The following is a 72,089-nucleotide window of genomic DNA, read 5'->3' on the forward strand; positions in this document are numbered from 1 at the left end:
TTCCACGGACGTGGTACAATTCTTTCATCTAGGTCAGCTAGCCGATATGACCCTATGCCTGCTACTGAAACAATACGATAGGGGCCTTCCTAGTTGGGTCCTAGCTTACCCCAAGCTGGGTTCTTAGAAGTGCCTACAACTTTCCTTAGTACAAGATCACCAGGTGCAAGTGGCCTTAGCTTCACGTGGGCATCATATCCCCGTTTTAGCTTCTGTTGATAATAAGCCATTTGGACCATGGCTGCCTCGCGTCGTTCCTCGAGTAAATCAAAACCTTTCTCCAGAAGTCCATTGTTATTCTCCGGGCTAAAAGAACTTGTCTTTAGGGTGGAAAATCCAGATTCCAGAGGTATCACCGCCTCGGCTCCATAAGCCATAGAGAATGGCGTTTCTCTCGTGGACCTGCGCGGTGTGGTCCGGTACGTCCACAGAACATGAGGGAGCTCTTCTACCCACCTGCCTTTCGCATCGTCCAACCTCTTCTTGAGCCCACTGACAATGACTTTGTTAACGGCCTCGGCTTGCCCATTTCCCTGAGGATAAGCTGGGGTGGAGTATTTATTTATGATACCCATGTCACCACAATATTGCCTAAAGGCCTTGCTGTCAAATTGAACGCCATTGTCTGAGATAAGTGTGTGTGGTAAACCGAACCTGGTGACAATATTTTTCCAGACAAACTTTTTGGAATCAACATCCCTAATATTTGCTAAGGGCTCGGCCTCAACCCATTTGGTGAAATAATCTGTTCCCACAAGAAGCCATCTTTTGTTTCCTGCAGCTCTCTGAAACGGCCCCACTATATCCAATCCCCACTGCGCAAAAGGCCAAGAACTTGAGAGAGGGTTGAGAACCCCTCCAGGCTGATGAATATTAGGGGCGAACCTCTGGCATTGATCACATTTTCTGGCATAGTCCTAAGCCTCTCTCTGCATGTTGGGCCACCAATACCCCTGAGTCAGGGCCCTATGGGCCAAGGACCTTCCCCCAGTGTGGCTTCCACAAATCCCTTCGTGCAATTCCTCCAGAAGTGCTTCTGTTGACTCAGGGTGCACGCACAACAAGTACGGTCCTGAGAAGGATCGTTTGTACAACTTCTGGTCCTCGGATAACCAGAAACATGGCGCCTTTCGACGTATCTTATCCGCTTCAGATTTGTCCTCGGGAAGGATGTCATTCTTAAGAAAAGACATGACCGAGTCCATCCAGCTAGGACCAGGCCTTATCAAATGAATGCGAGGCGCGTTGACAACGATAAGAGAGGGTTCTAACAAATCCTCGACGAGGATAACCCTAGGTAAACCTTGAGCCAAAGATGTTGCCAGCGTGGCTAAGGAGTCTGCATGGGTGTTTCCGCTCCGAGAAATATGAGTTAAGACGAAGGAGTCAAATTCAATCTGCTGACGCTTGACCTGGGCCAAATATTCCTGCATCCTTGGATCTCTAGCCTCCATGGTCCCAGTGACCTGGCCGACCACCAGTTGAGAGTCCGAGAACACATGGATTTCCTTTCCTCCCATTCTACGTACCATTTTCATGCCTACCAAGACTGCTTCGTATTCGGCCTCATTATTAGTAGCCGAGAACGCCAATCTCAGAGATTTTTCGAAGACAATTCCTTCAGGAGACACTAGAACAAGTCCAACACCAGACCCTCTCTGATTAGCAGCCCCATCCACATACACTTTCCATGCCGAGGGCACTGCGGCCGTGATCACTCCAACTGATTTTCCATCCATGTGTGCTTCTTTTAGAGTTTCTTCTAGCAATGGTTCAATAAACTCTGCCACCAAGTCAGCGAGGACCTAACCTTTCACCGAGGTACGAGGCTTGTATTTAACGTCAAAAGCTCCTAAAATGGTTCCCCACTTTGCCACCCTACCAGAGTAATCAGCGCTGCGTAGAACCACTTTGAGAGGCAATTGGGTCAGAACCACCACAGTGTGAGACTTGAAATAATGAGGAAGTTTGCGCGTGGCGTGGACTACGACCAGAAGCGCTTTTTCCAAGGGCAGATAGCGCACCTTGGCCTCATTCAAAGATTTACTAACGTAGTAGACCGGTCTTTGCACCCCGCTTTCATTCCTTATAAGGACCAGGCTGACGGCGTGTACGGCCACTGCCAAATAAGCAAACAAGACCTCGTCCGCCTCTGGGCGAGACAAAATGGGTGGCCGAGAAAGATATTGTTTAACCTGCTGGAAAGCTAACACGCAGTCCTCGGTCCATTGAAACCCTTTCCACTTATTCAACAATTGGAAGAAGGGACGGCATCGGTCAGCTGACCGAGAGATAAACCTATTCAATGCGGCAATCATCCCGGTCAATTTCTAGATTTCTTTTGGGTTGCGAGGAGGCTGCAAGTCATAAATAGCCTTTACCTGTGCTGGGTTTACCTCTATGCCTCTATGAGTGATCATTTACCCCAAAAACTTTCCAGACCCAACGCCGAAAGAGCATTTTGAGGCATTAAGGCGTAGCTTGTACTTTCTTAACACCTGAAAGGTGTCAGCCAGGTCTCTCACGTGTGAAGGTATCGTTTTGCTCTTTACCACCATATCGTCTACATACACCTCAATAGTCTTCCCCAATTGCTGTTCGAACATCCTGGTCATCATCCTTTGGTAAGTAGCCCCAGCATTTTTCAAACCAAATGGCATGACCTTATAATGGTAATTCCCCGTCGGAGTAATGAAGGCAGTCTTCTCTTGATCCTCCAATGCTAAGGGAATCTGGTGGTAACCCTGGAAGACGTCCAAAAAACTCATCCGTGGATGTCCGACAATGGCATCCACCAGTTGATCAATACGCGGCATTGGGAACGAATCTTTGGGACAGGCCTTGTTCAGATCAGTAAAGTCCACACACACCCTCCACGTTCCATTCTTCTTTTTAACAATGACTGTATGTGCCAACCACTCGGGGTAGAAAACTTCTTTGATAGCCCCAACCCTCTTGAGTTTAAGCACCTCTTCCTTCACAGCCTCGGAATGTTCTCTGGAAGAGCGCCGAGGTGGTTGCATTCTCAGAATAATAGCTGGGTTGACATTTAAATGATGACAAATGAAGCTCGGATCGACGCCTGGAGCTTCGTAAGGATCCTACACAAAAACATCAATATTGTCCTTCAGAAATTCTAACAATTCGATCTTCTCTTGGTGTGGCAAAAGTATGCCGACTTGGAAGAACCTCTCTAGGTTATCGGCTACTGGGAACTTCTCTAACTCCTCACAATGTGTCTCCTCTCCTGTCACCATCCCAGATGAACCAGGAGCTGTTAACTGCTATAAGTCCTTGGTGATTAAAGCCGAAGACTCGGCTTCTGTCTGATGCAATACTACAGCCGATATGCATTGCCTGGCCACCGATTGGCTACTGAGAACTTCCTCAACATATTCCCCGGAGGGGAATTTAACTTTAACATGCAAAGTAGAGGAGACAGCTCCCAGAGCGTGTAGCCAAGGCCTGGCGAGGATGGCTGTATATGGAGAGTACGCGTCAACCACAATGAAATCCACCTTAACCGTTTCCGAGCCGGATTGAACAGGCAAACGGATCTGTCCCTTCGGCACAACGGCTCTCCCTTCAAAGCTTCTAAGCGGCGAATCATAAGGAGTAAGATCTTCCAACCTCAACCTTAACCCCTTAAATAGATCAGGGTACATGATATCTGCACCGCTGCCCTGATCTATCATCACCCTCCTCACATCATAATTCCCTATCCTCAGCGTAACTACAAGGGCATCGTCATGGGGCTGGATAGTCCCTACCTTATCCTCGTCAGAGAATCCTAAGACGGGCAAAGTGCCCTTCAACCTCTTCGGCCTGTTGCCCGCATCCTCGGCCTGAGAATGGGAAACTGCCATCACCCTAGTGGGACCTGAGCCGGTCCTACCAGGTGCAACGAAGATAACATTGATTGTTCCCAATGCCGGCCGAGACGAATTGTTCCTCTGATTGTTTGAGCCGGACTGGCTACCCTACCCAGTAGGTTGACACAAGTGCTGCTTCAGTTTTCCTTCTCTAATAAGCTGCTTCAAGTGGTTCCAAAGGGTCCGACAGTTCTCAGTAGTGTGGCCCACATCCCGGTGGTACTGGCAAAAGAGGTTCTGATTCCTCTTCGCAGGGTCTCCTGCCATCTTATCAAGCCATTTGAAGAAGGGTTCCTTATGAACCTTCTCCAGCAGCTGATGTACTGGTTCTCGGAACACAGTGTTCACGGCCTGAGGTGCCGCCGAGGCGGACTGCCCAACGTAATCTCTCCTCGGCCTGTTATTGTGGTACCTGTCCGACCTGAAATCCCTTCTCTCCTGCGGGATAACCTTCTCCTTACCCTTTCCTTGCTGTTGGTCTTCCTCCACTCTCTTATACTCGTCAATACGGTCCATGAGGCGACGTACACTGCGGACGGGCTTTTTAGTCAAAGACTTTCTCAGGTCGTGATCAGTAGGAAGGCCTACTTTAAAGGTATTAAGCGCCATCTCATCGAAGTCGCCATCTATTTCATTAAACATCTCCCAATACCGGTCGGAGTATGCTTTCAACGTCTCCCCTTCCCTCATAGTTATGGATAACAGTGAGTCCAATGGCCGAGGGACTCTGCTACACGTAATGAACCGCGAAGCGAATGCTCTAGTAAGCTCCCCAAACGAACCTATAGACCCCGACTTAAGGCCGTTGAACCACCTCATAGCAACAGGTCCCAAGCTAGAGGGGAAAACTTTACACATCAGGGTCTCGTTGTGAGAGTGCACCGCCATCCTCTGGTTAAAGTGACTCACGTGCTCCACCGAATCAGTCCGGCCATTGTAGATGGTAAAAGTGGGCTGGGTAAATCTCTTGGGAAGCCTTCCCTTCTCAATCCTCCGTGTAAATGGAGATTTGGAGAGTTGGTGCAACGCCCTACTCATAGCATCGTTGCCTAAGCCTCTAGAATGAAGCTTCTTACGTCTGCGAGTTGGCTGGTCGTCCTCCTCACCGGAGGACGTTGCACTGGTGGGGGAACGCGACCTCGAGCTGCAGCCACCTCCCCTATCCTCCTCTGAGGAAGGATTAGACGAGGACGGTGAAAATCTACGTTTAGCACGGCGTAACTTCCTCTTCAAACGATTGATTTCCCTCTGCATGGACTTAGAACCCTCTTCGTGGGTAGTGCTACCCCCACCATGAGTATGGCTAGCCCCTGGATATTCTGTGTGGACGCTTCCCTCACGATCCCTTCGACGCTCAAGACGCTCAAAATGATCCTCCGGTTGGGATCCCTGTGACTCTGCATGGTGAGCACCTAAGCCTGCCATAGTATCCCTACCTCTTCTAGACTAGATTTCTCACAGATGGCGCCAATTGTAAGTGCACAATTGCACCTGGACCCAAAGAAGATTATGGGCTCAGGCCCAATGAGCCTTGAACAATAAAATTTGTAGAGCGTGGGCTTAGAACCTAGGTTAGAAGTACTGGGAGCTTGATAACAGGCTTTTATAAGTAAATACAGGTGAAAAACAAATGATAGTTGCAAATGAATCTCCTCGGATCTGAGCCGAGGACTACTTCTTTATTATTTCTCTTTCTTCTTTCAAGATTACAATTTCTTAATTTCTTTCTTTCTTTTTCGATTCCTCCTTTTCTTTGGCCTTTACCCCCCTTTTATACTTTCTTCCCTGATACTTTTCGAACAGTGACTAGAAGTTTCCACCTCACTGTTCAGGGGTCACCTCCCCATTAATGCGGCCAGGGAGGTAGGTGCAGAGCCTTTAATGCGGAGGTGGCAGCCTTTATTCTTGATATTTTCTTTAACACTGGTGCATCTAGAAGATTCAGGATGTCCCCTTTTAACCACTGGTCTTTCCAGGGTTGTGCTTTGACCTTCATAATGAAACTTCGAATTCTCTAGAGCCTTTCCGAGGAGAAGCTCGTCCTCGGCTGTATCCTCTGACCCTCGTCGTATGGGCCGACTCATAGAGTTTAATCCTAGAGCAGGTCGGCCCTCCATGTTCCAGCCCAAAGGCCCATATGCCCATTTGGGCCCTTTTACTCCCCACAATTATGATAATCAAAACTCATCACAAAATTACACTTGACATTACTCAAATAATTGATAGGCACATTTAAATACATAGCCAAGATTGTGTTTTGATATATATTCAAATTCTCACTTCTAAAATGACTAAGTATTAACTCAAAAAATAATTAAACAAAAGCTATAAGTGAGAGAGATAGGACTTGTGATAGGGAACTCAAAAAACACAACACCAAAAAGTATTAAACCAAAATTGAGTTATAAGAAATACAATTAAAGTAAAGTTTCAAGAAAGAACAAAAAGCAAAACAATCTTAATTAAGAACTTACAAGGTGGCATGTAGTTTTGGTGTTAGCATGTGAGTGTATTCCCTTCTCTCATTCCCCTTCCCCTATATATGTGTGTGTGTGTGTTTCTCAAAAAAAAAAAAAAAAAAGAACTTAAAAGGTGAAGCATAAAAATATTATTTCTGATATGATATTAATTGACATAATTTTGTACATAAGCTATGTTAGAAATTTGACAAATTTTCTTAATATCCAAACTTTCTCTCTCTAATATCAAAAGCATAGAAAACGTATATAAGAAATGGATAAGCCACAAATAAAAAATGAAACAACTACTTTCAAGACCTAAATACAATAAATCCATATTTTTGGAGAAAGAAAAGGTTACCTTTAATACCTAAAATAGAGAAAAGGTATCTCAAAATTTTATAATTAAAAAAAAAAACACAAAAATGTGAACTTTTTCCCAAATCAAACCTGCAAACATATGATTCAAAACCTAAAAAGAATATATATATACATAACAGTGCCGGCTCAACCATTGAGCCAAATAGGCAACCGCCTAAGGCCCCCAATGAAAAATAGGCCCCTAAATTTTTACCAATAGAGATATTCTTGTATCAATAGAAGTATTAATTAATTCCTAAATATTCGCCAATAAATAAAAATTAGTTTTTTATCAAAGAAAAACCAATTAAAGAAAAATATTTTCATTGGATGGGTCAATCATTTAATCTCTCACATATAAATGTTAAAAGAATTCATTAATCTTACACAAGTAAATAAACTTAGACTCAAATTCTATTTAGAAATATCAAATATATAACTTTATTAAACTTTTCAATCATATTTAGTTACAACATGCGGAGTTAGCAGCATGTTGTAATTATCTCTAAAAAAAAAGTTACTTCATTCAATAAATAATTTTTATTTTAGTTGTATAGTCATTGAGTAATGCGATGGCTTTGTTTTAATTTGTAATTTTTTTTCTAAAAAAATAGATTTTAAATGAAAAAAAACCAAAAGTTAAATAAATATTTTATTAATATTCAAAGTATAAGAATAGATCTCACTTAAAATTGTCACCTTAGGCCCCACAATACCTTGAGCCGGCCCTGATACATAACCAAATTTTCTCACCCTCATATCAAACAGAAAAAATGTATACAAACTCTTTTATAACCGAAACCCAATTACCAACAAAACCATGATTCAACAGTTTAAAAATAAATAAGTAAATAAAATCTCATAAAAATCCAAATTTTCCCTCCTTAATATCCAAAACACAAAAATCATATCTCAAAATTTTATAACCAAATAGAAAAAAAAATGAAAGAAATAAATTATCTACAAATTTGGCGAACTTCAACTTGTCAATCACTTGCTACCTCGGATAGGCCATAGCTAATTGGAAACAACAAAAGAAAAAAAGAAATAAGGAATAGGTTAGGTACTAAATAAACTGAAAAAGATCACAAATCCTAAAATGCAAGGTGATTCCCTACTTCTATTCCTTAAGAAAACTTTTTTTTTTTTTTTTTGGTAGTTCCTATAGTGCAACAATTCCTAAAGTGTCAATGCTTATCATGTTTATCATAAAAGGAACTCAATTTGATCGATAGTGATAAAATTAAAAGAGAAATCAACATTAGTATTGGATATCCAAGTGTATAAGAGTCATTACCGATTGAACCTTTTTGCCTTCTCTTAAATTTATTTTCTTCTTCTATCACCCACCTTATTATCCTGTGATAAGTAGCATACATAGATTTAGTGCAAAATGCACCACTTCTCGTTGGAGTTTTAATGGTCATTGGAAATTGACATATGCCAAAACGTTTAAATTTCTTAGTGATAATGATTTAGGGAAAACTATCACTGCCACTATATATATTTGCAATAGTGGGGTAGAACAATTGCAAATATATATAGGCAACAAATCAATAGTTTAAAAAAAATTATAATAGCAACTAAACGGTTTTCATAACTGCTTCATTAGAGAGTTGAAGGAAGTTTGAATTAAAGGTGAATTGAATTTATGTTAAAAAAAATTATAATAGGGTGGAAATTGAATGGTTTTCAAAACTGCTTGATCGGGGAGAGGGAGAGTCATAGAGTTGAAGGAAGTTTGAATTAAGGGTCAATTGAATTTATGGGAAAGAAAAAATTCAGGGAAACATTAATTGAGAGAGAGAGTAATATATATATATATATATATATATATATATATATATATAATGTGATGGTGTAATTAATGGGAAAATGCTAATTGCAAAAGGAAGGAAAAAAAAGAAGAAGCTAGTGTGACCTCTAATGTGGCTTAACAGGAGCGTAGTAACAATGAATAGTACGTTTTAGCTTTTAAATATGTATAGATATAGACAAATTGGGAATTTTGTGTCTATCAATTCATCAAATTGATTGCTCAATAATGTAATTAAGAGAAAATTATTGTGTATTCCCAGAGTACCATAAATGCGTACTCCCTCCTCTCACATGAATGGTGGGTCCCACCATGAATTAGTGGGACCCACCATTCATGTGAGAGGAGGGAGTACGCACTTATAGTATTCCGGGAGTACCTAATAATTTTCCGTAATTAAGGGTCCCAATTAAATATTTAAACTACTAATTTTCGCAAGGTTTCACCGTAGGATTTAACAAAAGATTTAGTAAGGTATTAGGCTTATTATTAAAATTATGGTTTTTCAATCCGGTTAGGATGTAACCAAATTGGATAAAATAATAAGTAATTGAGATATTTATTTAGGGTTTGGTAACACCAATTGGGAGAAAATGTCAAGATTTGGGATAAATCAAAGAATTAAAATTGTTAAGATTAGGACTTAGGCCAAATTTTGTGCTATTGATGTTCTTAATGATTTTTTGTCAAATTGAAGTTCCACTTATCAAATTAAGAAACCTAATTAAAAGCTTGAACATCTAATTGGATGAGGTGACCAGTTGACTTCAAAATTTGAAATGAAGAACCTTTGAAAGGTGACAAAGATACTTGCTATGGAATTTGCACAAGATAGAGTGAATAGTAATGTTCTTTTGACACATAAAAAAGGGTGCTTATTGGGGATTTGATTAGTTCATGTTTATTATGAATTTGGTGGCAAAAGAAACTCTAATTTTAAAAGGAAGGCTTTAATTGAGGCATAGACCAGTAAATGGCCTACCATAGATTGATAGGCTCTTATACTATTTGAAAAAAATAAAGATAAAAAACAAACAGGATTAAGAAAAAGAAATTAACATGATCTATGTTATTTGCTACACTCTATTGATTTGATGTGTTACACAAAGGTGTTTATATACACAATATTGAGTACAAATAAGTGGCGTGGGCATTTGAGCTAGAATTGGACCACATGCCAATGAAATTATTGCCAGAGACAATTCAGTCATTGACAATAATGCATTAGGGAGATCATACTACAATGAATTATAATGTGCCAAGCAAATTATCCTCAAGTATCATATTCTGCAATTTGATCAGCCACTGGTAAAGTTTATTTTACAAGCTTAGTAGACAATAAAATGGGCTTCTAATGCCAACAATGACAATTCAGTTGCATGACTTTAAGGGTGTTTGAGCTGAACCAGTTTCATTATTTTATTTTGACCATATGAGATGTTGTCTCCGCCTAAGCTCTAGTGTTACTTCTCTCATGGTCGGCCTCTCATCTCCCTTCTTCTTGATGCATCTCAATGCAAGCTCAATGAATGCTTGAATATCTTCATTGCTTCCTTGACTTAGCACCACATCATCAACAATTTGCAATATGCAATTCTCTTCCATTGACAAAACAAAGCAATCTACCAAATTTTTATGCCCTGGGAACATTTCTATGGGATGATGACCTGTTAAGACTTCCACCAATTCAACCCCAAAACCATAAACATCACACTTTTCTGTGACACGTAGTGTCTCTAGATATACTGGGTATATGTATCCAATGGTTCCATCAATGGAATTACCTTGAAAAAGTCTTCTCCAGTGCAATTGAAACCAAAAAAACCAAAATTTGATAGTTTGGCAGTCCAAGACTCATCCAAAATATATTTGATGATTTGACATTCAAATAGACTATTGGCCTTGGCATACCATAGTCTATGTAACAAAGAGCATAGGATATCTTAGTGGCTATTCTTACATGGTCAGGCCATGAGATTCGGCAAGGAATCTCATTGCATTGACCATGGAGATGATCAAAGAGGGTGCCATTGGAGATGAGCTCAAAAACCAACATGGGAATTTCGGTTTCAAGGCAGAAACCATAGTCTCATAACGTTCTTGTGGCCGATCAATTGTTTTATTGTGACTTGGTTTAAGAAGAAATCTACTATCATCTCAAAGGGCCAATGTGTTGGAGGACCTTTGACTTTAATAGCTACTTCCCGTTCATCTAGTGTTCCTTTGTAGACTGTTGCAATTTCAACGCCGAGGATTAGATTAGGATTGAAGTTATTAGTAGCCTGTTGGATGTCCTTGGCAGAGAAAATCTTGATTGGCTCTATATCTCTACCTCGGTTGTAGGTAATTTGTTTTTCTAGTAACATTGGTCCATTGCGGATGAAGTATTCTTCTTTGGCCTCAAATAACTGCCTTGCTTTCTCTATCCTGATACAGTGATACTCTTCTCTGCCCACAAAGTTGTTAAAAAAGTGGATATCACTTCATATGTAGTTAAAGCACATCTATCTTTAATTAAAATTACGTACAAAAAATAAAAGTGAACTAATCTCTGATAATTATGATATATTTTGCGCTGAAAAGGGTGTGGATGAAATGAGTCAACAATAATCTATGTACATGATGATAAGCAAATGGCCAAAATCCATTTTAAGCAGATAGTGGAGCAAATTCAAATATGTAATTAAGAGAAAATTTTCAAGTACCTTTATAGAAAGGCTACCAAAGTTAGACCAAATGCTCACCACAGTGTAATCAAAATCTTACCAATGTTCGCCTAGAATTCGTAATCGAAGCAATTAGCAATGTTGTTGCTGCTAATACCAGAAAGTAAAGTTACAGTTTTGGTCATACTTTGAATATAAGTTGAGATTTGATATTTCATGACAAACCCCAATTATACTAAAACAGAGATGCAAGAAAAATAAATAATCAACAAAAAAAATTGAGAGAGAAATAGAGAGATAACCTTCTTTGTGAGGGAAAATTATGCAAAGAATGAAAGAAAGAATGTCAAATTTATAATAAAAGGGTGTGAATAAGAAGAGACAAAATAAAGGAAGATGAAGGGAAAGATGAAGAGTGATATTAAAGTAAAAGGTAGTGGGGAGATGAAAAGGTAAGGGAGGGAGAAAGTATAAATATTTAAAATAATGAGTAAATGTTAAAAATATATTATAAAAAAAATTAGAAAGAAACAGGATAATGATGTGGACGACGATGTGGTTCAACTGAAGCATAGCAACAATAAATGTTATGCTTAAGATTTTAGATATATATAGATATAGATTAGTTGGGTTGGCCCGTTGGGGCTTTGGTCCCACATCTTGTATAAAACAAGTTTTAAATTCCCTACCCAATCTTTTTAACAGACTTTTAAAAATGCGTTTTTCTCTTATTTTGTTCAATAGGCTCTCTCCGAGCTTCACTCAAGAGAAAGTCCATATGGTTGATCGATCTCTCTTGCTTCAAGTGAAAAACTCCATTGGATATTTAATCAATCTATTTAGTATTTCAAACAAGAAGGATTTGAGGTATAGGCAAAATTATTTTAAGAAATTAATCATTTGATCGACTTGCATAGGGCATTCAATTGCCCAATTATTTATTTATTTCTTAATATTATTTTTCAAATATCAATTTGGCCTACTAGGGTTAAGGTTTCTTGTTTAATGTTAGGTTTTTTCATATAAACATGTTCACCATTATATAAATAAGCCCTTAGACCAAAACAAAAAAAACTAAAGCTCTTGACCTTTGTAGGGCTTAAAAAACCTTAATGTGGCGTTTGGTCCAGGGTAATGTTTTAGAATTCCCGAAAATATTTAAAGATTCTCATATTTGGTTGCAAATCACGTTAAGGAATCAAATACTAGGGGAATCTAGATTCCCCTTTAAGTCTCTTTTAGTAAGAATGTGGATTTCCTTTAAAACAGGTGGGTATTTAGATTTCTAAGCTTAAAAGAAATTGTATTATTTTTTTATTTTATAAATTGACAATTTCAACCTCTTTTCCTTATCATTTAAGCAATTAAGATAAAGTATATAACAAATCATCAATATCTTTTCCCGCCAAAACAACATAAACAGGATAGACAACTTTGTTGATAAACAAAGTTCTATTTAGGTTTCACATGTGGAATTTTTTTTTTTGTTGAAGGGGACCCTCCATTATTGCTAGGTACTCACTTTTACAGTTGTGTGTGTATTGCTCAACAAATTATTGATGGATTTATTTTCATGGAAATTTGTTAACGCATCTATTCATATCTCAGATCTTGATTTTGTTTAGTTGCTAGAAATATAGATTTGGATTGGTGGCTTCATCTAGTTTTTTATTTTTAGCTTAATGGCTTTGTTTCAAGATTCAATAATTTGTATCCTATTTAGTGCTTGTGATGTTTGTTATACAATGATACGGAATATGTAGATTTTTAATTTTTAATAACCCATCATATTTGTATGCGCGCCTTTTGATTTTGAAACATATTGGAAGGTCTTAGAACACTCACATTTGTCTATGCATTATAGAAAAAGATGCAAAATTTACACAATTTAGCCAAAAACTAACCCCATAAGAAAGTGAAAAGGTGTGTAAATATACACATTAACTACAGTGCATATAGCTGTGTATTTAATGTTCTATTAATATTTTGGTTTTAGTTTTACTTTGCTCTCTACTCTAAGCAAGCCAAGTCTCTCTCTGTTCTTGTGTTTGTTCTCTCTTGCTTCTTTTCTCCCTCATCGGTGACCAAGGTTTGGGAGAGCTTGAGCTCATTTAGATTTTCTGGTGGTGGTAAGGAGATTGTTGAGTAAGGATGGGTATGGATTTTATGGGTTGCTACGATTTTATGGGTATGAAATTTTTTGGGTTTTTGGTTCATTGTGCCACTGCAAACTCCCTGAGGCCCTTAAAGTCACCACTATATGCCATGACCCTGATTTCCAAGGATATGAGAATGAAAATAAGAAACTGAGGAAACTCATTTAGTTGTTTGTCATCAATCTCAATGCATCAGAGGGAAGTATCAATCTCAATGCAGCAGAGGAGTGCATTTAGTTGTTTATCACCGTTGTGTTCTTGTTGTTGTTAGCGTACTATGTGTATATTTTCCTTTTGATCAAATTAAAAGAAGCTATCTTTGGTGTTGTATTTGACCACTAATTGTTATATTTGCCTGCATAAAGATTTGTCTACATAATGATTTGCCTGCATAAGGACTATTTGGAATACACAGGGTGTGTAACCAACCAATCGTAAACACAGTATATGGCTATATGCTTTTTTTTTTTTCCAGCCTTGATTCATTGGTTTGATATTATTGTGAGAATATATAATGGAGGAAATTCATTTTACTCTTTTTGCACTGGTCATTTACCGGCAAGAACTAATCTCAGATTAAAAACAATAGATTTTTTTAGCTAATAAGAATTTATTAGCAAGTATCCCAAGTAGTTTTCTTCCATTATATTAGTTACATAGCTATATGTCACACTGGTAGCTAGTCTAGTGGCAATTTTTTTTAATAATTTGTAATTTTCTTAAATGTCAAGTTTTTATTTCTTGTGTATGATTGTGATGACTCAACCACCAAGGAATCATCAAAAAGAAAATTTTAGTTGTGTTGCTACATCAATTAGATTTACTAAGTCAAATGTGGATGATGTTAGTGCACATGTGTGCAATAGTGATACTTTCTAGGAATAGGAGGGTTGGAAGAATTGGAGGTTGGGGTGACCAATATTAGAGAGAGCAAATGTGAGAGTTGTGAATATGAATCAAATGGTTTGGATGGATGATACAACATCCATAAACAATATGGATAGGAGAGCATTTAGAAAACTTTGTGACATGCTTCACGTACATGGGGGTTTAAGGTCATCTAAGAATATGGAAATGGATGAGATGTTAGGGACATATTTGATGTAATTGGCTAATCCTTTGACAAAACGCACTTTACTTGTAATTGAGTAGATTTAGGATGGTTTAAGACTTCAAGAAACATCTAGTTCAAGTCAAGTGTTAAAGCGACGTAAATTTGTCCAAGAAACAAGTGAAGATGTGTTGTTCATTAAAGCTCGACAGATGTCTCAACAGAAGCATATCTATCGAGATTTAATGTTGAAGCTCGACACAAGCTGTATTTGTCAAGAATTACGAAATCAGACTTTTCAGATTTGATTACACGCATATCCTTGAGTAATTGTGTAGGGTTTCTTTTCTCACAACCATAGACATATATAAGGATTGTTTTAGGAGCCATCACAAAGGATGAAAATGTTGTTGCACTTGATGTTACACGCATATTACGACCGGAGACAGAAATTGCTCTAGTTCATCATTCTCTTTGTAGAAGCTACTGCGTCTTTGCGACAAGGCTTTTGTGACCAAGGAGCTTTTTGATCTTCATGTTGATGAACTAAATAACTTTGCAGCCAACATCTTCTTTAAGTTGGTGTGTTAGTCACGTAATGGGATTTGTGCATCATTGGTTAGTCAGGTATTGTGATTCGTGCATTGAACGGAGAGATTGTCGTTACAATACAAGTCCAATTGAGTATTAGGGTAAGGGTTCAATTGTAGGTTAGTATTAGGTATTGGGATTCTTTTTACTTGTAACCGCTTGTTTTGATAATAGTGAATTCTCGGGAGTGGTGATCTTAAATTCATCCCGTGGGATTTTGTCTTGGAGGCTTTCCCCATTCGTAAACAAATCACCGTGTCAAATTTATTTTCCATTGCATTTAGTTTAATTGGTGATTTGTTTGTGCTACCACGCTATTGCATGTTAAATTGACTTAATTAATTAATTAATTTTCCAAAGGGGTCAATACATTTTTGGCCTAACAAGTGGTATTAGAGCGGGCACACTCTGTTGTTTAGGGTTAATCTTTACTGTATGATCCATTGACCCCTGTTTGTTATGGATAAAGGACAATATCTTATTATACCTCATTTATTTGATGATACTAACTATGCATATTGGAAAGTACGCATGAGAGATTTCTTGCAGTTTTTAGATGAAAAGGTGTTGCAAGCTGTGGAGATTGGCTGGACTAAGCCAAAGAAAGTGTTGGCTGATTGGAATGATGCAAAGATCAATGTAGAAAACTTCAACAGTGGAGCATTGAATGCCATTTTTAGTGTGGTCACCAATGAGGAATTCAAAAAGATATCCTTTACTAATACTGTGAAGGAAGCATGGACTATCCTACAGATAATCTATGAAGGGACTAAGGTTGTTAAGAATTCATAGCTCCAAAGGCTCACTACTAGTTTTGAGAAGATAAAGATGGAGGAGGATGAGTTGTTTGATGAGTTCTATGTCAAACTCAAGGACATAGTTAACTCAACCTTTAATCTTGGGGAAACTATTCCCGCACCCAAGGTTATGAGAAAGGTGCTCAGATATCTTCCTGAGAGATTTCATGACAAGATTATAGCAATTGAAGAATCAAAAAACATTGACTCTATTCCTTTGATGGTGCTGATTGACAACTTGCAAACCTATGAATTGGGTTTGACTAGACTTGGGAAAGGAAGCAAAGGCAAGAGCATGGCACTGAAGGCCAAGAGTAATGAGACAGATGAGTCTTTAGATGACGAAAATTCTAAGATGAAATCCTACATCACTAGGCAATTTAAGAAGTTCATGAAGAATGCCAATGCGAAAGGATTTGAAAAGGACTATAAGCAATCCTCTTTGAATGTGAGGCAATTTCTTTGCTATGTAATTTACATTTCATCAAGCCTCTTTGATTCGCTTACTTCTCTTTTTTTTTTCTTTTTTTTTAATTTCTAAAAGAAATGAAACAATATTATGAATTTTTTTAAAGAAAATACATTAGCCCCCAAATGTGAGGCAATTGCTTTACTATGTAGTACAATCTTCATTTCATCAATTTTTTTTATTTGCTCACTTCTCCATTTTTTTTAAAGCAAGGAGACAATATAATGATTGTTTAAATATTATTACATGACCCCTTTTACCTTTATTTTTTATTTTTTATTTTATTTAAGGTAGGGCAATGATCCATTATGTTCAAAATATAAAATGGAGAAAATAATAATGCATAAAAATTATCTTGTGTTGGAAAGTTCCCTAAAATTCCATATATAGTCCCTTGGTGGGACGTTCTTTGGAGGAACTTGCGCTTTCGGGATCTTGACGTTGAATGCACTAAGAGAAACTTTCGTTTCTCTTGATGTTTCCTAGCTTTAGAGCCATGCTTGCAAAGGGACTCCTTCTTTCCTCTCATTTTTCCTAGTCCCCAGTGGAGTCGCCTTTTAATGTGGGTTCCTTTTTTGGAAAGTATCCAAGTCCATTGATGACAAGGGATCATGGGCCTCCAAGGATGGATGGTTGGACTGGGTCCAGTTCTCCGCGGCCTATTGGGGTCATTATATGAACCGGTTTGTGCGCAAGTCACATAAAGTTCTTTAAGGTAAAAATGCGATTTCCTCATAAGCAATAAAATATCATTATAAGTGTTTTAGTGTCATAAAATGACCATTTACTCTTACGAAATAAGTAAAATAATTATTCGTAATATTCACAATGAGAAGGAGATTGAAATAAAATATTTAAGACTTATCTTTTATTTTGTGAACATTTAAAAGAGTTCCTTCACTTGGTTCCTCGAGTGTGATGTTATGGTACCCCGAACGTGATGTCGTGGTACCCTGAACGCGATGTTGTGGCTCCTACGGGTACTAGGTCTGTAATCCATGGAACCCAAAATCTCTAGTTCCTTGAACTATAGGATCTTTCTACATGCTTATTATGCAATGTAGTTTTGTCCTTTCCCTTTACCTCTATAGGTCCTGCACAAGAACAACAATACAATACACATATCTTCAAATAATAGTTAGTTCCTCATATTAGGATATACATTCTAATACATATACATATACATATATAAATAAATTTCATAATAATGAGTCAGCCATAAGGATTTTGACTCCAATTCTCACAGACTTAGTGCTTTTGCACAAGACTTGTGGGATTTGGAACTCAAGTCCAAGTAGCTTTGCTTGGGCACTACCTTCTAAGATAGTCAAGTGAGGAGGATTTTTGTGGGAGAGAGTAATATTTGATGTGTGGGTGTTTTGTCATATATTTATTTGGAGGCTAAATGATATTTTGAATGATTTCAAGGACATGGGACCAATTCCTCCTCTTTGGCTTTCTTATTTTGTTCATTTCCTCTCATCTCTTTCTTACTGGGCTCTTAAAGCTCTAAGAATTATCTTTTTGAACCTTTGAACTCTCCCCCCTTTCCTCGCATTTGAATCCCCACTTTTTCCTCTATTCTTTAGTGTTCCTTTTATAGTAGACATGGTCTGGTACCCCAGGTGAGGACGTCCTTGGTTTGCTAGGTAAAACCATGTCCTCTAGAACCTGGAAAAGTACATTGGGTAGAGATTTAGCTTAATTAAGCAATTATAACTCAAAATGGGCATTTTGCTTTAACTATAAATGGAAGATTTCTTTTTGGAAAGTCAAAGGAGTGGGCAGGCTGCTCAATGCAATGGATGACAACTTTAATTGAAAATGACACAATTTAGAGGAAATTGTGGGGATGTGTCATGCACATGGGGGAATATTGATTCATGCATTCCAAGCAAATATATGAACCAAGGGAAATCTTCGGGATCTTCCTTTCACCAAAAATCACTCTCTTACCACCCAAACCACTTCTCCCTTGTTACTAACTCGAGATCTCATGGGCTACAAAGATAATACCTAATTTTATTGCTTTTTTAATGGCTTTTGCTGAAAATCTAAACCTACACCTTGGCTTTCCCATGTGTTAGCCAAGGTCCTCTTCTCAAAGCTTCAAAAGGACACATCAAGGTCTTAGGGCCTTGATGTTGATTCTTCTTGTTGCATGTCTTCTAGCCTGACCGAGATCCCTCTTCTTGCAACATGTCCTCTAGCTTGACCAAGTCTAGGTCTTATTATTATTATTATGGACTTTGGGCCTTTATGGTGTTTCTTAACTTCATGAATTTGACCCTTTTTTGTTAAGGCTCATGGTCTTTCCTTATTTTTCATAGAATGGGTTTTCTTGTCAAATTTTGGTCCTCAACACATATATACCAAGCACACATTCCAATACCACTCTATTAACTTGTTAAAAAAGGGGTAACTAAGGTTGATTGACATCCCATCTCTATAAATTAATTGTGTGTGGTCGAAATCTAACTTAGCCATATCTTGTCCCGCCACAGTTTTCTTTTGAAAAATGTCAAATAAAGTGAGTAGATTGTTATAAAAAAGCAATTACTTATGGTTTTTAAGGGGAAAAAAACCCTAGGGTACTTGTATACGAGAACCTTCCAAGAAGTTTCTTTCCACTTTCTTTTTCCATTTCCCAAACCCACCCATGTGAACTACTCAATTTATTTCCTCATATCACCTAATCCTTGACTACTCTTTCTTCACATCTCATTTTCAAGACTTATTCTAAGAGCTTTTATCACTCTTTTCCATGACTATTTTATGTGGTAGACTATAACTAATTGTTTATCATTTTTACATGAAATCACATCCTAGAATTTTTGCATTTCCACTGTGTGTCTGTCAGTGGCTCTATGCTCTCTCAGTCTTCTCTTCTCTTACTAATATCTTCATATGTTTTTTTTGTTTTTTTGTTTTTATCTCACACCAACTTTGCTTCATCTTGTTCTCTTTTTTCCCCATCTCTTGTGTTAAGATCAAATGTTTGAAGGTAGTGGTTTTGCTTTTGAGGGAAACAAAAAAGCCCAAAATGCACACCCAAAATGATTCGGAATGGACCTGAATTCTATTTGATGTGGAATAAGGGGATTTCTCATTTTAGTTTGCATACCAATACAAGATTTTCTGTCGGTTCTTACTAGAGCGGAACAAAATTCAAAACATTGATCATACTACCTTTGTTGTATATATTTTTTTGTTTTGTTTTGTTTTTGTATTTTTTTTTGGTTTTGGTTTTGTTGCTTTCATTTCATGATCAACCAAGTCATTGGATGTTCTGCAAATAAAAAACACTTGAAAGAAAAAAAAATTAAAACCAACCACAAGAAAAGAAGAAAGATAAAAAAACGAAAGAAATGTGGGCTTTACCAATCTTCCACCATAAAGGCTACACTCTACTTCCGTCTTACCAAATTACTAACCACCACCAGTTTCAATTCAGTAGCTTTCAATGCAATCTGCTTTCACTGAGCCAGATAAGTGGTAGCCCCAAAGGGAGATTATGGATAGTAACTATAATAATCATAATAATACAATTACGCGACTCCCTTCATCACCTTCTCTTTCCTATCATTCTACATTATTGGTATAGGCACAAAAAAAGTTCCACTCCAATTGCAAAATACCTACAACAATATCCATATTAGTTCTAACTGAAAAATTGGGATAAATCATCAAATATCACTATTATCAAACTCTTCATAGTTCATACATAAGTAATATCAAAATTCCCACATCAAACCCCAAGACATTCCCACTAGACTACTAGCTGGTACAGACCAAAACATAGGACACAATATTACTTGTGGATTAAAGATTGCTATTTTCATGTATGCGTTTGCTACTTCCCCAGAAATTCAATCTTTGTCTAATGTAATAATGTACATCACAGAAGACAAAAGAAAAAAAAAAAAAATCAAAGGTAGATAACAAGTCATCAGTCACAACCCCTAAAAATGAAAAATTCTAATGAGACCACAAGAAGGATCCCATGGCAAACTTTCTCTTATGGTCAACATCTCCAATGATTGGTAGCCCATACTCTCTAAGCAAACAATCAAGCTTCCACTCCGGCATGGTCTCATAGTCAGCTTGAGTGTACCTAGGATAGTGCAGTGGCATCTGAAAGTGCCCACACCAATCCCTCGTCGTGTGTTGCTCTCCTCCGTTTTGAGAGTAGGGTCTACTACTCATTGACTCCATTCCTACACTCATGTTTCTAAAATCACTATATATATATATATATATATATATATATATATATATATATATATAGAGAGAGAGAGAGAGAGAGAGAGAGAGAGAGAGAGTTTTGCTTTTTACTAGTAGTTGTTATGGCAAACTGGTCTGGCCTCTCTTTTAGTATTTATAGAGAGCTTTGTGTTGGGAATATTCTTCAAGCATATATAGCGGGTAATGTTATTACAATATACTATTGACAGTTGTAATAATAGGTTTTGTGATTTTCAAGAAAATGTAGAATTTTGTAGGGAAGGTTTTGGCGTTTGAATCAATATTACAGTTTTACCAGAAATTAAAAGTTTTGTTGCTTTAAGAAGTAGAAATAATCATTTTGTTATGAAAAGTCAACATTGAGTTGGTTCGCTTCCCATGTTTAATGTGATACTTGTCCACCATTACTTAGAGAGAGAGAGAGAGAAAAAAAAAACTTTGTCCGCCGTTAGATATTTTCTTTTCAACTACTCTAAAGGCATTTTCATAAGTTCCAACCTTTTCTCAAAAAAAAAAAAGTTCCGTCTTTTCCACCAAGTCCTACATACACAATTCGGGGGGGGGGGGGGGGGGTGGTGGTGGTTTTGGATTTAGATCTTTTAGAGTTTTACCAAATAATTTTTTTTAAATCTTGACCACTCTTTTATAATTTAAGGGTTCAAATTTTGCTATGTTAACATTTCACTAAAAATACTCTTAAAATAATATTGCAAACAAAACAAAAAACTCATGAACCAATACTAATATCATTAACTACAGCGTTTGCAGAAGGGGAAAAAAAAATCACCCCCTTCCCTCCCCATATAGATCTGCCAATTTGCCAATTTGGTTTCCACCTCCAACAAATTATAGACGATTTTTTTTTTCTTCGGCAACTTGCATATGTGCTTCATGCTTAACCCCTCACTTAAAAAGTTCCAATTTTTAATGTCAACTGTAATCTATTTCCCCATAAATTCTAGATTCTTTCTTCTTCTTCTTCTTCCTTTTTTTTTTTGTTGATTTTTTTTGATTTTGAAAACCTTTTCTTTTGATTTCTTTTAAACTTAGCTGCTTGTTTCTCATTTTAAGATTTTCTGGTTTTGGAAAATGAAATCAACCTACCACATTAAATTTCGTTTGTTCTTTTAGGGTTCGTTCGGTTAGAGGAGTAGAAAAGTGGGAGGATGGAAAATATTGAGTTTTTCCTCTTGTGTGTTCAGTTGGAGTGGTGGAAAAGTAGGAGGGTGGAAAACTCTTTTGTTTTGTTGGAGAGAAAAAGGGAATGATGAAAAATGTAATTTATATAAATTGACTATTATACCCTTGTTACATAATATGTAAGAAATAGATTTATTTGTACTCATTACATAATATAAAATTTATCACATCATATATAAAAATTATTATTATTATTATTATTATTATAATGTAATAATTATAATAGTGTACATATAAATTTAATTGGGCAAAGGATTTTGTAACCAGCAAAAAGGTGGTTACAAAATCAGGTCACGTTGAAAAAAAAAAAAAAAAAAGAGACAAGAGAATGTTGAAAAAAAAAAAAAAAAGGTGGGAAGAGGGCCTTTTTATAAAAGTGCTACTATAACACTTTTTTCCCTAGATTTTCCTCCCGATTTGGGAGGAAAAAAAAATGTCGGCCCGGAGAGAAAACTTTCTCTCGGGTTTTCTTTCTTTCCTATTTTTCTTCTCCAACTGAACAGTGGAAAACAACATTTTTCACCATATTTTCCTTTCTCTATTTTCCATCTTCCCTATTTTCACCCCAAATGGACGGACCTTTAAGACCAAACAGGAGGATGGGTTTGTAACATTTGTTCCTATTAATTTTATTTTTACTATACTGAACAAAACAATCTCAATGGATCCGAATAATCTGATAAAGAGTGGTGACTTTGATTGGGATAAAATAAACTTTCTTTGATTATGGGTTCATCTTTTATATATATCTTGTGTGATAAAAATCTTAAAGAGAAGTTTGTTGAAACAAGTTAACTCGGATTTTTTTTGGAGATTTTAGTCTTCAACAATGTAAATTTTCTAAGATGGAGTTTGGTGGTTGATATATTTTTTTCCCCTTTGGAAAGGTTGATGTGAGAATCTAATTTTTTTTATTTTTATTTTATACAAGATAGAATTTCTACTTTAACTTAATCTAAATGTATATGTGTGTAAAGCTTCCGCTTGTAGACCTGAACCCCGGCCCTTACCCCCCACACCCCACAAGCACTTATACTAATGGAGTGATCACCACACCAATGGTGCGCGGTGGTCACATGAGAATCTAATTCTTTTGTTTGCAACATTATTTTATTATTTTAAGAAAATTACTAGTGGAATGCTGTTATGACAAAATCTAGACCCTTAAATCATAACAATAATGATCAAGATTTGTAGAAATCTATTTGGTAAAGTGCCGTAAAAACTCTAAAAGATCTAAATCTCGGTGGTCTTGTATAGACCTACTAGTTTTTGTTAAAATCTTGCTTGGTCTTTCAATTAACAAAATTTGCTTTGTGTTCCTAGACTAATTTTTACCTGTATTTGCATCCCCATCATTTAATTATTAAGACCTTCAAACTATTAAACCTCACACAATCCAAAATTACAAGTCCTTCGGAAGTTGGAATACATAAAATAAAAGAGAACTGCACGCATTAGCAAATTTCAAGTTCTGAGCATGTAGCAACTTGTGAAATGCAAATGCTACCATAATCAAGCAGATCCCATTGTGGAACGATTAAATTCCTAGTTTGAAATAAATCAAACAAGTAAAATAGTTTCACAAATGCGAATTTGCATTGATGAATGTGTGGTACAATTCTCTGTGATTACAAAAGAGTGATCATTTGATTTGATCTCTTTGAAAGATTTGTTGATTGAAATTGTGGTAATGTGATTTTGACTTGAACACCAAATATCCTTCAATTCGGTTGAAGGATGAGTCGAAGACTCTTGAAACAGAATTACAATGAATCTTTAACTATAAGCTTGTTATAAATTCTTTGTTCTTCGCGTTCTTCTTGTTCTTCGTGTGTTCTTCGTGCGTTCTTCGTCTTTGAAAGTTTGCGGTGGAAGTTCTTTGGTGCTTTGGAGGCTTGAATCCGTAGAGCTTCGTTGATTTGTGGTTTGTTAAGGTTTCTAGAGACTTTTGAACTTGATTCCAGTGAACTTTGAGATCTAGGAAGATGATTTGGATGATTTCTCTTCGAATGTTCTTCGTATTCGAAGGTTTGTGACGGAAGTTCTTTAGGGCTTTGGAGGCTTGAATCTGTAGAGCTTCACCAATGTGTAGTTTCTTGAAGTTTTTGAAGGCTTTGGGGCTTGATTTCAGCAAACTTTAAGATCTAGGTATGTAGTTTCGATGATTCTGCTTCGAATGTTCTTCGTATTTGAGGTTAAAGTTCTTGAAGTTCCTAGAGGCTTCAGGGCTTGATTTCAGCAGAGTTTCGGTACTTCTGAGTGCTTCTGAATCTTTTTTTATGTTGCTTGTGCTTTGGATGTCTTGGTGTCTAGAAATGCCTTAGGAAGGCTTCTATCTATAGGAGTTTGGGGGTGGTTGAGCGACACGTGGTAAAATCTACCATGAAGGATCATTCTCTGCTATAGCTCTTTTATGGCCTAAAACATATAGGAAAAAATGACTGAAAAGAAAACATACAACTTGTTTTAGCGTTTTCTAATTGGGTACTAGAACCTTCATATTTAGGCGAACAAACTAAATTAGATGTACATTAAATTGTTCCTATGCTATTGTGAAGGATTGCCTATCATTTCTGAATCAATTAAAATAAGGTTTTCAATGTTGATGTAACCCTTTACCACTATACTATGTCTATTAAATGCAACCACACGAGTGTGTTCATTCAGTATTTCTTGTCCACACAATCACTTTGCGGAGTAGGAGGTATGGCAACCAATTTCTCCATCAATCAGAGAGAGCATTCAATATGTACGAAACTATACATTCTAACAGTCATCTTCATTATCAATATATATCCATACCCAAGTTACAAGTGGTGATGAATGAATTACATAACCAGAAAGAAATGTAGACCACATATGGTGGCATGACTTCTTGTATCATAGCTGTCGGTGGGTGGTGGAGGAAACAACCAGCATTAGATGCCATAGCCCCACACAAAATCCAGCGCGATCCTACAACTTTCATTACTTCTTTTTTGGTGGGGGAGGGAGGTTGCAATGTATTTCCATTTCCCATGTACTTTGGTAAAATTTGTATGTTGTTTATGTTGAAACTCTAAAGCTGCGGTAATTTTGGATTCAAGTGATAGCTCGGTGGTAATGATATCCTTTATAGTGTCATCTATCTAAGGCTTAAACTCCGACTCCTCCCTTTCCTACTATCTATTTATCTAAAAAAAACAAAGTTTGCAACAACTTTGGATGTTCAAATTTCCAAAACAAGGAATATTCTAAAAAGAATGCGAAAGAGAATTTAATTTGGATGCCTTTATCTTGCACATCACTCTGCTCAGTAGCAGAGCCATGAATTTTTTCTAAGAGGGACCAAGCTTTAAGAAGTGCTTGATGGATTTCATTGTATTGATTTACGGGATATATCATATCGATTGCCATACCAGATTCCTATTCTAAGAAAACAATATCTATTCTTAGGTTGACGACTTTGGCCCTTTCACTTAACCCAAAAAAAAAAAAGAAAAAGCTGACCCTTTCTAAATTTTATAAAGGCGTAAATGTACTTTTAGTCCCCTACATTTTGGGGTCATTTCTATTTTGGTCCCTACATTTTCATTTCACCACTTTTAGTTCCTAAATCAATTAACGCGTTCCATTTTGGTCCTTACCATTACGCACTTAACAGAAATTGCTGATGTGGCAAACGGCGTCCATTGTTGGCACATTAAATACTGACGTGGCCAATAAAATAATATTAAAAATGCCACATCAGCTTATAAATTAAAAAAATTATTTATTTATTTTAACTAAATAAAAAAAATTAAAAACCGATTGTTTAAAAAAGAAATTAAATTAATTAAATTAAAAAAAATTCTTTACATTATGTTCTTCCCAGTCATCGTGAGTTCTTCCTCAAAATCAAGAACATGCCAACATGAAACACTCAAAATCAAAAGGCACAAAAATCCAACACACCTACAAAAAACCAAATTCTCTATCACCAATCCAAACCAAAACCGATCCATTACAAAACCCACCACCATAGCGCCACCACAAAGAGGAAGAGAGAAGAGAAATTGCAAACCCACCACCACAACGCCAGATTTGAGCAGAGGAGATTGAAATGTCGTCGGACGTTGTCGGATCTGAGCGGAAAAGAGTGACCGAAACACACACCCATAACAATGGTGGTGATGAACGTGAAATTTGAGGTTATGGCTCTGATGGACGAGGAGCGTCTTGGAGGCCGAGATGAACGCCATCATCGACTGAAATTGTAAATTGTTTTTCTCGGCACCCAAACACTTATTTAGGGTTTCTTTCTTGATTAATTTATTAAAGATTTGATTTTTGTAATAATGTGAAAAAAAAAAAACCCAAATAAGGTGCGCGTGGATTGGATCTCTGGCTGGGAGCATTGCTCAATGGGGTTTTACTGATAAATATGGGGATAGCATTGTTCGCTTTGGTGGCCATTGAGAGTAGCAGTCAGAAACTTGGGCGTACCTATGCTGCTCTTCTCTTCTGTGCTCTCCTTCTCGATGTTTTTTGGTTCATCCTTTTCACTCACGATATTTGGTCTCTCCTTTCTTTTTTTCTTTTTTTTCCTTATTCATTTTTCATTTTCTACCGCATTGCAATTTTCATTTCTGTTTATATATATATTGTCCACGCACTGACTGTGAAGAACATAATGTAAAGATTTTTTTAATTTAATTTCTTTTTTAAACAATCTGTTTTTAATTTTTTTATTTAGTTAAAATAAATAAATAATTTTTTTTTAATTTATAAGTTGACGTGGCATTTTTAATATTATTTTATTGGCCACGTCAGCATTTAATGTACCAACAACGGACGCCGTTTGCCACATCAGCAATTTTTATTAAGTGAGTAACGGTAAGGACCAAAATGGAACGCATTAATTGATTTAGGGGCTAAAAGTGGTGAAATGAAAATGTAGGGACTAAAATAGAAATGACCCAAAATGTAGGGACCAAAAGTGCATTTACGCCTTTTATAAACTAGTCATAGAACAAATTGAAAAAGAAAAAGAAAAAGAAAAATTGTGGGAAAAGTTAGTGTAAACTACTATTTAGATAAGTTAGATAAAACCAAACAATTATAAGCAATTGTTTCTCTTTTATCTCAAAAAACCAAATATTAATACATCAATATATAATAAACAAACAGGATTATCATTCATATATATATATATACACACACTTTTAAAAAAAAATTATATGACATTCATTCCTAACAATACTGTTATTTGTTCGCTTAATTACAAGGTTATATATTTTAGGATATTATATAAATAATATAGAGATGTAAACAGATCTATTATTAATTTTTTAAAGTAAGTTAGAAAAGATGCCACTAATTGAAAGTTAGCAAACTTTTCTAAAACTTGGAAAAAGGATACGATGGTACAATTGTACCAAACACAGCATTGAGCATACAGTAATAATTTTTGACATTACACGGTAAACTAAAACTAATTTAGTCAGTTGGTTGGTTCTAAAGAATCTATACGGATGTCTAAATTCAGTTCGATTTAGTATTTACTCTCTAGTAGAAGCTAAATGGTCTCTCAAATGTAATGTTTTTGGCTCTTTTAATGTAGATAAATGCCCCTATTGTTTTGAGTCTGATATTAGGAACGAAGCTTGTTCCTTTGTATAGCTATTTTTTTCCTTCGTTAGTAAAGTATTTTCTTTCAGAGAGAGAGAGAGAGAGAGAGAGAGAGAGAGAGAGAGAGAGAGATTTTTCTTTTTCTTTTTCCCTCCCTTTTTTTTTTTGAGAAATAATTACAACATGCTATTAACCCCGCAGCTCGAACCCTTTTCCCTAGACCCCTAAGCACTTTGTATATGGGAAGGTGTCAATTCAGTTACAAGACCTTTGACTTTTTCCCTTTTTTCGGTAGTGTTGATCTCGGGTGGTTTTTTTTTTTTTTTAAAGCTGATCTCGGGTGGTTTAAAATGTGTTTAAGATGATTTTGGATTTTGTAGTATTTGGAAGGTCATGAGGCTAAGAAATGGGCCATCTGATGGATATTTTATTTTTGATTTTTTTTACTAATTTAATTGTTGGGTTTTTCTAGATTACCTCAAAATTTTGATGGACGAAATGATTTTTAGGATCTAAACTTTACATTTTGATAGGTCAAATTCTTAAAATAAAAAAAAAAAAAAATTCAAGCAAGCCAAATTCTAACTAAAATTTGAGTGATCACTGCACACCCTTAGTGCGATGGTCACTCCACAAGTATAAGTGCTTGTGGGGTGTAGGAGTAAAGGCTGGGGTTCAAGTCTCCAGAAGGGAGTTTTACATACATATACACTTAAATTAGACTAAAGTATAATTTTATCTTATATAAAAAAAAAAAAAAATTTGAGTGGAGCCCGTAAGTAAATTTTTGTTGAGTTAGTGGTTTTATTGCATATTCACGCTAGAGTTAACAAAAAAAAATTTAAAAACAAGGGGAGCCACGACCCCAACGTGGCTCTGCCACTGACTCTACTATCACACTAGCAGAAACTTCTGCTACAAACTTTTAATTAGGGATCAATGAATTTATTAAACAAAAATGTGAGAATATCATAAAAAGAAACCCCATTGTTCATTTCGAAACAACTTATCTAATTTTTTGTTAAAATTTTTTTGCTGAAAATGTGTTATAATATACTTGTATTTTAAATTTTTTTTTTTTAAAAGTGAAATGTTTAAAAGCTGTATATAAAAGTTAAAAGATGAAGGTCCTGAGCATGTCAAACATCCTTGATTCAAGGTAGGCAGAGTCTGATTACATTCAAATTACTTATATCTTCTAGACTCTTCTATTGTAATAAAACAATCTAAAGTGAGTAGTTGTGAAGCAGACTAAAAGTCAAGCAACTTAAAACATTAAACACAGCGCCATCACTTTTACACAACCCGAACCACCAAAACCATCATTAGCCCCTTTTGTGGCTACCACATCACAACCACCACTTCCTTATCAACCTGCATGGCATGGGCCACAACAAGCCCGACAGTATTCCAGACACCATAATAAGTGATGCATTACTCACAGTCACAGCACTGGCCGAGACATCTAAACTTTTATTTTTATTTATGAAAAATAAAATTAATGTTTTGACAATTTTTTTTTTCATTTTTATAAAAGTGGTGTCAAAATTTTCTTAAAATGAATTGTTAATCATTGACTTAAGGGCACTCGTTAGCATGACTCTTTATTTATTTATACGAGTTAAGTTATGCCTTTATGAGCAATTATTAATAAATCATATTATAAAATGTTTTAACACTACTTTTATGGGAAAAATAAAAAAATTATCAGAAAAAATTAATCAATTAATCATTTTTTCATAAGGAAAATGCACCGTGTGGTGTTTGTTAATGTTTCCTTTTGTGGGTCTTACTTAAAAAAAGTTATAAAAAATGCTACTAAAAAAAATAATAAAAAAAACTTTCAAAAGCTACTATAAAGTTGCAAAAAAAAATTGTTATTAACGGGCACCTTCCGGTGCCCATTAACACAACCTTTTTCATAAAAAGTTTTTAAAAATGGTTTTTAAACCAATACCTAACATTTTCCTATTTATATATGTTTCTTTTTTGTTTTTTCTTTTTCTTTTGTAAAAGAGGTGAGAGGGTGTGCAATTCAGACCCCAATCACATGACTCGACAGTTGTGCCCGACTTATTTAATATAGTTAATTTTATTATTTACTGTTTTGAAAAATACATTTCGTTTGGGAACCTATTTAAAGACCCTACAATTAAGAATTGGTATGCTTTGCTTGACTAGTAAAAGTTCCAGTTAACGGGATGCACTAGGGCATCTGTTAACTTTTCTCCTAATTTTATTAGGGTTCGAATTTTCTCCAATGGATTGGTGCTGATTCCAGACAATCCTAGGTCTGAATTTTTTATTCTGATTTTGATTCCAAGATTTCTTTGAAGAATTTTTTGTTGCATCAACTTGTCAGGGAATATATATATATATATATTGATATTAGTAAAAAAAAAGAAAAAAAAAGATCAGGTTTACGAAAATAAAAAACACAGTTCAAGCCAAAAAAGTATGAATTAACTCCTCGCTAGGGGAAACTAACCCATCATAACTGATTGAGTACAATGAAGGAAAAACTCAATGAAAAATACCCATTCCTCCCAATCCTATCAAGGTGACCTACATCAGAGAAACAGTTTGGGACGGGAAAAAGTGTAATACTGACCACAGAGCACAATTTGATGATTACATAATGAGATGTGAGTTATGCAGTTAAGGATGAGGCGATGATTTTGAACAGGTTTGGGAAAGCGCTCATTGATACCTCACAAAGGAGCTTGTTTTCAGTAGGTCACCACCTTAGATTAGGCATTCACCTTAACCTGATCACTAAGCCCAAGTTTGTGAGGTGCTTCGAACCTGCATTTAGTTCTCAACCTTTAGGTAGTATACCACTGATAGCCCCACCATAACTCAAACCCAAACCCAAACCCAAACCCAAACCTGGTATTGTGCTAGTTAGTAGAGATAACACAGGAAAAAGGGGGTAGCAACCCCCACAAACTGAATTCTCAGATCCGATCTGATGCTTTCAGTACCAGGTTTTCATCATGCTGCTGCCAAATGTGACAATAAAGTCATTATTGCTGGAGATCATGCAGGTGACGAAAATGACCTTGAAGCCTCTCAAAAACAAAAGAAAAAAGAAAATGACCTTGAAGAAAAAATCTGAGCCTAAGATGACATTCAGGACATAATATTGAAGTTGTATTACTTCCAAGTGGAACACCAAGGGTGTATTCTCGATATACCAAAGTGGATTTAGTTAATTGTTTATTAGAAAATCTTAAAGAGGCAACAAAAGAAAAGAACTTAAGCATCATTAGCCCAAAAGAGCCTAAAAGGGGCATCAAATGAAAATTCCATTGTCCATGTAGCCTAACATGCACCCAATAGTTCTATCAATAGATCTAAATGCATGCGTCTCTTTGAGGTCATGCTTGGTTATACTTCCAGGATGCCTTCAGATATTCTCCCGATGTGACTGCATATTAAGAGTATTTGAGTTAGCAGGAGCATTTGTAGTACATGTTATTGCATCATGAGATCCGCAAACAAATTTAAGCAAGTAATAATCAATATAAAAGTCAAGCTTATTCATGCTATATGGAATTTGAAATAGAGGAATATATAATGGTTCCAAATAGGCCCAAATGGGTTCCCTCTAAAACCACTAGGAAACTGTGAGATTGTAGTACCAGAACATTCAAAGTGGTGAAGCAGGTCATACCGAATGCTTATGTCATTGATGTTTCATCTTATAAAGGTCTAGCAGTTATCCTAGATGACCTTTTTTATGAACCTTCCCATGACTTAATTGTGAACCTTATACCTAATCCAGCACCAATAAACCTTCCATCAAAATGTAAAGAACACATTGATACTATTTTGGATGAACAGATTATTTTCACCAGGGACAGGAGGTCAATGCTACAGTCGCTACTAGTTCGTTGGAAGAGATGACCAAACTTAGATTACACTTGGATCACCGGAGAGGAGCCATAACAACTATACCTTGAACTCTTGGAGTGATACTAAAACCACCAAAGATCAACACTTGACAGAGTTGAGTTTCCCCCACTTTGAGGTAGTTGGCACATACACCAGATGCAGGTCCCTAATCACATGGCTAAACGATGGATGCCTGCTGTTAGATAGGCCCAATTGACTTAATAAATCCTGTTTAATTTGGAATTTTAATGTTATTGGATTTTATGTAATTACTTAAATTTTAATTTTATTGAATTTCATGTAATTACTTAAAGAGTTATTTCCTTTCTTACTTGGTTAACAAAGTATCATTTACCTTCCCTGCTTGGTTAGCAAGTTAGTTCCTTTCCTGATGAAATTTGGGAGTCCTATTTAAAGGCCCCAAAACTTAGTATTGGCTTCTTCACCTGATTAATAAAAAGAACTGTTGGAATTTTCTCCAAAGGCTTGACGTTGACTTCAGGCAGCCCTAGATGCTAACTCCAATGTTTTATTTTATTTTCCCCGCTTGATGCTGGTTCTAAACAATCTTAAGGTTTTGATTCTCAGGCTTATCCTTCCCTCTTATTTATTTATTTATTTATATTTTTTCTGTTTCATTGTACCTACAAATTTCTTTTAGAATGTTGTGCCATATCACACTACATGCAAAGAACTTTAAAATGATATGCTCAGATACATTGAATGCTTTTCTTAAAAGTAAAATTCAATCAAGACTATAAGAAATACAGAAGACCAGTTACACGTTAATGGACATTTGTTAGGATTCCCTCCATCTAAATCTTCTAAACTCAGACATCTTAATAGACATCTTATATATATATATATATATATATATATATATATATATATATATATATATATATATATTCCTTTCAAGAAAGAGATACCAGAGAATGTTGCACTCCACTTAGAAAGAAATTATCATGATGAATCTGTTCTTCGATCAACATAAACTTCAAGAAGACTTTCTGAATCTTCATTTAGCATCTTCGGCAAATCAATTAGCATACTTGGAGGGGCAAAATACATTTGTAGTGACATCATGCAAACAACAATACCCAAGAAAAGCTGCAGCAGCACAAGAAAAAAAAACCTTATTGTTTGGCAATTGCCAGATGAAATGGGAAGTGAATATGACATAAGGAGCACCAGATAAACAGTCAAGTTTTACAAGGATCTTGTTATCCATGAATGGCAAAGATATGAGTTGAAACTTCTAACCAATTATATGTTTTCATAGCATTTAAGGGCATAAACTAGTCCTAAAGAATGGCAAAACATTGATTTAAAAATTTCTATAGAACATAAAACAATTTCAATCCAGATATAGTACTCAAATGCTTACTACGAAATAAGAAAATTATAGGAAATGCAGAAGAAACCAATTTCATAGGCATGGAATCTTACCTGCAACGTTGGCCTGAAATCAAAGAGAAATAGAGACAGAACCGTTGTCAGTGGCATTGCCATTGATGTGGAATACACCTAATGCAAAAGCAAAAGCAAAAATAAAACAACAATTAAGAGGAATGCAAGGGAACAATGAGTTGTTTCATCCCAAGTACCCAAATTAAAATACCATACATTCCTAGTTATCACAAGTAAAATGTATCAATGAGACAAGTGCAAGTCAAATGGGCACTCAATATAAACTTATGGAGAAACAGACAAAAGCACAGAAACTGCAAACAGGTGAAAGGAGTCACCTTTACAATATTGTCAGCATATTTCATTAACCAAGAAACCAAAAGTCCTGTTGATCCTAGATTTAACACCACCAGCCAGGTTGTGAAACTGTAACCATTGAAAAGGCGTTGCCACCATGGCCCTTTCTCAAATTCATTTCTGAAATCATCCAAGAGAAGCCGTGCCATATTGAAAATAGCCCCAAATCTGGAAAAATATGTACCATTCTAAATTATTTCTAGCCCAAAGCTTCTAATAACTACAGGCATTTTGCTCATGATAATCACCTTTCACAAGCTTGAAAGTTGTAACATTTTAGTTGACAAGTGACCATGTAACATAATCTGATGTTTCCAAAACAAGTATATTTAATTTTCTGCAAGGGAAAATAATAGTTTTATTATTTTCTGCAAAATTAGAAATTGGCATCAGAATGCCACACTCTGTATCCCTAGGTAGATTATGGCTATTCCTCTTATTCAAATTCTTAAACAAGGATTTAACTAACTAGATAGAAATGGAGCTCTTTTTACAAGTAGGTGCCCAGGGTGTTTTGCAGGGAAGATCTGTATTACCCATTTTTGTTTTGAAAAACATGTTGCACACATCACCCAATCATTTAAATTGATACCTAAGGAAAACTCATGCAGAAATATAGGTGGAGTACTTATGAGGACACTGCTAAATCTTAATATTGTTGTAAAGATCAAACACAAATCCAATCTTTTAGGAACAAACTTAATAAGCCACAAGGACCCCACAATTCCAGTTTTTCAATCTATGAACAATGTAAGCTGTTCTGCCTGAAGGTTTTTAATTGTTCTCTATACTTTTTATCATTATTATTAAGCAGTTATTTACAATTAGTAACCTCCACCAGGAGTAAAAAAAATGCAAAATAAATAACCAACTTTCAGGAATTTTGTGCAACTAATCACATAGGCAACAAAGGAGGAAGGTAAAATTACTTACAAAAAAGAACTTTCAAGAATCCATCATTAAAATATGCGCATAGTTTTGCTTATATATATATATACTCTGTTCTCTTAAAACCAAGAGTTTATCAGCAGTATGCAAAGGCCACCTACGTGTATAATTGTACATTCTGCCAGTATAAAGTATCATCATTCTTCTTCATCAAAAACTCTGTGTATATGCCAGCTAATGCTGAAAGACAAGCAGACAGAATTCCGAACATGTATCCCTGAATTGGCGATGAGAAAAGGGAGTCACATGAAGCCTCTCCACAGCCTTTGACCTTGATTAAGAGAATACAAAAAGTTCTTTCTGAAGGCAATATTCACATGTAGGGGATAACATACACTAAATTATTCAAAAAGTGAGATAGCAGTCAAAGTAAACAAGTGCAAATATATTGGAATTGCTAAAGAGAAATCACAGCATAGCTTAAGATCAGGTCTGATTGGTCCAAAACTATGCTAGAACCGCTGCATGTAGAGTATTCTATGTATCAACAAACATCGTGATCCATACCAAACAAACTCGATACTGGTATTCATAGATTGCTATGCATCAATCAGTAGTCAGATTAGATATTATATCACATTCTCAACTATAAAAGCCTACATTCCCCAAAAGGAAAAAATAAAATTGTGAGGCAAAAATTTATTTTAAGCATTGTTCATCACATTTGCAAAGTATACCTTTGTTTATTGCACTATATGAACTTGTTCCCAATTACTAGGCATCTCTGTATGCTTCTCACAAACTCTTATTTGGAATTCAAGTATCATGTGGTACATTTAGGGCATGTTTGGCACACTAAATGAGGATTACAATAGGAATGGTAATCTTGATTAAGGGAAAAATGTGTTGTATTGGAATAACTAAATGTATTCATAAGTTTGATTGTGAATTGTAACATTTGAATAAAACTTATAATCTATTTTAGGAAATATCCTACTCATACAATTATATTTTCTAAAAAATAATATTTTTTGAATTTGAGAGAGATGACTTATTTTTTGATGATTTTTTATTTTATTTTCATAATTATTATTTGTATACGGAAATTTTGTTTATTTGGAAATATATTAATTTTAGAAATTATTACACCTACTAAGGAATAGCTATTATACCCCTTTTAAAGATAAATAATTACTCCTCATTTTAAAAGAATATCTATTCGTAAGGAATGCCTATTCCTTGTAATAAAAACATAACTACACTACAAAATAGCTAAACTTTAGAAATAACTATTACATTAAAATGTCTATTACAGTCAACCAAACATGCCCCAATTCTTTATTATATGTCCATCTCTTTTTTTTTTTTTTTTTTTTGATAAGTAAGAAAAGAATATTATTAATAAGAGAAAAGCAAGAAAAATACAAAGAGTTCACAGTAGTGAACAGAGGAAAAAGGAACCAAAAAGACTAAAGCAGCCCTAATCTATTCTAATACAGTGTCCATCTCTAATTACCCAGTCTACTAATTTTCGTCTTGGAGCTACTTTTGATTATTGAACGAGAGCAAGCCAATAATGGAAACATGACACTTTCCAATTTCATACCTTGGTTACACGGTGATATATAAGAGTTGATTGACACCTTGGTGAATTGAAGTCATCAATTCTCTTTTAGTTCTTATTACAATTTCATAACAGTCAAAATGTTTCTCAATATAAATACTATTGATTGGAGAGCTACAATTAGATGGTGAGATCAACTACTGTAATAGGATAGCTGCTTTGCAAAAACAATAATGACTGCAGATATGCAGGTAACATGTGAAATAGAACTTTCAAGCATACTAATATTCATGGACACCTTGAGCATCTATAATATATAGTTTAAGACAAAATCAATAAGGGGCAGATCAGATTAAAGGCAATTACAATACAAACCAGAAAATTAAGGATACACACAAATGATTTAGCAGCACCTGGCTCATAGTTGTTCCAACAGCCAATAGAACAATTGCCATCCACTGCAAATTAGAAAGCTTTCTCCTCAAGAATAGCCTATAACAGGAAATAAAAATATTTTCTAATTTGTGAAATTAGATCAACATCAAAAAGAAAAAAACTACAATAAATTTGAAGTAGGTGAAAAACCATTTTGGGGATCATTGTAAATTTGGTCCCTATATATTGGTAGAAGTCAATTTGGTCCTATTATTTTCAATTTGCAGTCAATTTCCACGAGGGAGTTGACCAAATTGAATACAAGTTGAATATAATAGGGATTACCAAATTGACTACAAGTTGAAGATAATAGGGACTAAACCGACTATTACCAAAATGCAAGAATCAAATTGACAGTGATCCCATAATGTAGGGACCAAAAATGGTAATTTTTCCTTTAAAGTAATCTCAATGATCAATAAATGAAGACAATTTGAATTGCAAAAATAGTTGATGAGTTGTAGCTCCTTAAAAGACTAGAGAAGCACCTGAACAATATTCCAGTTGTGACAATCTTAAGATTTCCCATGATTTGATAAGTGGATGCATCCACATATACTAGGGTAGCAAACTGAACATTGTTGTGGATCAGGTATATGATTGAAGGAATAGGGAACAAACGGACACTCTTCCAATCTGTAGTCATCTTTGGAGGTGGTGACTTCTGGATCTCTTTCCAAAGAAGAAAACTCGATACTAGAAGCTGAAATATTAACAGGCAATGAATTGGTTTGACAGTGTAGACAATACTTTTCTAGTCTGAAAATCGACCGAAAAAATATGTAACAAATTTTTATTATTTATTGTGAAGATGGATTACAATCTAGGAACTACACGGCAACATGAGAAATTTCTGAAAATTTATAACATGACACAATAGGTACAACAGCCCAAATGAAACGTCCGTCCGTGCTTCTAGATTACATTCACTATGATAATCCTATACAAAAGTATTTATTTCTCTGATTCATCTCTTTGACAGTAATTTCAATTCAAGGGTTTAGAGAGAATTTTCATTCTTCGCATTCTATTCTTTTTGAGTGTTTCAATTTGACTCTACAGAAGACCAAGGCAAGCAACGTTAACAGACAGACAGTAAAAAAAACAAGTACCTTTAAAACTTCGGCCAGAAAGGGAACAGTTGCGTAGTCATACCTATATCTTCCATTAGTCTTCGAAAGAGTCGTCAAAATTCCCTGTGGAACAAGAAGATTTATATTTTGGTGCTGTAATCTGTAATCTCAAAATTTGGTTGGTTATGGGAAAAGTTGCAGTTAAAGTTGCTCATTTTTGGAGTCACACAAATATATATATATATATATATATATATATATATATATATATATATATATATATATATATATAAAATCCACGTTAAATCAGTCAGAATGAATGAAGACATTTGCTAATAAGAGAAGAGAAGACCTGAGAGCTGGTCAGAATGGTCAGCAGAGACGCCACCAGATACCACTGCATTTGCTCCGATTCCGAGACCGAGATACAAGACTTTTGTGAGGCTGATCACCCAAAACCAAAGCGCTGCGTTTTTGCCTAGTTCACAATCGCTGGATCCTTTTCCTCATTAGTGTTTTGTTTTTTTCGTTTTTCTTTTATTGGGCAAGCAAACTTGGTTGTAGGCTGTTGGAGAAAATGGGCAATTAGCCATATTTATAGAAGAATCTAGTTAGTAGGCACCGTTGTAGAAGTATATAGAATACTAACATCTCGACTCTGAGAAAGTCGATTTTGAGACTATAAATCGACTCTTAGATACTCGATTTCTATGGTCTGATCACAGCTGATGTGGCGATTTTCCACGTGGCGGCCACCTAGAAATCGAGTGTATAAGAGTCGATTTATATATCGACTCTTAAATACTCGGTTTTTAGGTGACGTGGACAACACGTGGAAGAAGCTACTGCAGTGAGGTGATCCACCTGGAAATCGAGTCTTTGAGACTCGATTTCTAATAGGGGTTTTTCAAAATTAACCCAAGTCTAGCCTCTCGCAGACCTCTCTCTCGCGCCTCTCTCCACTCTCTGTCACTCACCCTCTCACTCTCGTGGCTCTTCACTCTCTATCACTCACCCTCTCACTCTTCCTCTCGCGCCTCTCTCCACCGTCTCACGGCTCTCCTCCGTCTCACGGCTCTTCACCGTCTCACGCTCGCGCCTCTCTCACTTGCCCCCTGAGCTGTCACTCACTCAGTCTCCACTCTCAAGCACTCTCTCCACTCTCACTCAGTTCTCAGGTATGTTTTTCTTAGTGGTTTTTGTTCGAAAATTATGATTGAACTGATTGTCGAATAGAGAGTAATAATATGATCTTCACAAATTTCTGTTCACATGCCCTCGATACATGAAATAATATGATTGCTCTTCAGGACTGATATTGTGGTAGATTTCTATTCAATTTATTTCTCTATTTTTATCGCTTCTTGAATCAGGCTGTGATGATGATAATTATTACGGTCACATTCGTTATGACAATAATATCCATTTCTGAACATGGGGTCAGTTTCCTGTTCACACAATTACCATTGAAAAGAAATAATGAAGTCCATTGATTTTTAATATGGCTACTATATTCACCAAAGAAGTTAAGATGTATCTAAAGCATAGTCCAGGGCAGCTAAAGCTCATCAATGCTTTAATGAATCGGACCAACAGGTTATAGCATTCATGATTTACAACTTTAAAGTAAACTACAGTAAGTAGATATTAGGAAAATGTATATTCCACTATATTGCTACTTTGGAGCTGCAGAAGGGCCGTAAGCTTAGTCCTTCGCATCTGCAATGCCCCCTGGTGTTATCTGAAATACGTGCTTCTGTTTTGCTTGGATGTAAGAATTCTGTTATTAAACAGTCCAAGTGCATATTCCATGTTGCATTCTCCCTCATCGTAGAGGTTGTGAGCTTACTTCACACCTGAGAGTAATGCTAAAATCTGGATTATATGTACTGAAATCCAAAAAACTTTGGTTGACAAGAAAACTTTTGAATTAAGTTGAGTTGTGTGTGTTTGCAGTAGGATATTCGGCGACACAATATTGCACTTTATGCAGTAGGAGAGTGTATGTCTTTATAAAGACTTAGACAACCCGAAATTTTTTTTAGTAAAGCAGCCCAAGATTATATTGCTATTATCTGTACCTTTCTTTTTTGAGTGAAGTTGAAGTATACTTGTTTCAATACAGTTCTCTTTGGTTTCCTATGTAAAATTCATTAATATCCTCATCCTATGTAATTTTTCTTTTCCATTAGTAATGGAAAATGTTGATGCCTTTAGTTTTCCCAATAAAGCTCAACTACACTTTATCGCAACCATATGCCTTGGTTACATTAAGCTCATACAATTTTAAACATTACACAATATATATTGTAGTATTTCCATTGGCCACATTTCTTTTGCTAATCATTAGACATTGTGTTATTTCTGATTACCTCATCCGTTCTTGGTGTAATTTTAGCAATTGCTAGTGTTACTATGGTAGGTTTTGGTAACTTCATATGATTCTCCTTTAACAAGAATTGTCATTTCTCTTTCCACCACTTAAATTTGTAAAATTGGACTCTATTTATGGATTTACGTAGATTTGCATATGCATAAATGTAAAAAATTATGCATATGCTTTTCTTAATTAAAGAGAACCTTATAACTGACTTGATTGTCTTAAGTTTTTTGCTAGAGTAATATGTTGAACATGTAATTGGTATTAGTTGCCACCCTCCACTATGGTACAGAATAATTTCTCATTCACAAGTAGCCATATTCAGGCAAAATCAATAGTTTCATCTTATGTGTCATGTTCAGGGTGGTTTTCTTGCTTCCACAAGAAACTAACCAAAAATCCTGAGCTTGGCAGTTGCTTAACCTTTTGGGTCGAGAATATATAGGGAACATCTTATCCTAATGCCTTACTCTCAAAACTAGAAAAACCAGAATATACCATAAAGACTAACACAAAATAAGAAATTGTGAAAGAAAATATTGAAAAAGGACAAGTGAAAAAAACGTAAAAAATTAAATGGACTAGTTATTTCATCTTTCTCTAGTTTTTATAAGCAAGCTAGCATAGAGTTTTTACAATACCAACGCAAGTGCAAGTTGAGTAGTAATTTGAAACCACAGCATAATTTATCAATTTGTTAGTTAGCCAATTATGTAACTCAGTTATTACCTATTAATTACCACGAGCATAGTTACGAAATATAAAATAACAAGTAGTAAAGAAAATAACACAAGATATTGAAAACCAATGGATTAAAATTTGCAACATGAATCGCACTCATGACCCTAGACTCTATGTAGTAGATACTGACTGACATGAACCTATAATCAGCTCCAAGTTGCATGGATTCTTTTATCTTGAAAACCTTCTACAAACTGTGTCAATGACTCCAAGGACCGAATCCAATGACCACCTTGAAGATTTGATCTCCACAATAACACACTAGCAATAGGCTCTTATGGCTTCAACCTTGATCAGCAAATAACAACAGAGTCTTGAGATTGATCTTCAATTCTCATTGGTTTTGGTGAAATTGAGGTTTTGATTTTCTTCTTCTTAGATGCAGAGCAACTCGGCAATACCTCAATTGTAGTTATGCTATAAAGTGTCTTTTATATGCTTGTAACTTTGTATGTATGACACAAAAAAGTACAAGGCAACACAAACTCAATTAAAACAAGTTAGATTTCTGGTTTCTTGTATCTCAACTGGGCAAGTCACAACTGAGAGGTATTAAGAAACTTGCTTTGATCGATCGAGAGACTCAATTGAAGGTCTTACAAAAGCATTGCCTTGATTGATCGAGACTCAATCGAATGGCAATTGAAACTCCGTACTTCTTTCTTTTGAGCTGCATCTTGGACATCTGATTATGGATCAGAACAAGATTACATGTCATAGAATCTTCCAACCTAAAAACCTAACACTAGTCTTTTAAATTAATGTTTATTTTGTATGTATGATAAAGTTGCACTGCCATGAAATTTCATGAATTTTGACACATGCCATCTTTCCATTTCTAGTCATTGTAAGGTTTGCTGACAAAACCAGCAGATATTTGAAAAACATGTTAATAATATCTTTTGGCATCGATGTAATTTAATAACAAGCAGGTAGTGAATCCCCCAAGAGAGGACCTGCTTGACTTGTTTGTTGAATGTTTGATTCCCAACCAAAATCTATTTTGTCCTACAAATTGTTATCACAATTCGAGATGAACATTTCTTGAATGAATGTTTTTCAGCATACTTTTTTTTTAATATTTGGATAAACTTGTTAGATATTTTTATTTCTATATGAAAACAAATCACAGTATATTGTTTAGACAATAACATACTATTGATTGTATTAGGGAAGGAAGTATACAATTAGTCTCAAATTTCTTTAAATAAAACATTCATGCATTTGGATCATATTTCTATACATACGCACCACCATAGTGTGCCCCATTTTTCCCAACAACATTCTGAATTTAAGTAACTATGATTTAAACACAAAAATCCTCAAAAACAACATTGCCTCAAATCTATACCCTTTCAGAAATCCACAGTATAAGTAGCAACTTAGACAGCAAGAAAATAAAATTTCATAATTAATTGAAAAAAAAAATAGTAAGAAGACAATGAATAATTATATGGTACTTAGATTTTTTCAATAAAATATAGGAACAACTTCCATTTAATTAAGAATGATTGATTCATTGTAAAAATTGAAATAAATTCCAAGTGCAGCACCAATTCATATATCTATGTTTTTCTTTTTGTTTTCAATGTCTATTACGTGCTAACTGCTTATCATTCTTCTGTAGTATGGCTGCTGCAAAATGCTGGACAGATTGACCACGCACAACCTGGCCCCATTGACCAGTCGGTGTTGACGTTGCAGGCCAACCATCGGTCAGAAGCTATTTGGAATGGGCAGGTAAAGCACAACACTAAATATTTAACGAATGTACACGCATTTGATTCATACAATGTACACACACTTGCTGTCATATATTAATCCATGGTTTTGTTCTGTGCAGGATCCAGGGGCCCTTAAATGCCATGTCCGCACTGAAGAGTTCTCCGACCGAGAGCCAATGGTGGACGACCGAGTCGTTGACATCATTAAGGCACTTGGTTTGGAGGGACTCCTCAGGACCCCAGGTAGAGAGATTGACCACAGCCTGATAACGGCCTTAGTGGAGCGATGGCGGCAGGAGACTCACACCTTCCACATGCCACATGGTGAGGTCACCATCACATTGCAAGATGTGGAGGTTCTTCTCGGGCTTCCTGTTGACGGCGAGGTCATTACAGGGAGCACGCAGAAAGAATGGGAGAATGTGTGTGACGAATTCCTTGGCTTCCGACCTGTAAATAATCAGAGAAAGGAACTTCATGGCCAGAGGATTCTCATCCAACGGCTTTTGGAAGCTGTTGCCAATCCATTGCCGCCTAATGCCACAGAGGATCAGTTGCATAAGTACGCACGATGCTACATCCTAGCGCTACTAGGGGACACAATCTTCGTGGACAAATCCGGCGATAGGGTGCATCTAATGTGGGTGCAGCAGTTGGAAGACATTCGCAACCCACAAAGGTACAATTGGGGAAGTGCTTGCCTTACATGGTTGTACCGAGAGTTGTGCAGAGCAAGCGATAAGAAAGATAATCAGATTGGTGGGTGCTTGCTGTTGGTCTAGTATTGGGCATGGGCCAGGTTCCCATATTTGTGCCCGACAGTCACTAATGGCCCGCCAGTGGATGCTTATGGTCCTCCAGTTCGTGGTCCACTGTCCCTGAAGTAAGTCTCTACCTCATACACGTTATGTAACTTCAATTTATTTATTTTAAAAGCTTCTAGGAATTATTTAAGTCTATATTAAACAATTTGAAATAAAGGTTATACACTATAATTTTGTGTCAAATTTCCTAAATTATATCGGTTAATATGCTCCCTTGTTCTGGGTTGTAGGTGGTTGTGGGTCCCAAACAAGAAAAACAGGCCCGCCCACATCTTTCTGGACAGGTACCGCGAGCAAATAGCTTCAATGTTGCCAGGCCAGGTATGAAAATGCCTTATTTAATATGTTTAGGAACAAGATATAGGTTTGGTGAACTTTGACATATAAACATTGTTGCCTAATGTGTTGCTTGTTTTTTGGCTGTCGTAGGTGGTGTGGCAGCCGTATGAAGCTGAATTCGAGGACCTTCCGCCGTGGTGCGTTGCAGGGAGGGCCGTGTGGATGGCAACGGTGCCACTTGTATGTTTCCACCTAGTAGAGAAACATACACCGGATCGTGTCGTTCGTCAATTCGGGATGATCCAAGAAATTCCTCGTAATGTTGACACCGATACAGCGCTGCATGCCATTGATTTGAGGGGGAAGGTTGGTGTTGATTGGATGCGGAAACATGCTGCGCATATTACAGAGTGGGGTAATCGCCTTCAACAGCGTTGTGAGGCAGTGCTTGGTGATATGCCTCCACAACACGAGTACTTCGGTTGGTACAAAAGGGTAACTCGGAGGTTCATCGATGTCCTCGGTGCTAGATTGATTATAATGGTAACTTTTCTATCTGTTGAATTTTTAATTAGCATTTTGTCTACTCTATAACTTGCAATTATTACTAGCAGAACCAATTCGAAACCAATGTTTATTTTATTATCAATTGAATTACTAATATACCTGGTATTGCATTACTAATATACCTGGTTTTTTCATGTCAGATTGAAGGATATGCCCGTTTGTTGAGGCGTCACCCAGTGGGCACCGAGGACCACAAGGACATTACTGATGTGCTAAATGCAGTGCAGGAGATTGGCCGTGTACAAGCTCCTATCCCTGAGGCCCCGAATGAGGAGGTAGCTACTCCTGTGGCAGCGCCTACTCAAAGCCCAAGCACAAGCAGACCTCTCGTCGGACGTGGGTCTCGTTCGTCTGTTGCTACCCTGAGAGTTGTCCCTACCCCCGATCCCCACCCATCCACCCCAAATCCATCCCCTAGCCCCACCATCCCCTCACCCATCCCACATCCATCCCCTAGCCCCACCATCCCCTCACCCATCCCACATCCATCCTCTAGCCCCACGACCATCCCTTCACCCACTCCACATCCATGGGTCTGACATCCGTCCACCCACCCCACGGTCATTTCCTGAGCTGTCACCCATTCCTTCCTTCGACTTGGGTCTTGATCTAACCCCTCTTGACATGCACCCGCAGCCACCCTCCCACAGTACATTCACTGGCCCTTCTTCGGGCATTGACCCATCCCATGTTCACGTTGAGCAGCCTGTTGGGTTACCTGCAGAGGCAGGAGGTCGGCCGAAACGCATCGCAAAGGCACCTCCTTGTGGGACAGGAGGGCACAAACATGGACACAATGCTGGGCCTGAGGCATCTGACGAAGGACATGCAAGACCTCCTCCTCATTATACGCGACGGCGTAAGGTTCAAAAAAGGTAATTATACACAGAACTGAGACACAGATTTCTATGTTATATAGGCACATACTTCATATATTTGTCTTATATTTATTATTGGTTGTGTTTCTGTGTTGTGTGTGTATGGCAGGGAATGACGTGTGGAGGATGTGCAGCTAGTGTGAAAAGAATTCTAGAAAGTACAATTGATTTGTAAGCAACTTTGACACATGTATCACTTTTCCACAATTACCGTGGTTTTGTTTGACAAGCTCTTTTCCCTTGAGGCAAGATTCAAATGGATAGTTCTTGCTGCCTTCATTCAAGTTCTTTCACATTCATCATCCAATATAGTTGTTGCCGTTTTTGACATCTCATATAATGCCTTCACATCTCATATTTCCTTCTTACTAGATTCTATAATTTTTCATGCTTCTTACGTCATTCAAGTTAATCGTTTTGTTGCCAGTGACATGTTAACAGATAGAACATGTGTCTTTTCAATTTTGACTTGTTAAAAGATCTAGTGTAATTTATGTTTTCTTTATATTGATTAGAGTTTAAGGATGGAGGCAAAGAAGGAAACAGAAAAGACCCAACTTCTTCATCTGTCAAGTGTTTTTTCATTCGTATGGAGTCAATTGAAAAGGTTTATGAAGCAAGGTCTTCATTCATGCATGCACATCAATTGCCTAGTGTGGCCAATTATATGGCTAGGTATGTTGACAATCCAATGAGTCTTTTGAGAGCCATATCTAAGAATTTTTTATAATGATTTGAAAGTTACTTTTACTGTGAAGTCAGGTTTTCTCTGATCTTGTCCAAGACTACAAAGGTAGAAGTTGATTTAGCATCTGTTAATATCCAAACAATTGAAGATGTACTTTGCATGGTATGATCTTAGAATTATCTTTTCAATGAAGTTTCTTGTCTTCTATGAATCTGGTTAAGTTGTAATTTTTTTTTCTGTGTACATAACTTATCATTTGATTAATGGTCTCTTTAATAATGTCAGACAAATCCCAGAATTGTTGAACTTGAAAGTAATCTTTTGGCAATGCAACGGCAAGAATCTAAAGCTCAAGAACCAGTATGTTGATCAAAAACTGGTGTTTCCTTCTCTTTTTGAGCCTTTACTAGTGTGTGTGTGGTTATTTTGGGTTTGGAATTCATGCCCATTTCAATTATTATTTGTTTTCCAGCCTTTGCTAATCCAGTTCCGTCTCTTTAACAATGGATGTGCTGTTAAGGGAACCCTTTTGGTCAATAAAAAAGGTACTTTCTTTTTGGTACTCACTTGAGCGTTGACTTCGTTCTTACTTGAACAAAGATTTAATTCCAAAGGATCCAACTTTAACTGAAAACAATTATGCTCCTAACACCACAGATGCAGAAATTTTGAGTCAGCGTTGTTAGGGTAAATTAATTAACCCTAAACACACTTCCTGAGCCTAACAAGAATATAATTTTTGTCCCCAAGCTAGTGCTGATGGATAGGGCTGCAAATGAGCTTAGCAAAGTCGAGTCTTAAAAGTTTAACATGACTCTACTGTTGTTGGTTTTAGTTGAATTGTAAAATATGAAAATTATGGTTAAAAGAGAAGAAAGAGGAAGAGAAGTTAGAGAGACAGAGATGTGGAATTGGGGAGAAAGGTGTGTTGAAATAGGATTAAATAGTTGTTTTACTGTTTGTATAATGAGGAGCTGCAAGGGTCTATATTAAACTCTGAGTTCTGAGACTAGTTTTGTATTAGCCAATGGGTTAATTGCTTAGCAAAAAATTACGTGAAAACAGTCTTTTTTTTGCTGCTTCTGCTGGTTCTGTTTTGTGTGTGTGTTGTCATTTTCCTTTTGCAAATGATCCTCGAATCAAATGCCATTTCCTCCCTACCTAAATAAGAGGTGGAGGATAGCTCAAGGATTGAATCCCATGCTGGTGGTCATTATGTTGTAGTTACCCATATAAAACAAGTGTTTTTCTATTCCTTTTTTCTTAGTTTTTTTTTTCCCAGGCAGAATGATAATTTTGGCCATTATGATTATAATTAAACACGGCCCTCTTTTCACGTTTTTGACCCGAATTAGCTACAGCAGGAACTCTTCTAGCAGCAACACGATCCTGCATAAACTCCAACGAAAACTCCTTCCCAGTCCGTACTGAAACATTGTTATTTACATTTGGCATGACCAAAGTCGGTTGTTGTTGAAGGAAAAGAGAGGGTAACTGATCAATTTAGTTAATGATTTGCAGGTTAGTGTAGTTAATGTCGGGTACTCACAGTCGGAACTTCTTCAGAAAGAATTTTCTTGGTAGATTCCATTTACAAATCAAAAGAACCAATGTCACATCTTAAAGCGGTTTACTTCCTTCGGCCCACGTCAGAGAATATCCAGCATTTGCGGCAACAGCTAGTTAGTCCTAGGTTTGGAGAGTACCACCTATGTAAGTTTTGTTAATAATTTGAGAGGAGCTACAATGTTATCTTGCCACTGAAATTGCCACTCAAAATTTTATTGAGTTTAATATGAAATTTGACGGGCGTGTTAAGAACAATGAGAATTTGTTTGAAGCTTATAATAGGTAACTCTGTTTTTTTTTGGTTCACTTAGGGTACTATCGAAATGGGTGTACCTTTGGGTGGTGAGAGTCCTGCTATACTGCAATTGCACAAATGGGGTCCCTCACAGGCGCAACTCAACCTTTCAGAATTCCGTGAAGCTTTTATTTCTCCTACAAGACAGCTTTTGTTATTGCTGTCATATCAGTGTGAAGCTCTGCTTCTTCCTCTGAATATTGGTGAGTTTTCTTGATTCAATTTCCTTTTTCATATATGTGCTTGGATGCATTGAGACTGCTGTGTGTGATACAAAGTGGTTTAATTGATCTTTCTTTTTTATTTGCCTACAGGGAACCCTGTAAAAAGTGATGGTCTGGAAGGTAGTCATGACAGAAGTTCTAAAGATCCAGGTTCATTTTTTGAACCACCTGCAGTATCTAGTAGGTCAGATTCTAGGGACAATATGGCTGGCACTTCTGGGTCAGTTGTGGATTTTGATAATGATTTTTCTCCTCAAGGTGAATCTTCCATGTCTGATTGTTGTACTTTTCTTGGGGATGTAAACTCACTGGCTTGGGGTATATGTGGTGATACCTATGATCAACACAAAGATACTTCATTTAGAGAACTTTTATTTGTATCTGGCAACCATGGTGTGACCGTCCATGCCTTTTGTCTACCCAATAGAAGCAGTGCAATGACTACAATTGCTCCGGAGGGTGACTTTGGACAAGGGAGGTGGGTGGAGTGGGGGCCTTCTGCTACCCTAGCTCAAAATATGGAGGTGCAGGAACCTTCCACCTTGTGTTGTGAAGCCCCTGAAAACGTTGTGGATCTAAACACAGCCCAGGAAAGTAATGACATTCGAAATAATATTTCTAAAGTAAGTGGGGATGATGAGTTGTCAAAAAGTATTGCTCCTAAGAAATGGTTGCAATCATTTTTTACTAAAGTTGAAAGCATCAAATCTGATGGCACCACAAGGACCAGGTTCCCAGAGAAGTCATCATTTCCTTGCTCTGCAAAGGTTGTTTCATTCAGCCTTTTTAATAGTAACTTACCACTTCTGGGCTTCAATTACAAATGCAATTCCGTATCAAGTAAGGAAACAGGTCTTGATTCAGAGAAAGGCACATCTATAAAGTCAGATTTGGCTTCAGTTTCAAATTTGAAGTCTGATGTTTTGTCCAATATTTTTGGTGTTGGAGTGAAAAGTTTATACAAGTGCTCCAGAGTGTTCTCTAGCAATTCACATCGCTTTATTGGATTCTTTTTAACATTGGTGGATGCTCTAACTGTCAATACTAGTGATGAAAATGGTAGTGGCATTTACAACAATTTACTTCTTGTTGCTAGGTTAGAGAGTTGGGGAATCCAGTGGGTTTCCTCGGTGAAGCTTGAAGAAAGTCTGAATGTAGGCCCAGTGGTTGATTGGATGGACTTTTGCTTTTCTGATGATCTTCTTGTTTGTCTTAATTCATCTGGCTTAATATTTTTTATGCTGCAGTATCTGGTGCTTATGTTACACGCATAGATGTTTTACAGTCATGTGGACTTAACCCTCAATTTGATTTGCTGGAGAAAGAAAAATTTTCTAAAGGTGCCGATAAACAAAATAGACAAGTTGGTGAAGTTCATGAGAAGTCAACTTATCAACATGGTGAAACTATTAGTAGAAGATTGTTTAAAAGATTGCTTGTTGCTTCACATACTTCCCTCTTAGCTGTGGTTGATGAGTATGGTGTAATATATGTAATTCGTGCTGCTGACTATGTGCCTGACAATTACTATACATCTGAGAAATTGCTTCCACATTTTCAGCATTTCGGACTTGGTTTGCTGGTTGGTTGGGAAGTTGGCGGTTCTGATATTGGCCCCCAAAGGGTATATCCTAGTTATTCTGGTTGTCTTAAATTTAGTATTTCATCCATGATGGATGGAAGATTTTCCTTCGTGGATAATATTGGAGGTAATGTACTTCAGAAAATCCGAGACTTGGACCTTCATGAAAAGAGGAGCCATTGTGACTCATATTTAAGTGGTTTTTCTGCTGCTTCAAAGACAACAGACTAGAGGATTCATGATTCCGAAGTTCCATCACACAGTATGCGGAAAATATTTCTTTCGACATATAGATTTAATGAGGATGATTGTGTCTATTTTTCTCCCTTGGGAATTACTCGGTTCATTAAAAAACACCATATGAAGAACCAAAAGGATTCTCAAATTGTTCATTTTGATCTGCATGCAGAGTTGGCAGTGCATGATGACAGCTACTTGAGTGGGTGTGAAATGTTCTATCTCCAAGGGATAAAAGAAGTCCTCATTGGAGAAGCAGTTGGTTGCACATTCCAGGGATCTTTTTATTTGGTGACAGAAAATGGTCTTTCAGTGGTTCTTCCCTCAATTTCAGTTTCATCTAATTTCCTTCCTATTGAGCCCATTGGATATCAGTTGCCAAGCATCAGTAGAGGCATTGAATATCAAGTTAGAGACATATTGGAAACTACTGAATCAAAGCAGCCATGGCCACTGTGGAAACTTGAAGTTTTGGACAGGGTTCTTTTGTATGAAAGCACTGAAGTGGCAGATTGCTTATGCTTGGAAAATGGTAAGAATAGTTGAAATTGAACTTGTTAGTGATTTCTAGTTTTCTATTAGATGAATTCGATTACATAGTTTCTGTTCTTAGTTTTGTGCTGGGCCAGTGCTTTAGATTCTGCATTATCACCCTGGAAGACTGTCTTCAATTTTTAATTCTATGATAATCTCATGTAATCATTTCTTGATATGTCATCTCTTTCTTTGTGGTAGGATAGCTGGTGATTTGTGATCTTTTACGATTTTGTATAAGCTTATTCAACTTCTTGTCCAAATGGGATAAGCTGATAAATTTAAATATGCTTATAAAACTCATTAGATATTCTGCAAATTAATTGCATTGGTTCTTTTGGTTAGATATGAGTCAGCTGTGGAGTTATATAAAATGTTGACTGTCTGGAATCTTGTTTCGTTATGTCTGTTGTGGACTATATGGAGGGAAAGAAATTGATGTACTTTTGAAGATGTGGAGTTTATGTCAGCTCAACTGCTAGCATCCTTCTATAGTTCTCTCTATGAGTGGTCTTTTGCTTTGGGTTTCACAGATAGTAAATTTATTCAATCATTCATAGAGACTATTCATATGTAGATATTTTCTTCAATTGTAATTCTTTAGGCTATTTCATGTATTTTTTCACCAAATAGTCTTGTTTCAATAAAATTATTCTTACCTATAAAAAAAAACGTTTTGCAATTGACAACTTGTTAATTGGTTTAAACAACAGTTTTACAGAATAATATGTAATATAGTCTGTCAAAGTTGGTTGCCAAATTAAATTACAGTTGTCATATTTATTTAGGCTAAATCTATCTGCAGAGAACACTAGAATGACTAGAGTTTGATTGTCAAGCACAAACATCCTTCATGTCTTGAAGGTTTGTGCAAGACACACACACACACACACACACACACACACACACATATATATATATATATATATATATATATATATATCAGTTTGATTGTTGGAGGATCTTCCTTTCTTTGAGAATATTTCTGTCTCTTTTACTAATTACGTAAATCACTCATAAACAGTATACTTTGAGAGAGAGGGGTAGGGGGGGATGCAATACTTCAAAGAAATCTTTGATTTTGGCCCCCTCTATTTGAAAAAAGCATAGAACCAAATTTTTTAAACAAGCAATAGGAGAAGACTTTAGAAATCCAAGTACACGTGGAGCTACAATTTCTAAACAAGCAATATAAGGAGAAGATTTTATAAAGCCAAGTACATGTGGAGCTACAATACCAAACTAATTTTATTGGTTTTTTATGGGGTTGCTTAAACATGGTCCAAAAATCTGAATTCTTGTTTTGATGCATGGGTAGATGTTATCTTATTTGACCTTGTTGTTATGCCACATATCAACTGTAAAGTTAGATATAATTATTATCTCTATCTTGCAGGAATTTTATGTGGACTTTGTAGCAATTGATCTGACCATTTCACTTTGAATATGCCGTCAAATCACATTTATATGCTCCCAGCAGTTGTAGATCCTTCAAATTTGCAGCACTTCTGTGACCGAGTTGTTGATGGTATTGCATCCATTTTTTTGGCCTTAAAAAGAAGACCTATTATTAGATATCAAAGGAATTCTGATATTGCTAAGAGGATTGCACAGGAAACAGCTGTAAGTGAAGCACTGGAAGCTATAGTGTAAATATCATTTGTTCATGATATATGTATTACTGAGTTTCATATGAATTTTGTGCATTCTGTTCTCAGAATTTAATACACACACATGTAGATGTTACTTGGTCATGATATGTGTATCACTGAGTTTCATATTAATTTTAAGCATTCTGTTTTCAGAATTTTTTTTAATGTGTAATTTATTAATTTATTTTTATAATTTGATAGTTACAAGAGGGGAGGGGGGAATTGAATCCTGGATGTTATAGACACACCAGGAGATCTGTTTTCAGAATTTCATACACACACATGTATTTTTTTCCCCTAGAAACTAATTGATGATATGTGTATTCATGATATTTCATATCATTGTTAATTTTACTGGATGCAGTTTATCCTTCGAATTTTACTACTTTAGGTTCATAGAAATCTGACTTTTATACTTTTTGGGATGTATCAGAAGCTGATGTACCAGCAGGAAAGTGGGCTTTTTGATTTCAGACGAATGGAAGTTTCCCCATTGTTGCTGGTAATTGATAGGAGGGATGATCCTGTGACCCCTTTGCTAAACCAGTGGACCTATCAGGTATTTGGGGTTGTCAGTACATATTTTACCAGTTATATGAGAAATGCCTCTTTGTTTTGACGTAACATGGATGGTTTTATAATTATTTGAACTCATTTATCACATCATGTTCCATAGGCAATGGTTCATGAATTGATAGGTATTCAAGACAACAAGGTGGATTTGAGAAACATTGGCAAACTTCCAAAGGATCAACAGGTTGCACTGCATTTCCTGTTATAGTGCACATATTTATTTTTATGGTTTGCATTGCTAAGAAAATGATCTTGGTTCAATTCACACTCACAGGAGGTTGTGTTGTCATCAGAACAAGATGCCTTTTTCAAAGCTAACATGTATGAGAATTTTGGAGATATTGGGATGAATATCAAACGATTGGTAGATGAATTTCAGCAGATTTCAAAGAGTAACCAGAGCATCCAGACAATAGGTTTGTATGAGGCTTGATAAATTCAGACTTACGAGATATTATGTTACTAAATTAGCATGGTGGGTTGAGATATAACATTCCATCATTCCAACATTTTGAATTTCTGCAGAAGACATGGCCAAATTTGTTGACAAGTACCCTGAGTACAGAAAAATGCATGGAAATGTTTCAAAGCATGTGACATTGGTCACAGAAATGAGCAAGATGGTTGAAGAGAAGAGAGAAAACTCATGTTAGTTTCAGAAACAGAGCAGGAGTTGGCTTGTAATGGTGGTCAAGTGGCAGCATTTGAGGTAGTGTAATCAATTGTATGGTGTCTTGTTTTTCTCTAAATATTGTTTATGTTACTTCATATATATCCATGGGCCTACTTAGATATACATTTTTCTAGATAATTTATAATAGAGATTATTATAAGATACATAAGTATGGATTTTGATATAATTTTTAGACAGCTATATGGTCATGAATCAAGCCGAAGGAGTAGATTGTCCTAGTACAGGAGGTTGAAGAAAAGGATGTTGTCTTGGATGATTTTGTTGTATGCACACATGCATTAGATACACTCATCAGTATGAGACAGATTAAGATGGATTATGTTATTTACCCAATGCTCAAATATGGTTGGGAAATGAATTTACAAATTTTAATTTGTTAAAATATATTTTAAAAAAAATGATACCAATAACAAAATTTCTTGAAATATATGAAAAAATGATGACCTGGTGAAAGTAGTTTTACGCATTGGAACTAATAATAAACTTGAGTGGCTCCACCGACAGCAACTGCATTAGTAGCTCTGTTTGTTACTATGTAAAGCATTTTCCTGGTGAAAATGTTTTTTACACAATATTTTCAAGGAAAATAAATTGTTATATATATATATATATTTTTTTTTTGGGATCCTAAATTTTGTTTTCTACTATTTGGTTGCACAAAATGTCTATGTTAAAACCAACAAAAAGTTAGTAGGTGGTGGTGGGAGGAGCTTCTGTTTTTTTTTTTTTTTTTTTTTTGTGTGGAAGGGGGTGGCAGTGGTGCAGTGAGGAGAAGTGGGACAGGGAAGTTAGGAAGGTGGTGTGGGTTTTTTTTTTTCTAGTGTTAAGGGTATTTTTCTAATTATGTTAAAAAAAAAAAACTACATAATTGTTAGTTATCAGTCAGTGTTGCTGGCATAGGGTTTTAATTTATTTATAGGTAAGTCTTACTCAGTTTATGGACTTTGATGTGTGGCCTTTGGTCCAATTCGTTCAGGAGTTTGTTTGTTAGTCAAAGTAGGAATTCTAGTACTATTGGGCAAAGCTAAGATCTAGAGTCTATAGAAGTGTCATTGCACTTAAAGAAAGATGGAGTTGCTGAATGGAAAAATTGAGTGTATTGAGTATTGAGGGCACTTTGGCCTTAATGTTCAATTCTCACTTTCAATTCCCTCTTTCTTTTCTCTTTAACTTTTTTTTTTTTGATAAGTACCAAGTTTAATTGAAAATGAGAAATACCTTCTGTTCACTTTCAATTTCCTCTTTCTTCTCACAAAAAGAAAGACATCCTCCTAGGAACTCTGACACTCTAAATACTCTTCGAAGGAAAGGAATGAGCTGTAATGCCACAAATAACCCGGTAGTGGGACCGCACGTCAAAAGTACCTCTCCCATTCAAGCTCCTGCTAACATTTATAGGAAAGGAATGAGCAGTAATGCCACGGATAACCAGGTAGTAGGACTGCTCATCAAAAGTACCACTCCCATTCAAGTGCCATCAAAAGTACCGCGCATCCGTTACCATCCGCATTACTGTCCACGTTACTATTCAGGTGCACTGTTCACAACTTGTAGGTAGATTTGATCTTAGTATCTTCCCATCTCTTCTGCAAACCTAAATGAAATCCTTTCTCATCCTTTCCCTAGTTATTAATTGACCCTAAATCCAAAATCCTCCTAACTCTAATCCTCCCACAAGCGAGGAAGAACCTTCAAAGCACAAAGCTATGCAACAAGGACATTGTAATTTAGGTTTTTTGCTAAAAAATTGGGCATTGGCTATAGTTTGTTGGACACATGTTGGTTGAGATAGTCATGTGGGACAACTTTTATTCATGTTTAATTATTTATTTATTTTTTATAGGGATTTTGATGGTAACTTATGATTAAATACAACATGGCAATGGTTTATTATGAAGTTCTTTTGTATATATTCGAAAAATCGTTATTTCCTCTCGGCTCGATTTACAATGACGTCTAGGATTGTAGGGGTTGGCAGAAATCCTCAATAGGGTAGTCGAAGTTAGCTTCATGATTGAATTAGCAAAGTTTAAATTTTTATTGGGATGTACATGCCTTTCACATGTTTGAATTATAAGTAGATATGGGGGGTTTGTTTGTGGGTAAATGCATGCGAGGTAAAAAGTCAGAAAATCAGCTGTGATTTTGGAGGGAGTTACAGTACCAAGAAACTGAGTGCTTTAGTGGTTCTTTTGGTATCCTCACATTACCATCTGATTGTGAAATATGCATTGAACTGTTAATTAAACAAGAGGTTACGATAGATAAAAAAAAATGTACGTTTTCAACTGATTGCCTTTCTGCCCAATTTTACCTAACTAATATGACCAATGGAACATGATTAATTTTCTTGTTTAGTGGTTCATGTTAGATTTAAAAATGTACGCACTCTTCATTTCTGTAGGACAATAGCACATACAGATTTGAAGCCTGAATTGGCCTCCATCCCTAATAAACATTGAAAATAGGCAGCTTGCAGGTTTTGCACTCTTTCAAGATGCCTCAAGACAGTTAACTGCAAAATCAGCTCCATATATTGAAAGTGGTTGAAGTCTCCAACGACTATGTGTCCATAAACTGACATCATAACCCACACCGCCAGATAAAATCAATCATTGGGTAGAAATGTTGCTGATTTCGTCATTTTATGGAGGTTCATATGGCGGCCGGTTTTCAAGTTCTGGTTCAGCAGCAGCAAGATTCTCTTTAGCTTTAATGATTCTTTCCTGACGAGATTCTTCTTGCTTCCTCAAGTCTTCCATTTCTTTATATTTTTCCCTCGTACTTGCACCCCCTATAGACACATTCAATCAAGGTAAATTATTCATTTCCAAATGAAGCTAAATTTCTACTGCAATAGATTTTCCTGAGGATTCTCCGTACAATTTAGTGGTTTTTTGTTGTCTCTCCCAGTGGATGCTCCAAATGTAATGGTGCAATTGGTTACATTGGCTCCATTGGAAATGAGAAGTTTGGAGAGGAGATGACAAAAAATTAAAAATCAGCCGGTGTTAATGTGAGTTTCTCTTCATCTTAGACTTGCACTGAACGTTTGTTATGTCTTCACCTTCTTATTGGAGTTAAGACAATTATGAAAATTGTAATCAGGTACATTTCTACCCAAGGATGAATCTACATCAACTGGAACCTGTGCTGTTTATGTGGTTGGTGGTCAGAGGTCAGTGATATGTCATGTCTGCACGTAAACTCAGAATGCAAGGTCAGTTCCATAGGGATTGCTTAGTTTCATGATGATTTACATGTTCAATCCAGTTAGCAGTGTTGGTAGGTTGCGTTTGTTGGACAGATAATTTTGCTGCTTTCACTTGCATTTTGTCAGAAAATATTTTGTAATTATAAGTAGATCACGCAAATAGGCAATACCCTACATGATTGGCCCATGTCCTACTCTAACAGTTTCCAACTCATGGCTCCCATTATTACTACTAAGAACACTTGAAAATCGAGAACCCCCTTCATTATTGTCCCATCTTATGTTCTCTATAGTAGCTTATGCTTATCAGGTACACAACTAAAGGTTTAGCTTGATTGTTATGAGAAATATATTTGTCTATTGTGACTCTGGTGTTAGATGTTGGAACATTTACAGTGTTCAATTCTAATCTGCAGGAAATTGGAGTTAATGTCACAATATTTTTTTATTAAGCTTGCGTTTGCCTGATGTTACCTTCACTGGCAAAATTAAGGCCAATGCATGTTAACGTAAGTTTTCTATCTCATAACTTTTGAAGAGTTAATTACTAAATTTAGTCAAGAAAGAATCTCCTGTGGTGCCTTGTACCTGTACGTTTCTTGTCACACGATTGTATTTATTCTCAGGTTTGGAAGTTCATTTACATTTTCTATAGGGTGTGCAAGTACGAGGGAAAAATATAACGAAATGGAAGACCTGAGGAGCAAGAAGAATCTTGTCAAGAAAGAATCATTAAGCTAAAGAGAATCTCGCTGCTGCTGAACCAGAACTTCAAAACCGGCCGCCATATGAACCTCCATAAAATGACGAAATCAGCAACATTTCTACCCAATGATTGATTTTATCTGGCGGTGTGGGTTATGATGTCAGTTTATGGACACATAGTCGTTGGAGACTTCAACCACTTTCAATATATGGAGCTGATTTTGCGGTTAACTGTCTTGAGGCATCTTGAAAGAGATATGACAGTTTTTTTTGCTATCATAAAATGTATTGGTGTACCTATAAAATAAACTGTGATCTTCTTGTTGTATTGCTGCAAGAGTCCCCAGTGGACCACATTGTATGTATAGGTATTCTATTTGCAACTGTAAAGTCTAGAAACTAAAGTAATGGTTATTATGTTAATGGTCAGATATTTAGATTTTATGTCGTAACTTCTTCAGTTGCATCAACTTCAATCCAATTCAATCAGCTTCACGTAGGCCACCTAATCCAATGCATGATTTTTATTATATAAAAAACTCCACTTCTCAGTCTTGATAAGCCATGATTTATATCTTCTATCTCTGCAATACTATTTAATTCCAGAAGTTTGAAATTTCATAGCTGTAGTTTAGATGTGTTTCATAGTTTTGTTATTTATCTGGAATTAGTTATCAAATTTAGAAACTAAACTATTTAATTTATGTCTTTGAAACACGTAATTGTGCAGAAGTTTGAAATTAAACACCCTCTATTTTAGATTAATTTCATAGTTTTGTTATTTATCTGAAATTAATTATCAAATGTATAAATCGAGCCTTTGAAATTCGATTGCTTTAATGTGAAAATCAAGTTTCAAATTGTCGATTTTTAAATATATCCTTTCTTTCATAGTAAAAAATAATCGAGCTTTGAAAGGCTCGATTTTATTACGTGACTTTTTAAAAATATATCAAAAAGATAAATGAAAATCACGTGTCCAATTTCTATAGTAGGTTTTTTCAAATTCGGTTTGGCATAAATGGAAAAAGATAAAATATAAATCTAGTTTCAGAGTCTCGATTTACATATAAAATCGAGTTTAAAAGCCTCGACTTAGAGTGAAAATGTTCTGCCTATTAGAATCGAGTTTAAAACCCTCGATTTTAGTTTAGTGGTTTTTTTTTTCAAAAAAATATAGGAAATGCCGCCTTTAAAATCGAGTTTAAAAGCCTCGATTTACATTAAAAATCGAGTTAAAAAGCCTCGATTTACATTGAAACTCGTTTTTCAAAGCCTCGATTTTCAGTGTAGGTTCTTTTAAAAATAATATTCCGCGGAAATGGTGCCTTTGAAAGTCGAGTTTAAAAGCCTCGATTTACCAAAGGAAATCGAGTTCCAAAGACTCGATTTCTACTGGGATTTTGTTTTTTTTTTTGTTTTGGTTGCAGCTACAGCAGCGGTATTAACTCTCACAGAAACTCACACCCTCAGTAACACACAGAGAAAACCTAAAACAGAGCTCTCAGCCTCACTAACTCTCACTCACTCACCCTCACTAACTCTCACTCACCCATAACTCTCTCACACCATAACTCTCTCACACCACTCACTCTCACAAAACCACATTGTCCACTCTCACTGCTCTTCCCTCTCAGCAAATTCATATCTAAGGTAAGGGTTTGCATAATTTGATTGTCATTGTAGTTGGGTATGTTGTCTATGGGTGTGGGTGTCAGAGTTTTACCATTTATTTTGTAGATAGTTAACATAACTTAGTTAATTTATCAATATTGTGAATTATAGAACTTGGTCTGATTTGGTCTGATTTGGTCTAATTTGGTCTGATTTGGTCTAATTTGGTCTCATTCGGTCTGATTTGGTCTGATTTGGTCTCATTCGGTCTGATTTGGTCTAATTTGGTCTGATTTGGTCTGATTTGGTCTGATTTGGTCTGATTTGGTCTAATTTGGTCTGATTCGGTCTGATTTGGTCTGATTTGGTCTAATTTGGTCTCATTCGGTCTGATTTGGTCTGATTTGGTCTCATTCGGTCTGATTTGGTCTGATTTGGTCTAATTTGGTCTCATTCGGTCTGATTTGGTCTGATTTGGTCTAATTTGGTCTCATTCGGTCTGATTTGGTCTGATTTGGTCTAATTTGGTCCATTCAGTCCACTTTGTTCCATTTTGGTTAGGAAGATCCATCTTTGTGTACTTACATATATAATTGGAGACAACATGTTTAGGTTGAGAGCCCTTATTCAAAATCTAAATTTATTAAAACAAATTCTCGAGTTTGGGGGTCAGCTGTCCACCATTGCTACACTGATATTCATAGTGCTACATGTGCTGCTCAATAGCTCGGCACTGTTGAACCCTATCTAGTCATATCATTCGCACTCACGTCAATACACAGATCTGCATCATTTTGCAATGCACTGTTTTCAAGGATGCAGAAGACCCCTGAAAAGTTTATGATGCATTTAACACAACTCGGTATTGTCTTGTCAAGTTCATGTCAGATGAAACACAAGCATGCTAAATACTCTTCACATGAATACTTGTTCAATTTGAATAGTCATAGCAATTACCGCAACTACGCCGAGAATAAGAGAATCTCACTATGACATTGGGAACATTTGAACAAAAAATTCGTATCGTGGTTTTCCACTGTATTGACATGACAAGCCTGAATATGTTAAATTTTATTATTGAATACACAGTGGAATGAGGTTATAAATGTACCACAATTCTTTTCTTATTCCTACACCACTAACTTTGTAGGTTGAGTAAGCTATGAGTCGCAACACCTCAACATCATCTCGTACACGTAGAAACAAGTTTCAATCTACTTCAACAAATGAATTATCACAAGTTCCAGCAGATCAACAACTACAAACATACACAGACCACTATGGAGGGAAATGGGTTGGAAAGAAGAGAGATTTCGTTAATATGCCAATATACACGTACGAGAGTCTTGGAAGCGTTGGCCACATCATGGTCGGCAAACCTACAAAACTAAGTACAGATACCACCACAATGGAGTTCACCGTAGCAGAACCACCATGGTCAACCCTATACAAGAAGAGGTGTGAGTTGGAGGTGTATTGTCGATGGCACGGGTTACGAGTTCCTAAGGCACGCTCAGCCGAGTTACCTAGAGATGAGCCTGCCAACATACTTGCTCGCCTTGAACAAGAGAACAATCAAATGCAAAGGCGGTTAGACCGTTTTCATGCAGTCCAAAAAGCTAGGAAGCATCTAAAGGGGAAGGCGCAAGAGCGAGCCATGAAGTCTATTAATGAAATTACTGCGTTAGATGATGAAAGTGACATTTCAGACTTCTCAGATTCAAGCAATGATGACTTCCAAAAATTTCTACCTACGAACATTCAACGTTGTTGTTGATGTCTACACGTTTTGTGCAAACTGATCTGTTGTTGATCGTGAGGGCAAATGATCCTATTGTTCGTTGTTGGTATGTTATGAAAAGATGTACTTGTATTAGTGTTTGCAAGAATTATAAGTGCTTGGTGAAAATTATGGTCTAAACTCAATATTCCGTGAGTAAAACTCGCTTTTCTAAAGTAATACTGAATGTCATTATTTTTAGTTTAGTGGTTCTTTTAAAAATAATAATATTCCGCGGAAATGGCGCCTTTAAAAATCGAGTTTAAAAGCCTCGATTTACATTAGTTACCCAGTTTTTAGATTTTCTAAAATATCATCCCGTGGAAACGCTGCGTTTGAATCTACCCAAAGGAAATCGAGTTCCAAAGACTCGATTTCCACTGGGATTTTTTTTTTTTTGGTTGTAGCTACTGCAGTAGTAAACAAGATTTAGTTTTTTCCCTTCCCCTACAGCAGTAAACAACTAGATACAACCAATCAAAGGGAGTAGTACATCAAAAACAAACAACCGGATTCAAACAGTTACTATTCATTGCTGGCTAGGGAAAAGCTGCACAACGCAACTAATGTGACGAGCACAATGGATAGCAAATAGTTCAATTACAACAACATTCAACAATAAACAAAATATAGAAAATAACAACTAACTAAAATTAACATAGTCTACATTCGGCAACAACATTCAACAAAGAAAAAAAAACACTTGTACATAACCACAACATTCAGCACATGCATATACAGAAGATAACGACAAGTCCCACGTACATTGCCAAAACTTCAATCAGGTCTTCGCTCGCCTGAAAAACATGAAAATACAATCGTTAGTTTCCAAATGCGAAGAACAAAAACCAAATGAAATTCATAGCATATTATATAAAAACAGTGAGAGCACTTGCCTAGTTTGTAGCACTACCACTTGTCGAAGCCCCACGAGAATTGGGATAGCTTCTACGGTTATGCCCCTCTTGATGACACACTCCACATCGCTGCCTCGGTTGAATCTCCCTCAAGTCCGGATCTTCCCTCCGGCTTCCCCGTTCTCGTCGTACCCCATCCATTTCATTCCTTATTCTTGAGGCCACATGACGACCTTTGGCCCGCAACAGCTGTGGGTCAGGCACCCACCGTGGTCCGCGAACGTCCCTCCACAATGACTCTGACTTTGGCACCACAAAATTATGTGAATATGTGTGAATGGTGTTGTTCAAACTATAACATGGGTCAATATAGCTGGTCGCATCGAGGTGCAGACTTTGGAGAACTTTAATTGCGTGTGAACAAGGGATCTTCAAGCTTTGCCACTTTCTGCAACCACATATTCTATCAAATACGTGTACTTCATGACTGTGGTTTCCCCCTCCACCTCTATGGTCGTTGTACGGGGTAAGCACTTGATATACACCAGTTTCATGATTAAAATTCCTCACAGTGTGACCTGCAGTTTTCTGCGCATTTTTGTTATAGATCTCCATTGCATAATCACTCCACACCTTACCTCGAGAGAGATCTTCCGCAATTTTTTTATGTCGATCGTGGAAATATGCAACAAGTTTGGACCAAGTAAATTCAGCCATTGCCGCAATGGGCAAACCGCGGGCACCTTTCAGTACCCCATTAAAGCACTCAGAGATATTGGTTGTCATTGCCCCGTAACGTCTTCCACCATCATGTGACTGAGTCCATTTGTCCAGATCCTCACTGGTTAAATATGTATATGGCATACAACGTGCAACATGGCGACTAGTAGGGTCTACACCCCTCAGTAAATTAATCTCGGCCTCCTTAATGATTTGCATTATGGATTCAAATTTAGCTTCTTGGGTCGCATATCCAGCTTTCAAGGCCAATGCCTTTAGAATCGGGTCATCAAAGCATCTGTTGAAGTTGCTAGCAACATGTCGAAGGCAATATCGGTTATATACCTGTTCTTTTCCGTCCCTCCCTCTAGGCCACTGTCGAATGGCGTTTTTGATACCTTTATGTCGGTCAAAAATAATGCAAATGCCATTGGCAGGTGTAACATGCTTAATCGAACCCCTGAGACACTCTAAAAACCACCCGCAACTAGCCTCTGACTCCTTGTCCACAACAGCAAAGGCAAGAGGCAAAACCTTTTGGTTGGCATCGGTTGCCATTGCAATCATCAAAACCCCTTTGTATTTACCATACAAATGAGTCCCATCAATACTGATCACTGGCCTACAATATTGGAATGCAGCAATGCATGGAGCAAATGCCCAATATACATAACGTAGTAACACAGAATTCTCGTATGGCCTAGGTATGGTGTGATAGTTGTACTGGGTACCCGAATCCTGATCCAAGTATGCCAACAACAACTTTCGCAACCTTTGGTAAGACTCCTCCCAATCCCCAAATATCTTAGCAATTGCCTTTTGTTTTGCGTCCCATACTTTATAGTAAGAAAGCTCATGTTTATACTTAGTATGCATGATGTCCCAGAGATCTTGTATACGAGCAGTGTGATTTTGTCGCAATTTTCCCACAATTTCTGATGCAACAAAATTAGAATCCATCATTTTACCGTCTCTTCGCAGGCCAAAGGGTATACAAGTGTGTGGACCCACATAAGACGTGACCATCCATAGACCATTAAGTTTAACCTTCATGAATGCCCCAACGTACCACTTGCAGTTGTCGTCAACGCATGCAGCACACAATTTAGTTTTGGTCGACCTCTGGATTATAAAATTTCTATTATCATTTGTTGCGTATATTATCAATGCACGCTTCACCGCCTCTTTATTTGCAAAAGTCAACCCTTTATGAAAATGCATCCCATCTTCCCAAGTAGAAACAAATGGTATCTGAAGACGTGAAGGATCAACCATATTTTCCCAAGTATTTGCGTAAAATGAGTCGGCAGGAGGTCTGTAGGCAGTAGTCGTATTTGTATCATGCTGGATGCCAATATTATCATCTGCATCACCTTCATCATGGTACTCCATATTTTCCTCTTCAAAATTGGGAACAACTTCATGGTCATCCATATCGTTCTCAAAGTCGCCTCGCTCAATCCTCTCTTCGTATTCATCCACGTCATCAATATTTTCACCATCATTCGCGGCATGATCTTCGTCTTCGTCTTCCTCCTCTAAATGTGTCTCTTGAGGATGGAGGGGTTCACTAGTATTGGCAACATGATCTTGAGATGGGAGCGTATAACCTCCCATTGTATACCCTCCCATTGTAGTACATCCATCATCTAGGGCTGTAAATTGTAAAGCCGTAGTTGTTTCTTGCACCACCTCAGTATTTATGTCAACAAGCGGCTCCGAACTTACGTACAACTCAGCAGCATTTACTTGGGGCATTTTTTGGATCCTATTAAACATCATCTTTACATGTTTGTCTTCTTTGATCGCCATATACCCGTAATTTATCCGTTCATGAAGGACTTCTTGTGGGTAACGATAAATAATCTTGATGTCATACCAAGCAGGGTTCAAACTCAATGAGTGCATTATTTTGCTCTTCAAATCATCCAACGTCTTCAACTTACGACGTATCATCATGTAGTAGCATTCAATACCCGGCCCTCTAAATGGGAATCCGTCAATCTCTCCAGGATTGTCAAGGGGTCCACCATAGTATACATTTATATCAATATTCTTCAGAGATTGTGAACCTATTAGAGAGTAAAGTATAATATGTTAGTGACATATTTTATCTCTTTTATTTAACATCAATTAGAAAACCTTGAATATCTACTCAAAGTACAAAAATTACAACTTCTCACCCCACAATTGCATATACTCACCCCACGTCACATACAGACACACTCAATCGTTATCATTTCGTACTCAAACAAATAAAAAAATTAAAGACAAAACTCACCCCCATTACAAAATTTCGACTCATTTCTAACAAAAATAAAAATAAAAATAAAAATATCAAACCAAACAACAAAAGTCATGACGATGTGCAAATGAATGAGTGCAATTTGATCATGAGCAATCAAAATTAGACATATCATCTAATTTCAAAATCAAGGCATTAATATACAGTTAAATATACCATATGTGATATACAAACTCAAATTTAATACAAATTATGGAGAAAAGGAAGCAGATAAATTCACCGAAAGCTACCAAAAAGACTTCCTAGGTCATGAATAATATATATATATATATATATCTTTCTCCTCACTTTCTAAAATAGATATATATATATTTATATAAATATAAATATAAATATATATACATATATAAATATAAATATATATATGTATGTAAATATGTAAATATATATATATAGGTAAGAGTGAGGAGAACGTTACCTGAAATGAGGATGTGCAAATATGCTACTAGGAATGTATGAGAGTGAAGAGAGGAGCAATGTTTGTGTGAGAGTTGAGAGAGGAGCAATGTTTGCTGAATGCATATGATGAGATGGTTTTACTGAATGTGTGAGAGAGGAGCAATATTTGCTTTTCCTATATAGTTTTTTTTTAAAGATTCCTGAGAGACCTAGGAGACCTATTTTCTGAAGAAATACACGCATGCCTTCTTTTTCTGAAAATTCACGTGCCTTCTTTTTCTGAAAATTCACGTGAAGGTTGGACTAACTATTTCATTCAACACCAGTCAGATTTCAGACCAGACTACTGAAGATTCAAGACCAGTTTCAGACCAGACCTACATGGAAGTGACAGATGGGACCCAACGCTGGGGAAAGACCCCACCCTGAAAATCGAGTTTATGAGACTCGGTTTCCATTTCAGGAAACCGAGTCTTTAATACTCGAGATCTAAGAAATACACGCCTCCCGCCTTTTTCTGAAAATTCACGTGAAGTGCCTTCTTTTTTTGAAAATTCACGTGAAGTACCTTCTTTTTCTGAAAATTCACGTGAAGGTTGGACTAACTATTTCATTCAACACCAGTCAGATTTCAGACCAGACTACTGAAGATTCAAGACCAGTTTCAGACCAGACCTACATGGAAGTGACAGATGGGACCCCACCCTGCAAATCGAGTTTATGAGACTCGGTTTCCATTTCAGGAAACCGAGTCTTTAATACTCGAGATCTAAGTGGCGTTTACGTGGCAAGAATCGAGTCTCTAATACTCGGTTTAAAAATCGAGTCTTATAGACTCGATTTCCAGGTGGAGGCCACTTGGCAAAAACGCCACATCAGACTCGGTTTAACTCAAAAACCGAGTCCTAAAGACTCGATTTTTTGGCCTAAAATCGAGCCTCTGAAAATCGAGATGTTAGTTCATGATATAGTTTCGGAACCGGGCCTGCTAATTATATAGTTGGGAATTGAGGGTTATTTTACTATTTTCTCCTAGGCTGTTGGTATCTATTTTCGTGACACTTTTTTTTTGCAAAATTCAATTCATGTATTGTATTATATTTATTTATTTTAAGCATGACTCAAGACCGTGTAACATACTTGAGGGAAAATTGAGAAAGTGTGGTTTGGAGGGTATGAGTCGGTTTCTTTTGAACCTTTTGCATGAGCTTAGCCCAGCCCGTGCATGCTACCAAGTGGGTAAGGGACATTGGTAGCACCTCAAGCTCATGGAGAAAGTTTTGTACCTAAAATTTTCACCCCAAAAAAGGCTCCATGCTCTAGTGGATTGTGCCCCGAACTTTCGGCCCAACTCCATTTTCCACATAAAAACATAGCTGGCCCTAAAACTAGGAAATCTAGCCCATTGAAGCCAACATTTGTAGCTACTAAGACCCTACAATGACCAGAAGTAGCAGCTATTTAGAACAAATAACTTTATTTCCCAAATCATACTAAAAACATGTCAAACTTTTCCCTAAACAAAAGCAACCCAAGGCAAGACATCAAATTAGTGTCATGGGGGATAAAAGCCTCTTTTACTACCCAAAAACCAATCATTAGCAGCACCTCAAACTCAATATAAAACTCTCTCTTTAGCTAAAAAACCAACTAACCATGTTTTACCCACATAAATGAAATTTTAGAGAGAAAACTCATTTAGTTAGTCAACATTCTCACAATTCTGAAATTTAGGAGTGGAAATATGGGTATAGGAGAACCTTCCCTTTCTTCCTCACAATTTCTCTCAATTTCCTTTTCTCGCTAAATGTAGGTCAAAGTTTTGGACTTGTGTACTTTTTTGCATTTTCTTGTATTTGAGTTATGGTATTTTGATTTTTCTCTTATTAAAGCACCATTAGACTTTGTTCATTATACATTTGGAATTTAGGGCTTGATTCTCCATAAATAAACACTTCTAAAGAACCCAAGGGGAGATTTGGGCTAATCTTGCATTTTTGGCCCTTGTTGTAAAACGTCCCCGACATTTTGGATACTTCGTTGGAGACTCAAGCAGCTGAAAAAAGAGGAATTATATATCTAAAGACGTGAAATCAACAAAAGATGATGCTATCAACACCAACTTGTCATTCCGAAAGGCATCATATGATGTCTTGTTACCACAAAAGGAGCATCATGATGCAGAGTTGTGGACTAATGGAGTTATCACCTAGATTAGGTCTAGGAACCATATTAGGCCCTTTGGGCCAATCACTTACACACATGAATCCATGTACTAGATTATAGGTCTGGAGTTTAGGTATGGCTTGGGAAGGTGTTAGGCACCTAAGACCGTCCAGCTTGTGGGCCGGCCTCCATTATGTATTGCTAGGCCATATTTAATTAAAGAGTTTATTAAGAAAGCCCTAATCCTTACCTTAAACATACATCATGCACTTTAAATAAAAATAGCACATACAACATATTAAAAATATATCTCAATATAAAAGGAAATAAATAAAACACAATCAAACAAAATAAATTAAACACGGCAAGTTGACAATTAAATAAAACACACAAAGAAATAATATCAAATAGACTAAACATGACAAAAATACTAAAGCAAACATGGACAATAATTAAACCTAAATAATTAACCTAAAATAGAGTCAAACAGAATCAAAGATTCTGTGAAAAATGATTAAAACAAATAAAAATAAGATTTTGCCCTAATTTGGGTTTAGGGTTTGGGGTGCGTATGCATACTCAACCATGCACACGCATGGTTAAACCATGCCTGCGCATACTCAAAGATGTGTATGCATCCTTTAGCATAGATTCGAAAAAAAAAATTACATTTTTACAGATTAAATCACTCAAAGTGTAGACACTCGATTTTGCACCCATAATTTAGTTTTGGAAGATGACTATAATGGCAATTTCAAATACCCTAAAATCATAATTGCATTACATGCATTAACTCATTCATTACATATCATAAAAATGATCTTGACATTCTAACGGTCGCGATGGTATGCCCGACTCTCAAATCGGAAAGTTTTCACAGTCTGCATGCATTGTATGGGAGTGAAGCCAATCACATGTGACTAATTGAAATTTATTCTGATTGGTTAAAAAACTAAAATTAATTAAATAATTGTGTGATTGGTTGTTGGTTTTTATCAGAAGTAAGCTTGATTGCATAGGAATAAAATGGATAATCAGATAACGAGGGAATTGTTGATAATTAAGTCTATTTAGAATAATTATCTATTAGATAATTATTGTTTTAAGAACTTGATTATCAAAATAAAAGGTATTTATTTTGGAATACGAGTAAAAAAATGCGTCCAGATGCAATTCTCGACTCAGAAAGTCCCTAAAAAAGAGTCTAGATCAAACCAAAGTTGGAAATTGGACTCAACAGTTCCCTAGTGCCGATTGGCACAGCTTTGAGGCCCGTCCTGGAAACATTTTAATCAAGATAAAACACATCCATTTTGAATTTTGAAGGATAAGAATTCAACCTAATTCGTATTTGATCCAACCTAGCTTATTTTTTAAGCACCAAACCTCTATAAATAGGGAATTAAAATCAGAAATCAGGAGCCTTTTTTTAACTTCTCTCTCCCCTTACGTAAAGGAAATTCTGGAAGCTTTGCTTAAAGAATTTCTTTTTTGTTAAGTGGCCTCACTTAAATCCTTAGAACATTATTCTCTTCAATCTCTAGGATAAGTCTCTGCTTGTGGAAAACGTTCATGCAGGTAAGTTTCCACATTTCTATCTCCATGAAATTCTATTCTCCATGTTGTTTATAACATGCTCTTTCTTTTATTTGTGTTGTTTTTTCTTTCTAAAGATTATATGATGAATGTTTGTTTTTGCATGTGTTTTGTTCATATAATTAGGTAAGGCATTTGATTGAATCCTAGATATGTTGCTTTGTGTAACTAAAAATCAGATCTGAATATTTTTCTCAAATCCTCATTGTTTTCCAAAACCAAAAATTAGATCTGAAAATTTTTCTTAAAAACTCACTGTCCTCCAAAACCAAAAATCAAATCTGAACATTTTTCTCAAAAACTCACTGTCCTCCAAAACCAAAAATCATATCTAAATATTTCTGAAATCCTCATTGTTTTCCAAAACCAAAAATTAGATTTGAATATTTTTCTCAAAAACTTATTGTTTTACAAAACCAAAAATCAGATCTGAAAATTTTTCTCAAAAACTCACTGTCCTCCAAAACCAAAAATTAAATCTAAACATATTTCTCAAAAAGTCACTGTCCCCCAAAACCAAAAATCGTGTCTGAATATTTTCTCAAATCCTCATTGTTTTCCAAAACCAAAAATTAGATTTGAATATTTTTCTCAAAAACTTATTGTTTTCCAAAACCAAAAATTAGAACTAAATATATTTCTCAAATCCTCATTGTTTTTCAACACTAAAAATCAAATCTTAATGTTTTTCTCAAATCCTCATTGTTTTCCAAAATCACCATTCAGATTTGAATTTAATTCTTAAAATTCATCCCTTTTTACTTTGAAAAACTATATCTGAATTTTTTTTTTTAAAATTCATTCCTTCCACTTAAAAAAAATCAGATCTAAAATTTCTTTTAAAAACTATTCTGTTTCTTAATTAAACAATTAGATTTGGAATTTTCTTTTGGAGATCCATTCTGTTATTTAATTAAGAAATTAGGTTTGGGAACTTTTCAAAATATCTATTCTCTGTTAGTTATAAAATCAGATCTGAATTTTTATCAAAAAATTCATTTTGCTTTATTTGAAACTTCTCATAAAAAATCTTTCTTTTCCTACAAATAAAATTCAGATGTGATTTCTCTTTGCATAAATGCAACAGATCTAGTATTTTGCATATTAACTAATTTTAGATCTAGGAATATTGACACAATAATTTGCATATCATTTTTAATGGGTATTTAAAATCATTTAAAGTCTAGAAGACCAGATTCTGTCTGGGCAGGGTGGGTGCCTAAGACCTTCCCATCTTGTAACCTAGCCCCCGAATCTTAGAATTTTAGATTGGTAGAATTAGTGTCTTATTTTATTTTGGGTAGAATGTAACTAGGAAACAAAGCCATGTAAAGTTCTTTCTACCAAGATGTAATTATTTCCAATTAATGAGAAGGTTATTATTCAAGACATGTTGTAATTTGTATAGTTTTCTTATTTTACTTATAAAATAAGTGGCAACTCCATAAATCTTGAAAAGGGAAAGTGTGGATGCCTACACCCCTTTTTGAGAGCAACCAAATTTTCCAGCCTCTCACAATGGTGACTCCATTGGGGATGTCGAAGGCTAAGTTTCACATTAGACTTTAAATGACCAATTAAATACCCTAGTTTTTGTATGATATTTTTTGTTTGTTTGGTTTTGTTTATGTCTGCATATTGTTTGTATAATATTTTATTTGAAATTGCCATGTTGGTTGTTAAAAGCTTTCTCTAACTATCATAGTGTGTGTACCTGTAGGGGTATTGGGCCCAGTAATTTATAATGGACGGCCCAACAAGGTCTTTTGGGCTAGAAACCCAAATCCGAAAACATCGAAATGATCGTGGAGTATTTAAGTGTCCCATACCGTCCGAGGAGTAGATTTGTCCTCGGAATGTTAAGCCGAGGATACACAGTATACGTGGAGGACAGTAGAAAGAGCGGTGGAATGTCTAAAGTAAAGCTGCTACCGCCGCCCATATATTAAAGACCCTGTAATTGATACGCTGACAATATAGATGGAAGGATGGGACCTGAGCATAGAGCTTGGAACTTGGTCCCAAATCCCAGCGAGCTTTAGGGAATAATGGATGGGACAAGTATCCAAAAATGAGGGTCGCGGCCATAAAGTGGAAGATGATGAAGAGAAGAGGAGGAGTATAAATAGGAAGGAAGGCATACGAAGAAAGGGGAGGCTTTTTGAGAAAGAAAAAGTGTATGATAATCAATATTTGTATCCACACTTGAGAAATACTATTAGAAACTATCCTCGGAAACAGTCCGAGGAGGAATTCTCCATCTTACTCTTTGCAAACGATTCTTTGTTTTGTTCCATTGGGCCCAAAGCCCGTTCTTTTTGTGATTGTCTAAAGCCATCCTTGAAATCTAAATTATAAACCCATCCTCTACAAATTCATTGTGAAGAAAGGCCTTTCAAGCCCATTTTCCTCCTAGTCGTGGTTTGGGAACCTGAATTGTGTCCTTACAATTGGAGCCGTCTGTGGGAATTTAGTTTTTAAGGAAGTTTAGGGCATCATGGTAGGATCGGAACCACCACGCAGTGCAGAGTCCGTCGGCTCCCAGCGTGAGGATCACTCCTTACATCCTGATTATGGAGAGAACCGAGAAGGAAGTGTACATACTACACACACCATCAGAAGTGCTAGTCATTCGCAAGGAGGAAGTAGAGTTCCTTATGAGAGGAATGCCAGGGCCATGCAGAAAGAGATTGACGGCCTAAAGAGGAGACTGCGTCACGAGAGGAGAAGGAGAACTCCTCCGGTCTCTGACCCCTCTTCGGAAGGATCCGAGGATGACAATTACGAGCGGAGATCCAGAACTCCCCCAGGTGAATATGTCTCTTCCGAGGAAGACAATCTGCATGGAAGGCGTGGCAGAGACTACCCCACAGGGGCTTGGGAAATGACGCAATGGGAAGAGCGTTACACCAAATCTCCGGATCACCCTTCGCGCGCGAGATTGAAGGAAGGGAGGTTACCTCGGCGCTTCACACAACCGGCCTTCACTCTTTACAATGGTCGGACGGATCTGTGGAGCACGTAAGCCATTTCGGCCGAGAGAATGGCGGTGCATTCCGGGAATGAAACTTTGTTATGCAAGATTTTTCCTTCTAGCCTAGGGCCCGTAGCCATGAGATGGTTTGACGGCTTAAGGGCGAGGCTCCATTGATTCTTTCAAAGAGCTTACTAGAGCATTCGGTTCTCGCTTTATCACGTGCAGTAGAGTTCCTCGTCCATTGGATTCTTTACTATCCATGGCCATGAGGGAAGGGGAAACCCTGAAAACGTATTCGGACCGATATTGGGAAATGTTCAATGAAATCGACAGAGACTTTGACGATGTAGCCATAAGGACCTTCAAGGTCGGCCTACCAACGGAGCATGACTTGAGGAAATCCTTGACAAAGAAGCCAGTAAGAAGCGTACGTCGACTGATGGATCGCATCGACGAGTACAAAAGGGTTGAGGAAGATCAGCAGCAGGGAAAAGGCAAGGCGAAGGTTATCCCACAAGAAAGGAGGGATTTCAGGTCGGACCGATACAACAACAATAGGCCTACGCGGGATTTTTCCAGGCAGGCTGGTCACATACCCCCACAAGTGGTCAACACCGTCTTCAGGGAGCCGGTGCAACAGCTGTTGGAGAAGATAAGGCATGAGCCTTTTTTCAAATGGCCGAATAAAATGGCAGGAGACCCTTTGAGACGCAACCAAAATCTCCACTGCCATTATCACCAGGAGAGAGGTCATACCACCGAGGACTGTCGCACTTTGTGGAATCATCTGGAACAATTGGTTAAAGAGGGAAAGCTGAAGCAGTTTCTGTACCAACCCAACGGGCGAGGAAACCAATCAGGAGTGGCAAACCACGACGGTCCTTCATCCAGACCTCCTCTAGGTACTATCAATGTCATTTTTGCAGCACCTGGTAGGACTGGGCTCGGCTCCTTTCGGGGTAATGTCGGTTGCTCGAACATTTGCCGAGGAGTCACGGGATCGGCCGAAGAGGATTAAGGCAAGTATCCTGCCGGTCCTAAGTTTCTACGAAGAGGACAAGATGGGGACCATCCGGCCTCATGATGATGCCTTAGTGGTAACCCTCGGAATAGGGAACTATGATGTAAAGAGGGTAATGGTTGATCAAGGTAGTGGTGCGGATATCATGTACCACGACCTATTTAGAGGCTTGAAGTTAAGAGTTGAAGATCTTATGCCATATGACTCACCCTTGATAAGCTTCGAAGGGAGAGGCTGTCGTTCCAAAGGGACGATTAGGCACTGTGCAATCGGAGTCGGAGGTGGTAGACGTAGATTTCATCGTGGTCGATGCTTATTCTCCCTATACGGCTATTGTGGCAAGACCTTGGCTGCATGCGTTAGGGGCTGTTTCCTCAACCTTGCATGTCAAAATCA

The 72,089-nt window shown here is 36.6% G+C and overlaps 4 protein-coding genes and 1 pseudogene across 6 annotated transcripts; 3 read left to right on the plus strand and 2 right to left on the minus strand.

The window, feature by feature from the left end:
* Nucleotides 1-9,926: 9,926 nt before the first annotated feature.
* LOC142616316 (putative wall-associated receptor kinase-like 16) lies at nucleotides 9,927-10,563 on the minus strand. Its single transcript, XM_075789193.1, has 2 exons — nucleotides 10,419-10,563; nucleotides 9,927-10,291 (listed from the first exon to the last, which is right to left on the minus strand). The coding sequence occupies exons 1-2, from the start codon at nucleotides 10,561-10,563 to the stop codon at nucleotides 9,927-9,929; spliced, it is 510 nt and encodes a 169-aa protein (XP_075645308.1).
* A 19,844-nt stretch (nucleotides 10,564-30,407) lies between these two features.
* Nucleotides 30,408-37,424, minus strand: LOC142614606 (CMP-sialic acid transporter 1-like). 3 transcript variants are annotated; one of them, XM_075787160.1, is made up of 9 exons: nucleotides 37,251-37,424; nucleotides 36,938-37,021; nucleotides 36,314-36,528; nucleotides 35,804-35,882; nucleotides 33,988-34,157; nucleotides 32,920-33,106; nucleotides 32,621-32,698; nucleotides 32,101-32,281; nucleotides 30,408-30,704 (listed from the first exon to the last, which is right to left on the minus strand). In XM_075787160.1, the coding sequence occupies exons 1-8, from the start codon at nucleotides 37,299-37,301 to the stop codon at nucleotides 32,135-32,137; spliced, it is 1,011 nt and encodes a 336-aa protein (XP_075643275.1). In that variant the 5' UTR covers nucleotides 37,302-37,424; the 3' UTR covers nucleotides 30,408-30,704; nucleotides 32,101-32,134. The 3 variants fall into 3 exon arrangements, with proteins under 3 accessions (XP_075643275.1, XP_075643277.1, XP_075643276.1); XM_075787162.1 differs by having other exon boundaries at nucleotides 36,981-37,021; nucleotides 37,251-37,414; XM_075787161.1 differs by lacking the exon at nucleotides 32,101-32,281.
* Nucleotides 37,425-38,307: 883 nt separating this feature from the next.
* Nucleotides 38,308-43,345, plus strand: LOC142616317 (serine/threonine-protein phosphatase 7 long form homolog). Its single transcript, XM_075789194.1, has 8 exons — nucleotides 38,308-38,337; nucleotides 38,591-38,669; nucleotides 41,647-41,759; nucleotides 41,863-42,422; nucleotides 42,543-42,626; nucleotides 42,798-42,888; nucleotides 42,997-43,212; nucleotides 43,256-43,345. The coding sequence occupies exons 1-8, from the start codon at nucleotides 38,308-38,310 to the stop codon at nucleotides 43,343-43,345; spliced, it is 1,263 nt and encodes a 420-aa protein (XP_075645309.1).
* Nucleotides 43,346-46,864: 3,519 nt separating this feature from the next.
* Nucleotides 46,865-49,513, plus strand: LOC142615332 (uncharacterized). Its single transcript, XM_075788076.1, has 2 exons — nucleotides 46,865-47,046; nucleotides 47,158-49,513. The coding sequence occupies exons 1-2, from the start codon at nucleotides 46,872-46,874 to the stop codon at nucleotides 48,339-48,341; spliced, it is 1,359 nt and encodes a 452-aa protein (XP_075644191.1). The 5' UTR covers nucleotides 46,865-46,871; the 3' UTR covers nucleotides 48,342-49,513.
* Nucleotides 48,465-56,710, plus strand: LOC142616318 (vacuolar protein sorting-associated protein 45 homolog; annotated as a pseudogene).
* Nucleotides 56,711-72,089: the final 15,379 nt, after the last annotated feature.

The sequence above is a fragment of the Castanea sativa genome, chromosome 11, assembly GCF_040712315.1.
Source record: "Castanea sativa cultivar Marrone di Chiusa Pesio chromosome 11, ASM4071231v1".
Lineage (NCBI taxonomy): Eukaryota > Viridiplantae > Streptophyta > Magnoliopsida > Fagales > Fagaceae > Castanea > Castanea sativa.

What these genes read in the sequence shown, in the direction of transcription:
- LOC142616316 (XM_075789193.1), bottom strand. Translation starts at nt 10,563, where the DNA reads ATGTTGGTTTTTGAGCTCATCTCCAATGGCACCCTCTTTGATCATCTC. An exon ending in TCTTTGTTACATAGACTATG is followed by an intron (nt 10,292 to 10,418) that starts GTATGCCAAGGC and finishes GACTTTTTCAAG; the next exon opens with GTAATTCCATTGATGGAACC.
- LOC142614606 (XM_075787160.1), bottom strand. Translation starts at nt 37,301, where the DNA reads ATGCAGTGGTATCTGGTGGCGTCTCTGCTGACCATTCTGACCAGCTCT. An exon ending in TTCTGGCCGAAGTTTTAAAG is followed by an intron (nt 36,529 to 36,937) that starts GTACTTGTTTTT and finishes TTAATATTTCAG; the next exon opens with CTTCTAGTATCGAGTTTTCT. An exon ending in CAGAATGTACAATTATACAC is followed by an intron (nt 33,107 to 33,987) that starts GTAGGTGGCCTT and finishes ATATTTTTCCAG; the next exon opens with ATTTGGGGCTATTTTCAATA.
- LOC142616317 (XM_075789194.1), top strand. Translation starts at nt 38,308, where the DNA reads ATGACAATAATATCCATTTCTGAACATGGG. An exon ending in GACATTCGCAACCCACAAAG is followed by an intron (nt 42,423 to 42,542) that starts GTACAATTGGGG and finishes GGCATGGGCCAG; the next exon opens with GTTCCCATATTTGTGCCCGA. An exon ending in CTTCAATGTTGCCAGGCCAG is followed by an intron (nt 42,889 to 42,996) that starts GTATGAAAATGC and finishes TGGCTGTCGTAG; the next exon opens with GTGGTGTGGCAGCCGTATGA.
- LOC142615332 (XM_075788076.1), top strand. Translation starts at nt 46,872, where the DNA reads ATGGGTGTACCTTTGGGTGGTGAGAGTCCTGCTATACTGCAATTGCAC. An exon ending in GCTTCTTCCTCTGAATATTG is followed by an intron (nt 47,047 to 47,157) that starts GTGAGTTTTCTT and finishes ATTTGCCTACAG; the next exon opens with GGAACCCTGTAAAAAGTGAT.